The sequence below is a fragment of the Enoplosus armatus genome, chromosome 8 (genome assembly GCF_043641665.1).
Source record: "Enoplosus armatus isolate fEnoArm2 chromosome 8, fEnoArm2.hap1, whole genome shotgun sequence".
Classification (NCBI taxonomy): domain Eukaryota; kingdom Metazoa; phylum Chordata; class Actinopteri; order Centrarchiformes; family Enoplosidae; genus Enoplosus; species Enoplosus armatus.
Window position 1 is genome coordinate 11,734,503 of NC_092187.1, and position 71,744 is coordinate 11,806,246.

The 71,744-nt window shown below is 42.0% G+C and overlaps 5 protein-coding genes across 5 annotated transcripts in view; 3 read left to right on the top strand and 2 right to left on the bottom strand.

The window, feature by feature from the left end:
• The first annotated feature begins 216 nt into the window (after positions 1-216).
• On the top strand, positions 217-1,871 carry prok1 (prokineticin 1). The gene is made up of 3 exons (XM_070909643.1): positions 217-399; positions 1,224-1,349; positions 1,752-1,871. The coding sequence occupies exons 1-3, from the start codon at positions 217-219 to the stop codon at positions 1,869-1,871; spliced, it is 429 nt and encodes a 142-aa protein (XP_070765744.1).
• Positions 1,872-4,216: 2,345 nt separating this feature from the next.
• LOC139288402 (pepsin A-like) lies at positions 4,217-7,012 on the top strand. Its single transcript, XM_070909684.1, has 9 exons — positions 4,217-4,320; positions 4,552-4,693; positions 4,960-5,077; positions 5,610-5,728; positions 5,833-6,029; positions 6,131-6,247; positions 6,330-6,474; positions 6,677-6,775; positions 6,875-7,012. The coding sequence occupies exons 1-9, from the start codon at positions 4,262-4,264 to the stop codon at positions 7,010-7,012; spliced, it is 1,134 nt and encodes a 377-aa protein (XP_070765785.1). The 5' UTR covers positions 4,217-4,261.
• Positions 7,013-8,102: 1,090 nt separating this feature from the next.
• LOC139288512 (uncharacterized) lies at positions 8,103-26,117 on the bottom strand. Its single transcript, XM_070909818.1, is given in 48 exon segments — positions 8,103-8,273; positions 8,404-8,450; positions 8,554-8,672; positions 8,752-8,878; positions 8,965-9,276; positions 10,774-10,857; positions 11,181-11,229; positions 11,231-11,359; positions 11,469-11,528; positions 11,621-11,704; positions 11,820-11,906; positions 12,031-12,128; positions 12,328-12,467; positions 12,561-12,703; positions 12,947-13,144; positions 13,236-13,350; positions 13,467-13,723; positions 13,847-13,935; positions 14,017-14,116; positions 14,230-14,450; positions 14,569-14,729; positions 14,846-14,922; positions 15,344-15,460; positions 15,651-15,669; positions 15,787-15,899; positions 15,997-16,174; positions 16,270-16,528; positions 16,632-16,796; positions 16,930-17,112; positions 17,228-18,361; positions 18,694-18,771; positions 18,885-19,161; positions 19,319-19,512; positions 19,768-19,787; positions 21,142-21,254; positions 22,354-22,409; positions 22,522-22,625; positions 22,895-23,045; positions 23,136-23,275; positions 23,377-23,602; positions 23,699-23,854; positions 23,941-24,114; positions 24,208-24,381; positions 24,492-24,665; positions 24,782-24,910; positions 25,027-25,175; positions 25,346-25,584; positions 25,830-26,117. Coding segments are annotated over 48 exon segments (7,728 nt in total). The 5' UTR covers positions 25,968-26,117.
• Positions 26,118-38,509: 12,392 nt separating this feature from the next.
• adora1b (adenosine A1 receptor b) lies at positions 38,510-41,416 on the bottom strand. Its single transcript, XM_070910553.1, has 2 exons — positions 41,076-41,416; positions 38,510-39,305 (listed from the first exon to the last, which is right to left on the bottom strand). The coding sequence occupies exons 1-2, from the start codon at positions 41,414-41,416 to the stop codon at positions 38,510-38,512; spliced, it is 1,137 nt and encodes a 378-aa protein (XP_070766654.1).
• A 28,032-nt stretch (positions 41,417-69,448) lies between these two features.
• Positions 69,449-71,744, top strand: part of dclre1b (DNA cross-link repair 1B) — a 4,545-nt gene continuing 2,249 nt past the window's right edge. Inside the window, exons 1-3 of the mRNA XM_070909819.1 lie at positions 69,449-69,643; positions 70,400-70,565; positions 70,756-70,938. Of these exons, the coding sequence (XP_070765920.1) occupies positions 69,449-69,643; positions 70,400-70,565; positions 70,756-70,938 (544 nt within the window). The remainder of the gene's footprint in view (positions 69,644-70,399; positions 70,566-70,755; positions 70,939-71,744) is intronic.

Below are 71,744 nucleotides of genomic sequence, written 5' to 3' on the forward strand. Positions count from 1 at the left end.
GCAAAGATCTACAAGTGGAGGGGACTGCTGTGAGCTTCCATCAGCCGTCATCAGGATGAGGAAGATGACGAAGGTTCTGAGGAGACAGGCAGGGAGTGCGTGGGGAGATCTCAGACATGGGGAGGGAGGAGGGAGGGAGGGAGGAGTGTTGGAGGGGGGGTCTGAGATGGCTAAAGAGAGGGAGAGAGTGCCCCCCCCCCCCTTCTGGGAACCTTCATGACTGACTGGAAAGCCGGGGATCCAGTACGAGGTGCCGGAGAGACCGTTAACAGCTGTTGTCCAGTGTTGAGGGTGCTGAGAGAGTCCAGTTCTCCTGTTGCTGTCATGGGCTTCAGGGTGGTGCTGCTGTCCTTCCTCCTGGTGTCCCTGAGCTGGTCCAAAGGAGCCGTCATCACAGGGGTGAGTGAGTGGTTTCTGGCTCCGCTGCACACTGTTAAGTCATTTTTGTTCTGTTATTTTATCCGTTTATTAGATTTATGTTTTATCAGATTTTAGAAGCGTGTCTAATTTAAATGATTAATTACTCTATCTACTCATTTGAGTAATGTCTAATTATCTTCTCTGTGTGTGATTGTCTTAAATCGTTAGTTTTTTTCTGACCAACAGTCCAAAACCCCAAAATATTGAATTTATAACAATATAAAAGCAGCAAATCCTCACATTTGAAAAGCAGGAGCCAGCAAATGTAGCATTTTTGCTTGACAATTGACAATTTATTTTCTTTTGGTGGATTGATTGACAAATTTTTTCAGCTTTTATTCTGTATGTGCACTGGGAAGCGTGCTGTACTATGTACAGTTTTAATAGCCCTCAATTTAAGATTTTTAGATTTCATCTATATATTTGCAAAAAAAACTATATATATGCGAACAGCACAGTTTACTTTTCTGGATAATTTTATAAAATTTGATTAGACATGACTGACAGGAGACCACATCCTCCTCCGCTTCAAGTCCTCTGGAAAAACAAGAGGAAATTATCTCATTCCTCTGATTGATATTCATTTGTAAATGGATTAGGGAGACGACAGGCAATGGATAAAATGGCTTTCACTGTACGAACACGAGAGGGCATCTCTATTACAATGAGTAAAACTGACTCTATTAGCATACATAAAAATGAAAGGGATTCACTGGCATCAAACAAGCTCTGCTTGCCTGTCCCTCTGCCTCTTTTATTCCTTTCTGTCTGTGTTTCACTTCATCTCGCTGTCTCTCCTGCAGGCCTGTGAGCGAGACATGCAGTGTGGTTTTGGTCTTTGCTGTGCCGTCAGTCTGTGGCTGAGGGGTCTGAGGATGTGCGTCCCGAGAGGCGTAGAAGGGGACGAATGCCACCCCTTTAGCCACAAGGTGAGGAGAAATGTGATGTCACTAATCTTCCTGCATCACACACACACACACACACACACACACACACACACACACAGTCAGAGTCATACTCTTTTTCTCTCTCGCCCACACTTGTTTTCTGCGTTGGCGGAAATTCAGATTATATCAAGTGTTGGCAGGTTGGCTGAAGCTTTAGAAAAGCTGCTGATAACTGCAGAGGCTATTGATCTTCTCCACAGCGAACCGGGCAATCACAGTCATACATCACTTTGATCATCTGGAGATGGCCACAATTAGTTCTGCCAACATCACATCCGCCCCTGAAATCAGACTTTTACAGAGCAGCTTTTTAAGACCTGCAGCTCCACTTGTCAGCTGATGAAGGATTTAAACTGTCAGATTACCTCCTTTTCCCACTTTCAGGTGCCGTATCCAGGGAAAAGGCAACATCACACCTGCCCCTGTCTCCCCCACTTGGTGTGCACCAGGTACGCCGATAGCAAGTATAGATGTACTGACGACTTCAAAAACATGGACTTTTAAAAGATGCCCGCACACTCAGACGAAGAAGAGCACAGCAGAAGCAGCATTACAGAGTGAAGACTTGAACAGGCTGTGGATCACATATTTAATCTTCACTGACTGTATTCTTCATTTGTGTCCTCTATGCACTGTAACACATAGTTTGGATTATATCAATCCACACATCAAGGACAGAAGAAAGTGTAACCTGTTAACAAGAGCCTCAATAGACAGCAGACACTTTTTACTTCATAAAAACAAGGAAGTTATTTGTGAACAATTGAAACATTTGCTGTTTTATTTTCATGCTCACTTTATGTTAATTTATCAAGAGAAATGTATAAATATTATTGTCAATAAAAGTATAACAACGACATTGTCATTGGAGACGTGTTCTGTAGAGTTTTTCTTTTCCAGTTTATGTTGCTTGATTAAACATAATGTGTGTTATGGGAAAGGAAGTGTCAGGTGGTTTTAATCACGTTCTGATTGTGATGGAGGTGATAATCAGAGTCTCCTTTACCTTCATGAGCAAACACATGACCTTGCTACATAACTGAAGTGACGACTGAAGGCATCTAACATGCCCAACATTTGATTACTGCAGGTGTCAATGAAAGGGCAATTCCACCAGAACATTAGGAGCTTAACAAGCTCTAATAATTAAAAGACAAATAACAGCAATGTGACGTCATATGTCTGTGCACAAGATGGTTTGAAAGAAAATGTAATGAATTTGTGGTTTCACTGCACTGACATTTTCTGCCACCATTTCAAATGATGCTATTTTCTAATTTTATGTTTTTACATTAAGTAAACACAAGGCCGTTGTATTGAGAAACAGAGTGCTGTTTGTCCTGCTTTAGCATCTTTGTGTAAGACATTGAATCCTTCACTCTCTGTTTTATAGAAGAAAAATTGTAAGGGAATATGAATCACTTGTTGTTGTTGTTGTAGTTGTATCACTAGTGTTGGTATTAATATGAGAATTATTATTGTTAACACAAAAATATAAAACACAAATATTCTTTTAATGGATTTGAATACAAACCAATAAATCACCACAGATATTATGAGATGTGACATTCATTAGAATATGGTTGCTTTGTCAGCGGTGGGGTGTCACTGAGTACATTTTGAGGTATTTGTACTTTACTTGAGTATTTCCTCTTAATGCTACTTCTACTCCACTGAATCTAAGAGGGAAACATTGTACTTTTTACTTCCTTACATTGACAGCTGTTAATGCTTCTAGTGTGCTTCTAGTTTCTTTGCAGATCAAGTTTAATCCACCTGACAAAATTGGCTCAACCTCAACCAGCAGCATAAAAAGCTGCTTACATATTAATGCATAACTAATAATAATAATCCAATAATATGATACATGTAACACTGACAGGGAACCATGTTTCTGCATAAGCAGTACTTTAACCTTTGATACTTTAAGTACATTCTACTGCAAATACTTATCCTCTGTCACTTAAGTCACATAGAGTATTTTTACATTGTGGTATTACTACTTAAATATAAACATTAAATATGTGATATCAACTATGTAGATATGATATGAAATTAACTTTGTGATCAAAGTCAAACTACAGTTTTTGGTTTTGAATTTAAGTTTCTTAAAATTCAAAGAGTATTTTGTTATTCCGTGTTCACCCTCCCGCCATTTCCCTGTGTCTTTGTCTTTGTGTAATATTGTTATCAGATAACACTGATCAAATAACCTGAGGTCACACCCTTGCAGACCTGTGGAAAGTTTCCATATCAATGTTAAACAGAAGCTCTGGACATCAAATCCCCTGATCTACATGTCAACAGATGAAGTGAGCACCGTGTCTGTTACCGTATCTTGCAATTATATATTCAAATGATCTGATTTAGATAATAAAAGTCAATCCTCGGGCACATTTCCTCAATTGTTTCTGAACTGTTTTCTTGACTTAAGGAAAATAAATCAACAATGCTGAGACAAAAATGAGCACTGTTTCACAACCTTTGCATGAAGGAGAATAGTAGAAACAGTAAAACAGAAAGCTTTCAATGAGCGGCTGTTCCACATCATCAACCATAGTTTTCTTAATTTTGATTATTGGGACAATATACTGTACCAACAACATACAAACACACAAAATAGCAGTCCCACTTTATAAGGCATATGGTGTTTTACAGTGAATTGTTGCTACAAAATGTTTTAAGGCAAAAGTCCTCATTGTTCAATTGTTTAATGGGATATTTGTTGCTTGATAAGAGGCAACTTATCACCATATTTCTTATCTCCAGCTGAAACATGATATCAAGTTATGCGGAAGGGCATTTTGGAAACACAACCTTGATACGTTGTATATAAGGGCTGGAGTCTACGACTGGAACTCCACTCGCCTGTGTCCAACAGAAAAGTAACCGACATGATGAAGTGGCTCGTCGTCCTGTCAGCCCTCGTGGCTTTCTCCGAATGCTTCCACAGGTAAGTCTGATCTGGCTGGGTGAAAAAGCAACTCCTTCCTTCATTTCTTTGACATTTTACACCTCAATAGGCTGAATTGTTGAAAGGGAAAATCTAAAAGCCATCTTGCTTTGAGCTTTCACATCTTTCAAACTTAAGCTCAAAGCAGAGCTTAATTTCTGATTTCTCCAGCTATAAAATGCTGGACATCTGTGTATTTTGCTGATTTTTTAATTAACTTTCTGTGTGCAGGATTCCCCTGATCAAGGGAAAGACTGCCAGGCAAGCCCTGCAGGAGCAAGGATTATGGGAGGAGTACAGGAAGCAGTATCCCTATAACCCAATGGCCAAGTTCATCCAGTCTGGTACCGAGTCCATGACCAACGATGCTGATGTAAGTCCAGACCAGAGAAGATTTAGACTTGGTTCATCCTATTGTCTCTCCTTTGTGGCCTCTAGTTGAAGGTTAATATGCATACACATTGCATGACCCTTAATGCAGAAAAAGCAGATATTTTATGTTACGTTGAAAGAAAAATTTGCTTATATCCACTTCTGTTGCTGCAACACTTAAAAACGCAAAGAGACCCAAATATGTGCTGCATCTTTAATCAAGTTGTTAATCTGCATCTGTTAATTTGTCTTCTTGTGCCCCTCTAGTTGTCCTACTATGGCGTGATCTCCATTGGCAACCCTCCTCAGTCCTTCAGCGTCATCTTTGACACCGGCTCTTCCAACCTGTGGATCCCCTCAGTCTACTGCTCCAGCCAGGCCTGCGGTGAGTATCACTGCAACCCGGGCTGTTATTCAGTCAGCTGTACGCTGGGGGTTAAAAAGTTGGCTGATGTTTGGATAGTGTTTTACACAGTGGTGGAAAGCAGCTAACTATATTACAATTTTGAGGTACTTGTACTTTAACAGAGTAGTTCCATTTTATGCTACTTTATTTTTACTTCTTTGTACCCCACTAAAGTTATTTGACAACTATTGTAACCAGCTTCATTCATAGTAATGCATCAAGCCAACAGTATAATTATATTATACTGACAGGAGACATTCTGCAAATAGTATTTTTAGTTTTGAAATATTTTGCTCCTAATAAGTTAGGAACATTTTGATGAACTTGTAATTCAGTACTTTTTGTTGTTTTGCTAATTTTACAAGTAGAAGATCTAAATACTTGTTTAAAAAACAGTTTATCAAGTATAAGCAGTGGTACAACACTGCAGTTACTCCATAACGAGAGATGGTCCAAGTTCTTTTGCACTTTCATAAAATGCACATTTGAATAAGACATAATTCCTCTGCAGAGAACCACAGGAGATTCAACCCTCAGCAGTCGTCCACATTCAAATGGGGCAGCCAGCCTCTGTCCATCCAGTATGGCACTGGCAGCATGACCGGATATCTGGCCATTGACACAGTTGAGGTAACCAAAACCCCTGGAACAAAATGCATCGTCTATTTAGACTCCAAACCGGCGTGTCCCCGTGGTCCGTTGAACTGTGACTGACAGCTGTCTTGTGTGTCCAGGTGGGCGGTATCTCTGTGGCCAACCAGGTGTTTGGAATTAGCCACACAGAGGCTCCCTTCATGGCTCACATGCTGGCTGATGGCATCCTGGGACTGGCCTTCCAGACTATTGCCTCTGACAACGTTGTGCCTGTCTTTGACAACATGGTCAAGCAGGGACTGGTGCCCCAGCCCCTGTTCTCCGTCTACCTGAGCAGGTATTGAAACAGAATGGGAAAAAAAAATGGAGAGCGTGTGTGTCGTTTCCCGTGACATTAAATGTACATATGGTATTTGTTTGTTTTTTTTACTCTCTCAGCCAAAGCGAGCAGGGCAGTGAGGTGGTCTTTGGTGGTTATGACAACAGCCACTTCACTGGACAAATCACCTGGGTGCCTCTGTCCTCTGCCACCTACTGGCAGATCAAAATGGACAGGTACAAAGAAAACACAAACAAAATACTAACCACAAGTTGCACAAAGCTTCCAAGCTTGACTGTAAGCTGTTCCTCCTCACAGTGTTACCATCAACGGACAGACCGTGGCCTGCTCTGGTGGCTGCCAGGCCATCATTGACACTGGTACCTCCCTGATCGTTGGCCCATCCAATGACATCAGCAACTTGAATTCCTGGGTTGGAGCCTCAACCAACCAGTACGGAGAAGTGAGTCATACCGTCACACCATATCATTTGAAGTCAATTTTCTGAAACCAGACTAAACAGACATTTAATGCTCTGACGTCAAAACTCTCAAATAAAAATAATTAAGCAGGACTTGGTTACTTGCTTTAGCTGGAAACCTGTAAAACACCAATAAATACAACTTCTGTCGTATTCAACTTTGTGTGTGATGTTCTTCTCACAGACTACAGTGAACTGCCAGAACATCCAGAGCATGCCTGATGTCACCTTCACTCTCAACGGACACGCCTTCACTGTCCCTGCATCTGCCTACGTCTCTCAGGTCAGTTAGACCCCTGCCCTCCGCTGGAACAGAAACGCTTTCAATGCTATAATGAAGATGCAGGGGGAAGTAAATCTATTTTCTCTTGTCTCTTCACAGAACTCCTACGGATGCAACACTGGCTTTGGCCAGGGTGGCTCTGACCAGCTCTGGATCCTGGGAGATGTCTTCATCAGGGAATACTACGTCGTCTTTGATGCCCAGGCTCAGTACGTCGGTCTGGCCAAGTCTGTGTAATCAAATAAGACACCTGATGGATAATCTAGAAATTTTTATTTCCCTGTGGGGGCTTGTCTGATTGAAGAAGCAAAAAAATGGTGCAAATGTGAGACTGTGGAAAGTATACTTGTGAGCTGCCTTTGCATAAAACAGATTATAGCAACTAAAAGCAATCTGTGTATTTTTTGTGTCAGTCTGACTGTGGTGACTACAACGCAGATCATATATCAGTACAGCAAAAAACGTCTTTAGAAACATCTTTATTCGCCTTAGTTTTGTGTTACTGTGCTGCACTGAAATGTCACAGGAATAAGAATCTGTCATCTCTTCATTCATTCGCTCTTAAGAGAAACATGACCTTTTATAGGGGATACAAAAAAGAATTGCCACCAGCTTTTTTGTGTAAAGGAAGAACTGGCCAAGAATAGAATATCGAGCGGCTCTCAGAATAGCGGAGGGCCAGGTTTCCTCTGAGGCCGTAATTGAGAAGAAACGGATAAGGACAAACATTGATATAACAAAAGATAACCTGATGACATGATCTGACAACTCTGCTGCTGTCTCAACCTGTACGACCACAGTGTTGAAAGAACCACGTGAAGGCAAACACAAATGTTTTGTCGTAATTTGACCAGATTCTGTGTTCATTTCACACAAGCTGCTCATTTCTTTAATGCCATTATCATTTCATTTTCATAATTTCGTAATTTATCATTTTCCAAAACAACACGTGCTATGTACACATAAAAGGGTAGTTCAGTGATTGAATATTGCACTTCCATAAAATCAGGGGACTCGCAACAGACAAAAAAATAGTTCAAACCAAAGCAACAGAGGCCAGGATATCCAAGATATATCCAAGATTTTTTTGTCCCTAATATGGGTCAAGCTCCAAATCCTACATTTCCCATAATGCAAACAAATGCAATCTTTTTGTTAGATCCTCCCTGCCTGGTAAATGTCAAACTCTACACAGGCTGAGCAGTACTAACCACGACTAGTAAACTGACATTTATGTGCAAAATCAATGGAGTTCCCTTTAAAAACACAGTGGTGTAACAAATAAAATCGGCCACATTCAAATCAGAAACTAAACTTTCACATGGATTCACTGGTGGACTGCCAGTGTGGAGTACTCCACCATCCCATCCTGCTCAGCGCCCCGGGTCGAGTCGGGGGCTCCCGCTTGTGTTTCGTGCATCCTCAGGTTTGCATACACCTCTGTTGGTTTCTGGTGAGCTCTGAAGTCCACTGTTGTGTAGACTATGCCACTCATTTCCTGGAGGGGGGGACAAACTTTGTCAAGAGACAGTGTTGTAGAGGAAGTTTGAAACACAAAGATTCAATCCGCTTTTCAAAGCAAGTGACAATGAATCACAGAGGCTGTATGTTCCCTGTTTAGCACTTACTGGGGCCTCTTGTTTCAGTGACTCACACAGAGTTTCTCCAAATTTGTCTGCAAAGAAAAACAATATCACTTAGGTTCTGTTTTTTGATTTAAAAAAAAGCACAATATTTCTTTTTCACTTTGCGATCATCAACTTAAGGAAACTGCTTACCCGACTGTTTACGTTTTGCCTTGACTCTGCAGCAAACCACACCAATAACGCAAGTGATCAAAATCATCACTGCAATGGACACGATGACAGCTAGCGGCAGGCCAAAACTCCAGGGAACTCTGGAGAGGAAAACAAATACACTGCATTATTTTTGCATCATATTTGGCCAGTGAGCAACAGGATCTGTAGAGTGAATACCTGGGACCGTCACTGTGGTCCTGTGCCACTACTGCCCCAGTGGAGTCTGGGAGTGTTGTTGAGGTGTTGGGGGCTTTGATGGTTGTTGTCAGTGAAGGCTGAGACTGGCTATGGTGACCTGAAACCTCTGCAACATGCAAGATTATCAAATAAGCTTAATTGCATAAAGCACATTTATAACATCACATTAATGAAGATTGTAAGGCTGCTTACCAGACACCTCGACATAGTAATCATTGTAGACGCGGTTTTGAGTTCCCAGCACTGTACATCTGTAATAGCCTTCATCCACAAACCGCACATCCGATATTTTAAATTCTATCCAGCCGTCACTCTCAGTTTTGGTAACTCTTCCTTTTAGTAAATCACAGGTATATCCTGTACTGTCCAGCAGCTTGTAGCATCTTCCTGGATAGAGTTTACAGCAAGACTTGTCATAGCTGTTGTAAAATGAAGGGAAGGCGAGTCTCAGCAGAATGTGTTGAAACTCCTTAATCCTCTGCTGCCCATTTAGATAAGGGACATCTGGAAAACAAACATTTTTTTATTAACATGTCATCACAGGCACTTGAGAACAGAAAATTGACAAATTTGCCTTTTTTTGTCTTACACCATACCTAATAAAAGAACCAAGACAAATGAAAACTTCATCTTCAGTGTGATGGTCACTGAGGCTCAGCACTTTTTGACAGTTTTCCAGTCTTTTAGGATTTGAGGCCCCTCCTTGCTGAAGAAAGGAGGAAGTTGTCAGTTCAGACAGAAGTGTCCCTCACGAGACTGCCGGCTCTTTGAGGATTGTTGTGGCACGCTTATGATATATATATATTTTTTACTTCTTTTTTTAAGTACATGTTAACTGTTTCCACAATGCAGATATACAGAGGGTGGACACAGTAACAGGAACGCCTGAATAGTATTATACAACCAAATAAAATTACCCTGTTGAAACTAATAATGATGACATTTTCACAAGGATGTTGACTAAACTCTGTTCGCTGTAGTTTGTGGCATGTTTGTATTGGATTATGTTACATTACTCAAGTGTCATCACATCCTTCCCTGCATTACTCTATTGCTCTATAAAAATGTTGACACATACTGGAATTGCTATTAGCACTAATGATGCAATATAACACAACAAATTACAGCCTTACAATAGCTAGTATTCCACCCAAATATATAGTAACGACAGAGCTACATCCACTCATTTCTGACAAAGTGTGCAAGAAAACTGATCCTTTTGTTGCTTTTATTGTGTCTACTGCATTATAATATATTATTATTATTATATTTTAAAGCTGATATACAAAGCTTTAAGAACTAAATCCATCCAAGTAAAATCTGGACATCTATAGACACATTAAAGAATATACACAAGTATACACAAAGTGATTTATTTGGTGTCAGCTTTCAGCTTATTAAACACTTAATTTTCACCAAATAAACAGAAGACAAAATGCAAAAGATATGTACATATTAATGTTCAGTAAACACAATGTTGGTGGCATTCTAACAATTAACATATCTTATTACAGATCAAAAATAAACACTCCCTTTTGATTTCACTCCATTCAAAAACTAAAATGTTCATTTGGACACTCCGTATATTTTCTAAAACGTGATATAAGCCATTTGATTTTCTCTGATAACATTGTCTTGCAAATAGAAGCAGTTGAGGCACGTAAACACGAATCATTTTTAGTAATTACAGAACGGACCAACTGTGCTTCAATGAACTCTGAAATGCACAGCCCCTATGATTAAGTTAGAAGCAATGGGTGCAATAATTTTCAATTTACAAAAAGCTGTTGATCTTATTAAACAGAGCAACCGCCCCGGAGCAGATGATTCTGTGGAGGAGATCAAGCTTTAGTTCACAGCCAGCTGAATGCATAAATAAGTTGAGGTCACTGTCAGCTCACATAGTGGTGTGTGTCGGTCCTGCTCTGTGCAGGTTTGTACCCCAGTACGTTTAAAAAGGCATCTATTCGTCTGTGAAGGTAATGACGTCATAGTGGATGCCTTGCTGCTGCAGCTGCTCCAGCTGTTCAGGTGTAGCTTCAGTGTAGACGGTCTGGGTCTGCGCCATGGCTGCGTCTGCTACGGCTACGAAAACAAAGAATTTGTTGTCAGGGTGATGCACTTACTATTGGTGTTCATCATAATGGTGATTTCATAGTTAATAATATGTTTACATTACTTTCACTAAGGTTTAAAAATCATCGTAGCCATTGTTGCCTCCTGATGGTGCGTTCAAGAGTGCACCAACATCAATGTTTTCAGTTAGCTGCTTAAGAGCTTAATTTTATCTGATAGATTTTAATAGTAAAGTGAGAGGAAGTCAACAGCTGAAAGGTAATTTATAAACCTACAAATGCTTTGGAAAATGGTACATGCTAAATGCTAAATCATAGGCATAGTCTTTTATGAATTTGGTAAATATAAACAATCTAACAGGGTAGTGGTGGACTGGATATAGAACTGTTCCCTAAGAGAGCCAACCTGTGACTGCAGAGTGGGCAGCAGCCTCCAGATCTTCAGGATTCACTATCTGTTGCTCTGAGCTCACGGGTAGGTACTGGATTTGTCCGTCATGACTTACAGCAATCTGAACACATAAAGAACATGGAGCAATGAGCTTTTGTCAGAACAAAAAATCTCTAACTGTGCAGCATTTTAGGTTCACTGTTGTTCTACATGATCAATATCTGCCTCACCTGTTGCTCCTGCAGAAAGGACCTGTCATGCTCATACTGGATGATCTGTCCATCTGGCATCTGAGGAACAGAAGATAGAACAAGATATTATCACCTTAAACACAGCATTTATCCACTAGTTATAGTGACTTCTTATGGGGTAATACACTGACCTGGATGTGGTTGCCATCGGCTACAACTACATACTCCTGAGGGATCAGGTGCTGCACTCCATCCTGTGAGATGATGTACTGAACCTGAAAGAGGACATGTGACAAATGAGTTGAGATCAAGGCTAAAGAATATAATAATGACTCATGACATGTACATTAAAAACAAAAAAACATAAGTAGAATCCACAAAATGGCTTACTTCGGTCACCTGGTTGTCTCCTGACATCAGGTGCTGAACTGTCTGTCCGTCTATGGTGGTTATCTGCTGGATGTATGTGCCCTCCTCCTGATTATTGAACACATTGATGCATTTAGTTATAATATGCAGGGTGGCTACACACTGTATGCAAAAAGAACTATTTGAGAGAATCATGTTTCAAGTATGTCCAGTATAGTGTGAATGCTGGTACCTGGTCTGATAGTGCCTGTTCTTGAGCTACAATGATGTGATCCTGTCCCAGAGCCTGCAACCGCTCAGGAGTGATCACTGTCTGATGTGCCTGCAGGGCTGTTAAACACACAGCAAAACACACACACACACACATTAAGTTTGAGATTTTTGTGATTTGCTTTACACTGAATGTGGCCGCTGTTTATAACCTATAAACAGGGTTTGAACCCTATTACCTGGTATCATTCATTAATATTTATTTATCCAGCACAAACTCAGCTGCAGGTTTTGTGCTGTGTTATGTTGTGTTCCTTACACTGTAGTGTGGCCAGGGCCTCCTCATCACTGTTGACTATGATGGTTTGCTGAGATGCGGGGGCACGGCTCTTGCGAGTGGCATGATCCTGACTGTGGAGACGCTCCATGTGAAACTTCAAATGGCCATTACGGTTAAACCTGAAATATTGAACAAAATTTCGTTACCATAAGAGCTCCTGATGTTAACCAAATACATGTTTTGTGACGTGTCAAATTAGTTCTGCTCCAAACCTTTGTCCACAAAGTTTGCATGAAAACGGTTTCTCATTGGTGTGTGTCATCATGTGTCGGCGCAGGTCTTTCTTGTTCTTGGAGGCAAAGCTACAGTTTGGACACTTGTGAGGGCGTAGATAGGAATGCAGCCCCATGTGAGTCTAAAAAAAAAAATCAAATCAAATCACATTCAGAAAGAGTCAAGGTCAGAAGAGGGGTTCAGGACATTACTGTCCATTACTGCCCCCTCTGGAAAAGCTTTGGTCAATTTGTAGCAGCCCATGACTTTAGTCTTTGCCTTTTCAATGAAAACAAATATGTTGTGTTTCATAAAAATGTTTAATAAAAATAAAAAAAGGGTGAGTACAGATTTTAAGACAGTGCTGCACAATTTAGAGCCTCACCTTGACTTCTTGCCAGGAGCTGGAGGTGAAATCACAATCAGGACACTTGAAGGTGTTGGGATCCAAGTGCGCCCTCTTGTGGTTCTCCATGTCAGAGCGTCCGTGGAAAGACTCCATGCATATTCGGCAGGAAAACCTCTTGGTGCTCAGACTGGGAGAGCTCACAGCGGAGGGAGAGGCGGGAGCCTCACTGCTCAGCTGACAGAACACAAACAACACAGTCAGAGAGGACGGGTTCTCTGTGTAGACAGATCTTAACATGCCAAAACAGCCGATCTCTTGCAGTTACCTCAACCTGTTGCAGAACACCATCAGGCAGTGCTGAAGTAAGGTAGTACTTGTCACTTTTCAGGCTCTCTGACCCAGAGACTTCGACGGCCTGAGAAGGACTGCTCTCACCATTACTGCAAAGACAGCCGTTTCATGACATCATAGACACGTTGAGACATCAAATTAAACTCGTCATGTGACTACATCTGTTCCTCCTAGTCAGAGAAAATCACACTGCATGTTATGTTACCTGTATCCAGGGCTATGATTCTCCTCAGCAGCCTGTTCCACCACACTGAAGTCCCCTCCGCCCTCGTAGGCTTCGATGGCGATCTGGGTGAGCTCCCCTGCTTCAGAGGTGGCTGCCTCGTAGGCCTCTTGCAGCACAGTCTCACCGTTCTCAGACACGTGGAAGGTCACGACCTTTTGGGCCTGACCCGGTGCTGCGGTCACCGTACTCCACGTGCCCTTTTCCAAAGCTTTGCCGTCTGACTTCAGCACTGCCACCTGAGGAGCACAATCAGTCATTTTTTACCCTATTTTGTGTCATTTCCAAAACGCAAGCATGCTTTCCACATAAATGTCACCCGCTTTGTAAAGTGACATTTTTTGATGAGCCACAGCACCAACCTGTAAGGCGTTTCCAACCAACTCCCGGGCGTTGCTCATATTCAGCAGCAGGTCAAGCGCATTCTGGGCGGATAGATCACTGGATTCAGCTGAAGAGAAGAAAAAGTCAGCATTTGTCCTTAAGGTGACAGAAATACTAAAAATGTCTCTTGAATGACAAGAGGACTGACCTTGTTCATAGATGATGGTGGTGTTTCCCAAAGCATCCTGGGACACTGAGGCGTTTTCCATTCCCTGCATGGCTTGTAGTGTCGCAGAATCCACTGCAACCTGATGAAGGAGGGTGAAAAAACTGTTACAGTGCACAAAATATAACACATGCTAAAATGACATCCAAATTCAAACCTGAGATAAATAACAGGAAACCTTTAAAACAGACTCACAATAGTGTCCTGCAAGCCCTGTGTGTCGTCATGTTGTTGTTTGAGCTCCTGTATCTGCTGCAGGGTGAAGAAGGGTCTGCGTCGCCTCCTGACGGGCTCCTCGGGGTGTGCCACAGACCACTCATCAAATGCCTCCGGGTGGCGACACTGCACATGTAGACGCAAGTTCTTCCTGTGCTTGGTCATGAAGTGACACATGTCACAGGAGAAAGGCTTCTGTCCTGTAGAGGAAACACATTTATGTGTTAGAAGGTATAGCGAAATATTACATTCATGAGGTGATCATAAAAACATGCTCAGTTTAAATAAATTTTATGAAAGCCTGTCTGACACACTGACCTGTGTGTTTGATGGCCAGATGGGAGACCAGGAACTCCTCTTTACAAGTGGAGTATTTACAGTAGTCACACTTGAAGGGTCGGTCGTTGGTGTGGGACAGCTGATGGTTGAGCAGCAGCTTCTTGTTGTCGCAAGTGTAATCGCAGAATTCACACTTGAACCTGGCACACAAGAGTTATTCATTGTGATGATATCATCGTTACTAGCATCAAACAAAATGACTAACGTTGATTCATTAAGGCTCAGTACAGGCTCAATAAAAGTTTTCAATACTGACTTGCTGTCTCCAAGACTCTGGATGTGGGTCAGTAGGTGCATTTTGAACGTGTACCGTTTCTTGAAGGATTTGCCACACTGCAAACACAGAAAGGCATCTTCAACAAGAGTTTTGGAGAAAGTCCATAAAATTATTGTCGTGGTTATGCACAACATTAGTGCTCAACAAAACTGTTCTATTGGGCAGGTACATCATGCATTCAAAGAAGGGAGTGAGATAAAACAAGCATCTTACAGGAGTAACAATATTGCCCTAAAATCATTATATTTACATTTTCAAGAACATCTTTATAGGAAATCCTCAATTGGTGAGGGGTGTCTAACCATTCTGTACACTCGATTTAAGAGCAGAATTTCACAATATACTGTAAGCTTGATGGAGAATGTGCTCTCTCGTAGTATTTACTTCTCAAACACAGTGACGTGACTGAAAATATTTTTTTCTGTGCCATAATACATTTTTTGTGTTCTCAAATTGTACAATCTTTTGTTATTTGACCTTATCACACATGTGTGGTTTCTCTGAGCTGTGGGTCTTCATGTGCTGGGTCAGTCTCTTCTGCATGGGGTAAACCCTGTGACACACAGGGCAGAGGAACTCTGACACCTTTGGTGCCTGCAAGAATGAGCACAAAAGCCATGAAGTTGACAAAACAGCCCAAAAGACAGCAACAACCAGCCAAAACAGAAACGGACTGCAGTAATTCTGCTATAACATTAAGAATGCATAATATAATTATTATACCATGAGCACGCTAATTAGCATTCAACCATCATTCAAATATGGGAGACCTGAAATGTCTTACCAACTCAGTTTTTCTTTTCCTGCAGGATGGAAATAAAATAAACAAATCAGTAACAATATTTAAAAACATGCGAAACATTGTTCTGGATTAGGAATCATTTATTTTGAATGTAATCTATGTCATCTGAGTTACTTACTTCTCTTTGTTGTGGACTGCTGAGTGGCGAATTACATCTTTCCTGTAGACACTCGAGTAATCACACTCCTCACACTTGAACGGCTTTGTGCCCTCATGATTGAACATGTGTTCCTGCGAAACAGCCCGCGAGACTTTTTAGGACACTGTGCGAATATGCATGTAAATGGAGGTTAGCCAGAATGTTGTGGCCTGTTTTACTGCAACTGACCTTGAGTGAGGACCAGCGCTTGCAGCGATAGTTGCACTGGAGGCACTTGAAGAGCTCTGGATCGTTGCCTTCATGAGAGTCCACGTGGAAGCGCAAATCTTCTTGAGTGAGGAAGCGCGAGCCACAGATCCAGCAGTTGTGAGGTCTCAGGAGTGGTTTGAGGGATTTATAGTACCGACTGGAAGAAAATGAAGAGAAAGAAACAATTAGCTTGTTGTGAAAGTCACACAATACTATTTGTAACACAAAGTTATTTAATAATTTGATACTTACTTTCGATTTATATACTTCTTATACTTCTTGCGCAGGAAACGCTTGGAAGGTCGGCCACGTTTCCTGGAGAAGAACTCCTCCTCTGGCTGTGTGTTGGATGAAGGGTCTTTGTTCTCAGAGTCTGATTGGCTTATTGCTGCCTCAGCTGTCTCTCCATCGGTCACCGCAGCAGGGCCGTTGTTTAACCCGGAAGAGCTTGCCTCTTCAGGTGCACTAGCATCCGCACTAACCCTGGGCTTCTTAGCAACACTCTCTCCTTCTGTGACAAACATATGGAACAGAAGAATGAAAACACACAACCTAACGTGTAAACTTTGTGGTGCAGGCTCTCCTGTTTTGTTCTGTCAAAACTGAAAACCGACCTTTGCCGCTGTAGCCTTCTTCTAAAAGACTGTACTTCCTCGGACGGCCAACCTTACGCCGAGGACGCCCTTGAGAGGAGGAAGAGATAGGAGGAGCAGGCTTCTTCAAAATGGCCGGTTGTCTTCCATTGCTATCCTCTTCTGCTGGGTTGTAGTCACTGTCCTCTGGGGACAAACAAAGGAGCAGAGAGAGGGATAAGTGAACGTGATTCTTATCCCTTAACTCATTCTCTAACTCAGAAAAGTATGAATGTTTATGAACCATCTGCAAATATTTATGAAAATCTTCCTCACTGACCTTCAGGATCATCAATAGCACCAGAATCCACAATATCGTCCTCCTCTTCTTCTGCTTGCTGGGGCTCAGCAGCCTTCACCTTTGCTGCTTTCCTCTTATCAGCTTCCGCCCTCTCTGCCTGGCGACGGGCCAATGTCTCACTTTTAGGAGGCCGTCCACGTTTACGCTTCTTTGGCATGTCCCCTGAAAACCGGAAATTGTACCACAAAATTGTTTTCAAATTAAAATAAATTAGAGAACTTAGAATCCAAGTGATATGTCTTTGTGATTCATAATCAACCATACCACTGTACAATACCTGCAGGTCTGAAGTGTTTGTCTCTCATGTGGTTAATGAGTGTGTCTTTGGAGGCACTCTTGTATGGACACATCTTACACTTGAACTGCTGCACAATCACTACTTCCATCATCTCCTCCAACTCAGCCAAGTTTGGTGGTCTGTCTCCGGAGCCTTCTGCCACTGTTGATGTCTCCATCTCCCTGACCAGCCCGGCTTCATCCTGAGGGCCCTGGGAGCCTTGGGGCTCCTCTTGGCTGGGTGAGCACTGTTGGGCCAGCTCAGGCTCTGGATTGGAGGTGTACGTCCCACTGCTGCTGATGAAAGGCCCAGGCTGGCTCTCACTGCACTCCAATGCCTCAGGAAGCCCGCCTGACCCTGCCGTGTCTGCCAGAAGGTGGTCTGATGAGGAGCTGTCGTCCGCATAGAGAGAGGCCTCTGGGCCATTGCTGCTTTCCATGTAACAGGAGTGCTGGGGCTGTTGTTGGGAGTGCTGCGGCTGATCTGGATCCTGGTTCTGCTCGTCATCTTCATCATCATCATCCCTTGCTTGATACCGAGAACAACCTGGTTGCTCAGAGTCTGCAGCTGCAACACACTCCCCTCCATACTCAGCCCCATACTGCCGACTTGTCAGGGTCCGGTGGTCTGCACTACTGTCAATGTAACTACGTGAATGATGCGGTCGTTCTCCATCGTCCACCGCACACTCCAGATAGCCGGCGCTGCACTCCACCACATAGTGACCTCGGCTGGTAGGGTTTGAGTCAGCCCCACTGCATTCCACGTAACCAGGCAGGTCCTGGTCACTGTTATCCCCGCTGTAGTCAGGGAAACCTGACTGGGAACGTGTCTGGTCAGGTTCCTCGCTTGAACACTCCACATAGGAAGATGAAGACTCCCCTGTCTGGTCTGGGCCATCTGCACTGCAGTCCATGTACTGAGAGGGGTGCGAGTGCTGGGGCTGATCAGGCTGAGTGCTGCTGTCCTCTGGGTAACCCGAGTGACCGGGCTGATCGTCGGGCTGGTCAGGTTCAAGGTTGCCCTGTAGGTCTCCCTGGTCCAGACAGGTGGACGTGGGGCCTTCTGCAAGAGCTTCTATGGCTATACGATCAGAAAGGGCCGAAGACGACATCTGGGCTACCATAGGAGCACCTATAGCGGACAAATAGATGTAGATGGATTGTGCACAATTTATTAAAAATGATTCCTACACTGTGTGTCAACACCTAAAGTGGATTTTAAATTACTTAAATAAGAACTCACTTGTTAGAGGACTGAAAGAAAGTTAACAAGTTGACATGGAAAAGTTAAATCATTTATCTGCTCTCTATTAATAAATGCTGTCTGAGTAACATCCCACCCACCAGTGTATTCAGTATATTGTTTCAATTGTATATAAACATGGTGATCATTTTCTCATTACCTTGAACCTTTTGAAATGGGTTTAAGAATTAATAACCTAGCAATAACAATAGCACACTTACCATCATCTGGTCCTTGTAATATCAGATACTGGGTTGTTTCTGCACCTCCATCTTCTGCACTGGTCACAGCTATGCAACCTAATAGGAGAACAGTAGACAGGATCAGATGTCTGCTAAACTAATCAAACTAACACAACCTTAAAGCTGCTCCACTTATGATATAACAGTAAGTGGCGTATCAGTGGAAATACCATTCATGATGTCAGGGCCAATGGTGGACTCTATGATCTTGTCAATGGCAGATCCCAGGTCTGACGAGGTAGACGCAGTTGAGTCAGAAACCATCATGGCTCCTTCAGACACGGCACTGGAGTGGACCAGCACTTGGGCTGACTCAGACACCAGCACTGACTGAGTCACTGTGGAGACGCTGGACACACTGGTGGACTGGGCCACTGAGGAGGAGTCTGGGAGGTGGACTGATGAAACTCTGACGTCCGTACTGGAGCTGGTTTCTGGGATGAACACCTTCACAGGGAGGGGCAAGAACACGATGGTGATATCAAGAAACTTTTCTCATGACAAAAGCCTGACTGCTACATCTGGTTATGTTGCCTTTAGTATGTGGATGTTTTCTCCAACATATGTAAACAAAATCATCTTTTTCTTAATCAAAAAGGCTTACCACAAGTCCCTCTGAGCTTTGTCCCACATGGCAGTCAGACTCTGGGGCCTGTGCATGAGAGGCAGCAGCATCACTGCTGTCTGCAGACATGGCCTCCGATGACTCCACACCCATGCCGCTTTCAGACGGCTCCTCCATCCCTGATGGACCTGCATCACTGCTGCTCTCCACCTCATTCTCCTCCGAATCCATAACTATCCACACAAACAAAACATAAACTGAATATCAAATGTTTTCTAATACCAAGTTTGTTTCATCTTTACAGCACGCCTTAAGTTACCTGCAAGTTTATTGTGTTAAGATGAACACATCTAATGTCTCGTCCCTTGGTTGCTTGCTATATAACAACTCTGTTTGTCATTAGTGTTATGAGATAAGATATTTTAAACTTCCAGCTAACTAGATAAACAGTAAAGTATGAAATTACTTTTAAAACTAATAGTAAGGGCTTCGAGACCTGTACACACCCCTGACGGAAAAACAGAAGCAGTTTATCAAACTTTCTCAACTGTGGGGACGTAAAGATGTGTAATTTTGGAAAGGGTAACTTAAGTAATCAAGAGAAGATGTTCTATCAAACACATAATTCTTTTTAATGTTATTGCATGTCATTAACTCTAACAGATGAGCAACCAACTGGCAATTAACTGTAGTTTTTGTGGTCTAGTTTCTAGTGTCTTGAAGGTCATTTTGAATTGTGAACACAGTTTACATTTAGTGTGTGTCCTTATACAGTCTTTTGTATTGATTATGCCATACTAATATGGGTTTGTAGGAATATAAATGCCTTCATATCAAATGGAGTGCACAAGGAAACTAAGTTTGAAATGGCTAACTGAGCAATGTTACTATCCAGAGGTGTAAGGTAACAAAGTACATTTGTCCAGGTCCCTTTAAAAACTGTTTTGATTTTCTGACACTTTACATTTGTGAGACTTCATACTTTTACTCCACTAGCTACATCTACGAGCTCTGAGTGACTTCATTTGTGATACTATGTACACTTTACTATGTCCAGACTTAAAAGCAGGTATTTTGTTTCACAGTATTTTATACTTTATGTTCCTATTTTAATCTCAGTAAAGGCTACTGAGTTCGTTATCCATCACTTAGCGAGTGATTAGTGTACATAACAGTATTTATTTCGGAAACCTTAAAATCAACTGCCCCTGGAGTTTCTCTGCTCAAATAACATTAGCATTCACTTGAGCGAATGCCTTTCATGTCTGTCTACCTTAGGCACACTTAAGTGTTTTCACTTGAAGACGTCAACGTTGGTGTGACTTAAAGGTCTCTATTGTGGAGACCCACAGAGTTTTCACTGGTCAGCAGTAGTTAATGTTATTTAGAAACGTGGTGCTAACGTTAGCTCACTATGAACCAGAACATATAACGATGAATCGGAACAGCTAATGTTAGCTTTTAGCTGGCTAACCAGCATTGTTGTCAGCTCAGTATCTTGTCTGACGAAGCTGCAGAAAAGACATATGTCTCCCACTTATACAATTATATTTTAAATGGTTGGACAGGATAACAATATTGAATAAAGTACATGTCGTTCGTCTAACCAAGCCGACATATCTTGTGTAACTGCGACCAACAGAACGTCTTAGCCGCTTTAAAACGGGCCTAGCTGCCCTTCATCCTGCCTGCTCCGCGTCGCCATTTTACACCAGGCAACCCCCTTTTACACTCAGGCATTCTGAAAGCTCTACTGGGGACCTCGAGGGCCTGAGCTGCGGCAGACCGCCCAAATGCTCTCCCTGAAGAAAATGAAAATATTTTCCTTCTCCGGCACTGGAATCTCCACGCTTTTTTCTTACCTTGTATTTTCGCGTAGAAAAGTATCCTTTAGTGTAGATGCGCTAAATAGAACAGAAATTAGTAACCGATAATTGTTGCTTCATTCTAGTCGGGCGCCATGAGTCTTTCCTTGCTTCCTGTCCGTGCAACCGGATCTTATTTATTATTTTTGTTTCAAATGTTCATTGTTTAACTAAACGTTATTTATATGTTTACGAAATTTAACCATTTGTGTTAACTGATAGATTGGTCGTCATATGTTGCTTCAGATATTCGGTAAATGTGATGTATATTATTTCTTAGTGGACTATTGTTTTTAGAGGAAGGCGTATTACGCAATTGGATGCGGAGTAATATGCATCCACTTAAGGGCGTTGTTTCAACAGAGTGTAGATAATCGATACAGCAAAAAGTAATTAAACGGCCTTTTTATAGCTAAGGCTGCGTCCAATACGTGTATGTTTTTGTTGTTAATAGTATATGTATGATAGTGTTGTCAGATAATCCGTGTGCATGTGAGTTTATCTATCTACCCTATTTTAAGTGTTTTAGTCAACGATTGAGACAGATGACAGTGGTAGGTAGTTCTCATTGAAAGTTTATTGCATTGAAAGTTAAAACTTTGATACAAAACATATCAGTCTCATAAATTATTTCAGTGAAGGAGACATGCATTGTCTTCCAGTGCAAGTAATTGGCTTTAAAGCCATTTTCAGAAATACACACAGAATTATACAAAACCAACAAGCTTTAGGACATAAAAATAATTAGAATAGATATTGCTATAAATACCAAAATAATCAAATACTGTCAAGAGTCTGAACCTGTCAGACATAGTTTTATTTTAGTTGGTCTTAAACTTTAGACCATCATAACCTTTCAGTTCACAGATTATCAGACAGAGGGCAGGGCAGGGCCAAAGATAGCAAATTGCTTTGCTTTCCTTTGGGCCTTTGGCTTATTTTCAGGCCAATGCTGTAAGTTTTAGAATTAGCCAACATCACAGATGGCCAATTATTCACATCCCAGAAAGCACACACATTGTACAACAGGTGCTATACACAAATACTGCGTCACATTCTCCCTGACACCTGCACAGGACAGAGAAATCGGTGCTACCACATTACAGACGATTTCCAGCTCATCTCTGTGTGTTCACCGCCTCAGTAGCGAGTGCTTGAAGAATCTGAGCACTTGAGGAGGTCATATTTCACATAGCCAACACGATCCACCTGCCTGCGGGAATTCATACGCCAGTAGAAGCGGTCCCGGCAGAAATACATGTGACCTAAAGCAGAAATATTGAAATTAAATCACTAAAATGCAAAATGAAGATCAGTTATTTTCTCATTTTTGTTGTTGAGTTCAGTAGATAAATATTTGTTGACAGGTTTATTTACCTTTGTACTGGAATACATCATGAGCATCATTGGGGACGCCACCAAAGACGGCATCTGTATATCTGGGGTACCCTCTGTCAATTTTCTGGGCCTTCACGTCAAGCCTGTGTTGATCATACCAGAGAATGTTATTAAAAAATGGCAAAAACAATCAGTCGTCTTCATCTTAAATCACAGACTTTGATTATGTTGTAAAAACTTATTTCAACAGTCAGGTTGACTGGAAAACCACAGTTGGCTTGCTCAAAGACTCTAAATGTCAAAAAAAAAAAATGTCAAAGAAGAGCGTTTAAGCTGAAATCGTCCTGCAACAGACATGCTTCCCGACCTGATTCCTAGACTTAAATATGCTGAAGGCACAATTTTAACTCACCTCCAGAAGTTCTCCCCACTGAAGAGCAGCACTTTGCCTTTCCCTCTCTGCAGTGCTCCCTCCACCTTCTGAATGCTGTTGGGGAGGCCGAGCTTCTCTATGCTGCGGGGACCCAGGGCACTCTTCCCTGTGTACACCCAGAATCGTGTCCCTGTGGAAAGAAAATGATAGTTATGAAAATTGTCTGCACTTTTGGCTTAAGTGTTAGTGGTCCCTTATATACTGTATTAAGCTTTATTACCTGAGAAGAAGTACAATTTCTTGGTCAGAAGGTCCTCAAAGGCAGAGTCGATGACTGCTGGCAGAGCAGGCCACCTCTCAGAAATAGAAAATGGTCCCTTGGGCCCTTCATCACTCCTGCTGGACGTCTTCCAGTAATGTCTGTTGATCAACACATAAAATGAACACACCAACACTTTCAGTTTATGTTTATGCTGCTATTTTTTACTTCTTTTACAAAGAAGAGTAGACTGATTGCTCACCCATCCTTGAAGAAATGAAGTTCTCCCTCAATCACAGTGATGGTGTCAAATTTGGTCAACTTGCAGGCGTCTTTGGCTGGATCCACAGGTCTTGTGGTGGTAGTGGTGGTTGCCTCAGTGGGTCTAGGTTCAGTTGTGGGGTCAGTAATATCAGGGTCTGGGTAGGAGGCTGTGGTGGTGGTGGTGTCGGGCCCAGGGGGGGTGGGGTCGGGGCCTGTTTTGGGTCCTGAAAAAAAAAAGGTGTTGGTTGAGAGAAATTGTTGGGAAGTTGTAAACATTTCGGTGTGATTTTGCGTGATGAAGCAGTTTGTTGGGACTTTACCATAGAGATATTGAATGCCTTCCACATCGTCTTCATGCAGGGAAAAGTCTTCCACATAGCTGTACATGGGGAACATGAGGGCTTCTCTTATGTTGGAGTGATCCAGGCCAAGGGCATGTCCAAACTCATGGGCTGCCACCAGGAACAGACTGTAACCTGGAACACATACAGTAAGGAATATTAATGAATGACAAGGGTAAATACATATCCGTAGCCTGTAGTCTTATATTCATGTTACTCACCATTGTCAGGGCAGAAGCCCCATTTCTTGTCGTCATCATAGTTGTCAGTGGTACCGCACCACAACTTGCCATCTTGTCGTCCCTCACTAGTGCAGGAGTCGTACTCTTTACCCAGGAACACAAAGGGGAAGTGGCAGGGCTCTCCCTCAGAATTTCCGCCGATTACAGCGGTGTCTGGCCAAACAAAGACATGACAACAACAGTAAGACAACAAGCCACTGTGGCAGCACTCCACTGCATTTATGCATTGTGGTTCCTGTCACTCACCACGACTGGGGCAGAATCCATATTTTATGTCCCTGTCAAAGTTGTCTGTGGTGGCACACCAGCGGTAGCCATCGCTGCGACCCTCTGTGGTGCAGCTGTCATATTCCTCCCCCTGAAAGATGAAGGGGAAGACGCACTCAGCTCCGTCAGCGTTTCCTCCAAATGTGTACAGAACTGTCAGGATGAGAATTAGGGGCAAGAGTGAGCAGACAAAAAAGCAATTGGCCTTATCTGGTTGAACTCTGACCTATCATTTCCCTTTCAGAGTAAATTGTCAAACTTACGTTCACTTGGGCAGAAGCCGAATTTCTGGTCTCTGCTGTAGTCAGCTGTGGTGGCGCACCATGGCAGGTTGTCCGAACGGCCATCGGTGGTACAGGTGGTGTAGGATTTGCCCTCGAAAGTGAAGGGGAAGTGGCACAAGGCACCATCCGCATTCCCATAGCGAGTCTTCACAGCTGAGGTCACAGACAAATTCATACATTTAATGCAGTGCATAAATTGAACACCAGGGGGAGACAACCTCACATTAATTGTTGGTTTTGGAGTAATATCTTTTGGTGTGTCTGATTACCTGGTCCTTTTCCCAAAGTCCAGTACTCGTCATCGTCAAAGTGGGCGTCTCCCTGCATGCCCTCACCAGGGGGATAAGCATGGGCCAGAAGGCCATCCTTACCGTCAAATGGGTACGGGTCTCCATGGTCTGAATAGAACATTTAATTACACATCAGTCTTTGATTTTAGATGTGTGTTCAGTACAAAATTACAATGCATCAATATGAGCTACACAGATGAAATGACCACTGCACAAACACACACCAGCTTTTCCAAATGATATCATGATGTCGGCCGTCCCATCAAAGAGGCGGGTGAACGTCAGAGGGGTCACATCACTCCACACCTTGAAGGCTCTGGCAAAGGCGTCATCAGTCAGAGAGCTCTCCATGTCTGGGGAATAGTTAAGGATCCTGTGGAGAAGATAAGAATGACACTATTATTTATTAGCTTTTTATTATAATTGACAATGTAAGCAAAGATACTCGGTGACGTATCTCCATCAGAGACTTCTAGATACCCTTTGTATGTGGTGTCTTGCATTACAAAGCACAATCATTATAATGTCTTTCTCTCTACTCACCTATAAGTGACATCATGATGGTCCCATTTGAGGTCTCCGTCAAAGGTTTTGTAGTTGGCCACATCAGGAACCCCACAGCGAGGCCGTTTCATGGCTTCTAGGGTGTTCTTATCCAGCTTTCCGCTCTCCTCCAGCCCCATCTGCCTCTGCATCCTCTTCAAAGCCTTGGAGGTGGACACCATCGACTGGAAGCCACTGCGATGCAGCGTGTCCATGTAGCCAAACTTCTTCAGATAACTCTTGAAGGAGAAACATGAGAAGTAAACTTTAGTTTGGAAAACAAATGAAATTCTATCCTAGCGTTTTGACACCTGCTCTCACTGTAACACCCTCATTTAGCTTGAATTTAGGAGAAAATATCTTTTCATTAACATTATGATAGGGATAGATCTCTGTTCAGGTAATTACTTCCCTGCACAGCTTGAATGCGCACTGTTTTGGGAATTTCCATCTATCAAGACAAAACGAACCATCTGCTACTCACTTCTGCCAGCTCCGAATCAGTCATGTTTTTGATGATGTCTCCTGGGAAGTTGACAAAGACGGACTTGAGGGGAAGGCTCCATCCATCCTGCATGCTTATTCCCAAAACTAAACACACGGCTAAAGCGCAGCATCTCATGGTGAGATCTACTGTAGATTGCTGCAAAGTGGAAAAAAAAAGAGTGAACAAGTTAGACAAAAAAAAAAATTCAAAAGCTTCTCCGCTGAAGCTCAACAGTGTTTCTCCTTCAGTGTTAGCTTCCCTCTTTGTTTTGACTGGTGGCTCTTGTTGTTGTCTCTGCTCTGTGTCCTTGGTTGGGGTTGTGGACCTTGTTTTTATGCAATGTAACGTCTTAGTCACTTAACCTCGCTCCCGCCTACTACTAACCTCAACCCTCCACCCACTTACCTCTTGACAGACTGTATTGGTTGAATGGGTATAGGGAATTTCCAAAATATCCACATTTAGCTTTACCTAACAGCTAATGAGTGGTTAACTAATTGTTATTTTTTGGAGCTGTTTCAAGCTGGAAAGGGCGTGGTCCTTAGTGAGCAGTGGCAGTGGTAGATGAGACAAATTATGGCAAATTATTATGGTTGCATTCACATTATGTTAATAAAGTAATACATGCTGCCTGAAAACCCACACAAATGACCAATTACTTTGAAAGCTCTTAAAGTTGCTATTGTTTTAAGAATTTACATCATAAAAGCTGATATAAATAACGTTCAGGAAATAACCTAAAGAGAGCATTAACACAATGTTTAAATGCTCAGTGTACAATGTCGTTCCTTTTAATTCATGCGAAAAGCTCTTTTTCGACATGTTAATGTATTTTTAACTGAATACAACACACTCCTCATGGGACCCAGCCAGACACTTCTGTTATTTCTATGGTCAAAGTAATGGTATAAAAAAGTTTGGTTCCACTTTTTGCATAAATAGAGATTTGTTTCCTCTTAATCTATAGTTGGATACTGAATAAAATGTTAAACTAGGTCAAGCCAAAAGTAGATTCTCTCAGGGAAAAATATGCAGTGTGTTGTTTCATTTTCTAAGATGGAAAACCTTTAAATGTCTGTATTTCTTGAATTAAATGTTTTTGATTTTCTATGACAAATGACTGAGGTGATTAAGAAATCCCCCGTGTGTTTCAATTTGATTTTTTGCAGTATTACATTATTGTTGATGGCCAGAGTTTTGGGAAGTACCTGCTTCATCATCACTGTACACTGCTGCTGATGCAACATCCCCAAAATGACCCAATTGATTAGCAATGATTTATACGCCTCATTTGGCAATGAGCGTTGCAAGTGTTTCTGTATTTTTCCTTACTTGTCCATCTACCATCTCTGTTACATAACAGTTAGAGCGATGTGTCAAAATAAATAACACAGAAACATCTTTACTTTTCACTCTAAAAAACAGCTTGTGCACTGGCTGATCTGTAATCTTGAGAGTACCAACTATGTGCGGTAGTGTGTGTGTGTGTGTGTGTGTGTATGCTGGGTAAACTGTGTGTTGATATTTTGGGGTATGTGAGTATCAAGGTGTTGTGGGCATGGATGTGTCTCAGCCAGCATATCATGACTCACTGTGTTCCCACATGAATGTCCAAAGCTGCAGATGAGGGGCTTTTTTTTCACTCTGCTGACATGCCTTCTTGCCGTGCAAACATGTTTACTTAGTTGGTCCGCTGCATTTTCAGGTCCGAAAAAATAAACAACTCTTTTTAACTGATGAGCTAAGTCAAACTACTCCATGTGAGGTAGAGAGGGTAGTCCCGGCACAAGTTGCTGTAGATTAATGGTTGTCCAAATCACACAAGTGGCTACAAAAACCCTATTAGCGATTGAAACTTTATTAATTTGGAGAGTTGCAAAGAATTAAGCAATGGTGGAAAGTAACTAAGTACATTTACTCAAGTACTGAACTTAAGTACAACTTTGAGGTACTTGAACTTTACTCGAGTATTTTCATTTTATGTTTTATACTGCTACTCCACTACATTTCAGTGGGAAATATTGTACTTTTTACTCAACTGCAACTTAAATCGCCAACATTAGTTACTAGTTACTTTGCAGATTCTGATTATTAATACAAAATATAAATCAGCTAATAAATTATGATTTATTTTTATGTATTAAGCTAACCGGCAGTATATAAAGTAGTTAAAGCCTCACTTTTACCAGCTGCAACATTAGTGAATACATGAATGCATCAATAATTATAATCCAGTGATAATATTAATAATATATATTAATCTGAAATGGGCCATTCTCCGTAATGAGTACTTTTACTTAAAGTACTTTAGGTATTGTGATGCTAATACTTGTGTACTTTTACTTAAGTAAGATTATGAATGCAGGACTTGTACTTGTAACAGAGTATTTCTACAGTGTGGTATTGCTATTTTTAATTGAGTAAATGAAGATGAGAAAGGTACTTCTTCCACTGGAATTAAGTTATTAATCAAATGCGATTTTACAGATTGTCTGGTGACTTGCCTTTTATGGTAAAGGAAGTCTTGTACCCATCAATGTTGTAATGAAGAGGAGATGAGATGTTTTGGACCTGTGGTTTGATGAGGAAGGTATCCTTCCTCATATTTGAATCTATGGTTTCCTGATGTGGTTGATGCTTCACACATTTTGACACATACGTGATTCAGCCCCCTCTTCAAACGTATTGTTTGCGTCTCTAAGAAATACTGTCATGTCTTCTTCTCACAAAGTACTTATTTTTTTATGATGTTATTTGTTATGATTTTCCACAGAGAGCAGTGGCCATAATCAAACATGTCTTTTGCATAGTTAGATCCGTACGTCTACACAGGTTCTGTAAAGTTTAAATATGTTCCCAGTCTTGATAACACACATACCTCACCAGATTTTGACAGTGATACTGACAGGTCAAAACACATTTGGTTGTGAGGGGGATTCAAAAATGTAAAGTTCCTTCATTTTATGATGCTTGTTGTCCTTTGCTAACTCCCATTTTGTATGCACATCATTAAGCAGACAACCTTAGCCAGAGCCCTGGAAATATAGTCCTGGAAAATAGTAAATGTAATTCTGAAAAATGCCCTTTGTTTTCAGTGGGAATAGAGATTTATAACAGACATTTGGTTAACACACTAAAATATTACACACATTCATATTGTACATATATTTTTGGTCACATTTCTTTCAGACTAAAGCAGCTCTTTCCAGCAACAAATGCACAAGCCCTCTTTCATTTGATGCAGTTTTTTAATGCTCTTTCAGACACAATCATAAGGTTATTTCTGTTTATATGTGGCTCATCAGAGGATCCCCAGGCCTCCTTTGAAAACATCTGCCACTGATTTTACATGGCGTCAAAGGCTTAATGAATACGGCTCCATGCATTTTAACAAATGCCACATTTCATTTGGTTTCGCCACTTTGCTTCCAAAAAGACGTCTGGCACAGGACCTCGAAAAAATACACATTTTTGTGTGGCATTCTTCCCAAAATTGCCCTCAATCACAGCGGAGTCTGTTGGCACACACCATGTAACTGTATGAGGAGGCCAACTGCGTCATCGTGGAGCTGGATAATATCATAGTAGAGCAAGACCCTCACAGCTCTCGTGGGCGGGATCTTTATGATTAGGTTAACCATGCAACGACAGAGCCATGTAAAAAGTCGTCATTTGTGACCTCTCTCTGTTTTTTCTGGAGCTGTTAAAACAAAGCGAGTACAACGAGATCCGAATGTCACTATTGCATGTGCGGACATGGTGTAGAAGTTGGCATTTTAGGGTCAGCAATAGCTCAGGGTGAAAACTCATGATTACGTGCAGAGCTTCACATATGAAGCACTGATTTCCCACCAAAACTCAGCATGTTTTATGCCCTGATTTTCTTTAGTTGGCCTATATTCTTCAGCGTTTACAGTTCAGCACTGTACAGAAAGTTTTGCAACTTTGTCCTTAATTGTGACATGCCCTGCTAAGTTTCCAACAGTCTTGTTAAAGCAAACTGTTTATGTCTTATGGTATGTTTCTAGCAGGCAGCTATAAATGCAAAAATGACTTCCTGTCTGCCGCAGTTGATGTGGTTCCTTGGCCAGCTTCCTCGTTGAGCTGCGCTGTGTTTTACGACGACTGGTTTGTTGACTTTGTGGTGGGACACGGAGACTGTACAACACACAGGGCCGTCACTGTGTTTGATGTGGAGGGAGCGTTGCCCCATCACCACGTCCAGGTACTTTACCCAGCCCTGCTGAGTCTGCTGTGCCTTGCAGTTATTCTGGGAATAACTGTGTTTTTATACCCCACTAAACTCTCACAGTTTATTCTGGCTTTCCAAGAAGTTAAGCCTCTGTGTTTCCTTTGTTTTATTTTTAATCATTCTATGTTGTTCACTTCATTATTATAATAACAATGAAACAAAAACAGTAATGAACAGCGTGTCTAATGTATTGTCTCTGAATATTGTTAACCCTTTTTAATTTGTCAAGATACTATGCATGCTTGTGGGTGAAATTGGCACACAAAGATCCTTAGAGCACAGCAATCAAAACAAGTGACACGACCAAAACAAAAACTGATCAAAGCAAGCAATCGCCAGGGCGGAAACCATGTTGTGCCCTCAAGTGTCACTCATACAGCATTTGTCTGTAATGAGTCATAAATCAGCATGATAAGTTTGACAGAAATAATTCCATGAACAAACTTTAAACAGTTGCCATAAAGTTGTGTACAGTCACATGAATGGGATTGTAGGAGCACAAAAGGCCACAGCTTTGACTCATGTCTCCCTGGAGCAGCAGACAGGAGTGTTAACTTCTGCTTCACCAAACACTTTATCAAAATCTAGAAAAAATCTACACCATTAGTCACCTTTGGGAATATTTCTTGCTTACTGTGCCAACACTTGCTCATACAATATTTCAGTGTAACCATCTAATTATCTGCTGAGTGAGATGAAATGAAAGAAATCAGTCATGCGAATAACACACAAATATAAATATTTTCATTTTATGGTACTTTCAGATGCTGAAATGGCAATAATGATGATCCTCATAGTGATGCGTCATCAGCCCAGGATGAACAATATAAAATTGGGTTAGGTCATTCCAAGATGACTCGCTGATACGGTGACAAAACTAAATAAACGAACAAAACTAAATGTAGTTAATAGTTGTGTTCATCTGATACTGTTGAAACCTTGAATCCGTTTCAAGACATCATCTGGTTCACATTAGCAAACACCGACTTTTCTCAATCTGATATGGGGAAATGAAGTTCCACCACACTGCCGGGGATCAAAGCCCAGTACCATGTCAAGTTGATCAAAGCTGTTAAAAAAATGCTTGTCATATAAACCATTACTGCTTATCGCTGTTTTGTTTCCAACTGCTCTGGCACCAAGTGTTTGGTGGCAGCCGCAGACTAAAAGTGTACACTTCCTCTCCTTCCACTCAGGTACTTTACAGGATTGGGACACTTTGGTACCGATGAGTGAAACAGGATATGACAGGGAGTCCTCACACCAAAGGGATGCACATGCACCGATGTTTTGCAATGACTTTGTACGGATACATACATGATCATAACATTTGTGGTGCTTTGTTGAGTAACTTGCAGCTTTATGAGAACCAAACATATCATCTTAGTTGTGTACATGGGTCAGCTAAGTGAGAATGGAAAATCATGAAGACGTAATTGAGATATATGCTAAATAGGCATGTTCTGCCATTATTAGATGGTGACAGTAGAGAGATGACAGGAAATGAGAAGATGATGGGGAATGACATGCAACAGAGGTTCCCGGTCGGAAAAGAACCAGGGACATTGTGGCTCATGGTCGGCGCCTTAACCCCTAGGCCACCAGGCTGCCCCAGGGAGATATAATGTCAAGCGATACTGTAGACAATTTGAATGAGTTCATGTAATTATATAATATCACTAAAAAGGCAGAGAGCCATGAGTGAGGGTGGACTACGTCTGCTGAGGCGTGGGCTGCCGCTGCAGAGCAAATCCAGGCAGGCGGAGTTGTGTTGACTTTATGGACAGCCATCTTTCACCACCACCGTTAAAAGCTAATTACTGCCAGTCATAAGCAGTGGCCTTTATGGGCGTTCCATCCGATGCCATCCAAAGCACAGCCGCAGGGAGTGACAGCATGGGCCACGACGGAGGCTCTGATTGCACCGAATATTATTATTGCTTGTTTAACTCCGTATGGAACAACGCCTCCATAACTTTTCAAAGAGTTGTTGTTCAAAATCTGCCAGGAGGAGGAACTGAGGGCCTGTAACCAAAACAAAGTGTTTTGTTACAAATGGGCATTTTGTGAGCTGTAACCCCCCCCCCCCCCCCCCCCCCCCCCCCCAAAAAAAAAGTATTATAAGGAGGTCATGTATGGTGAAGTCCATTCAACAGGTTTTTAAAACCACCGTTTCAGAAAATGGCACAAGGGATGGGAATTTCCCCTTCTTGATAAAAGACAAGCAGCTGATAGCAGGCGGGAAGTGAGTCAGGCTCAGCACTTCAGCTGCCTCTGCACACTTTGGTTCAGACTTGTTGAGGCAGGCAATTATCTCTCCTTTTGATGTGTGTTCTCTGGGGTTTGAGCTCCTCTATTACTGTATGGAGGGTTGCCGGAGTTTGACCTCATGTGGCCTAAGATAAATGCAACATTTCGCTCCAGGACAAAATCCTGGATCGTCGTGCACACGCTGTGTCATTTCCCTGTAATGCAGCAAAACAACTTTAACCCTGACATTATTGTTAGTGGTTACACATTTGCTGATGACTCGGCCTGTGTCACTAAAGTGGACAGCAATATATCAAGCACAACATTATAAGCATAGCATTTGTACCATAAGTAACCTGTTTAAAATGCATAAAAACTGAATCCACAGTCTGTTTATCCTGTTGGTACATTATATTGAAGTTCACAAGTGGGTCTCTTAACAACAGAAACAACATGTTGGCACAATGACTGAGTGTGTGTGTGTGTGTGTGTGTGTGTGTGTGTGTGTGTGTGTGTGTGTGTGTGTGTGTCTGTGTGTGTCTGTGTGGGTGATCTTTTGTGGATGTGGGAACATTTTCTGGATCATACCTTTAGGATCTCTTTGAGATAATCAAACAACTGCTTCATGCTCACATATCTAGAATGATTTGAAAAAAAATGTTGTTTATGATAAAAATAGATGATGAACTGTCTCGCAGAGTCTACAGTGCATTCTTTTGAACTGCTTTTTCTTGTTTAAGTTTGTACCATACAGAATTGTATGAAACAATTAAATCAATTCCTTCGTACAGAACAACAATGCTTGTAATGTGGTGCTCAAATCCAATGTGCAAAAACATGCAGTAGAGTTTTTGTTTTAGCTCCTTAATTGTGATGATCTAATTCTAGTTTCTTGAGGAAATTAATTAGCCAAGCTGGTCTTTGGAGCTGCCATCAGAAGATTTTAAATAAAAGTCTATCTAAGCTGATCTGGCCATCAGGACCCGTGGGACAAGCTTAATGAAGGAACCAGATGTGACCTCACTAGCCTCCATCAGAGAGCCAGATCAACAGCCTCCTGGCACTGCTCACTTTTAATCAAGCATACCGAGATATTCTTCACCAGCAGGTGGCAGTCTGTCATAAGTACAGGCAACGAGGCCAGAAGTAGAGCTCTGGCACAGGGAATTAGTGAAGAAAATGCAGCGTCAAGCTGTAACAGGCACTACAGTATAAGGAAAATCTCTCTTTTACCCAAGGAAGTGAATAATGCTACTAAACAAAGCATAAAACCGTCTCTGCTCCATAAAAACGTCGTTTTTAAATGAACCATTTATTGCATCTTCTCTTTGGGTTCACACAAAAGGCAGTCTTCCCTACATTTTACAATCTTGCTTCAAGGCTGTTTTCAAAACACCTCCTGAGGCAGAGATATGACAAAAAAAAAGGAGATAAAATATTGATGTGGTGCTAATTTTGTAAGCCTGTTGGGTAAATAATTGATTATTGGGGGGGGTGAGTTTGTTTTATTTGCAGGACCCTAATGCTGTTTTATTGAAGGGTTTTCACACATGCCGTGAGCCCTTATAGCTGTTTCTCAGAGGCTCAGTGAGTGGGATGAAACGGTTTCTGAAGGACAGTAAAAGACAATTGATCGCACAGTTTTTCCCGTTACAGCACTTTTAGGTCAACTTCACTGCTAAAGATGATGGCGGTTAATCTGCTTTGTGTAATTGCTTTGATCTATCGCTAACTGTTTATCTGAAATATGTTGCATATCATTACATCCTAATAGGCCGTGTTCACTTGTTACTGGATGCAAATCTTCCATCTGCTGCACATTTGCATCCGCTCATTTTCTTTTGTTTTGCATCTTCTCATTTTTATGCTCATCAGTATTGGATGCAGCCTCTCATTAGCTGCCATGCCAACTAGGAATTGACGTTCCTACACTGCTGCATCACAACACAGATGAGTCTGACACAGATGCTCGTTCAGCAAAGGCAGAATTGGTGGCCTCGTTTTTTATGACTGATTGCTTTTCTGTGAAATCGCACATGCAGAACAATGCCAACAATCAACTGTATGCGACGGTGGATGTTTCTCTGTGCTTTACTGTAACAACACCATCATACCATGAGTGCTGGTGTGACCGGATAATAGTGCTTCTTTTATGTACATGTTTATCCTTCCTTCATCCTTCAGAGGTCTATGTCGGTGCCGTGTTACAGCTGTTTCCCGAGACAGATGTTGTGAAGTGTTCTGACAAGCAGCCTTGTTTCCTGTTGTGCAGCAGCACCGGGGGCACAACACGCTTGCTTATTCATGACGCCTGATCAGATCCCAGGTAGATCAAACCGCTCCTCCATTTTTAATGAAAAAAGCCCTTCCCTAGGACATAAATATCATGCAATGTATTTCCCTCACAGGCTGTCCCAGGGAGTCCTTAGAGGAATGGAAGGTCAGTTTCCGTTAGAGCTTCAGAGCTAAATATTGACCGGAAACATGGTTGAAACAAACCATCCTGAACATTATTGATCCAAATAGGTGCATTTCACCTGAGGACACAAGGGCAGGTACAGAAGTGTACCTGTCACTTGCACTCTTGTAATTACAATACTCGATATAAATTTGCCTTCATTCTCACACACGATTACCACAATTCACACTTCTTGAGGATTTCCCTTGCAAATGTGCACCAAACCGTTTACTAATGAGCAGATGAATTATTACATCTGTGGTTTCATAGGTTGCTACACCCTCAACACGAGTGGGTTTTAGTGCAGAATGTGAACGTGAAGTGGTGGAAAGAGAGGCCGCTGTCCTTCCCTCAGGATCTGCGGTTAACACCCACATTAGCCCCAAGGACAGCAGGTCGCTGCAGGGAAAGGTCACCTCTGCTGTTCTATTAGAAATACACAGCTCCAGTATTTCCTTTCCTCTTATTTGTAGTTCTTATCTGAAGTCTCCATCGACTTGACATTCAATCCTTCCCTGAAACTCAGCATCCTTGCAAAGGAAACCAAGCCAATATGATAAGAATAGCCTCCAAGACTTATTAGTGTTATACTGCATGTATACTATTGAACCAGATCATTGATTTTATATAAGCTTTCTGTTCAGCACTATATCACATAAAAGTGTGCATATGTATGGTGTATTTTCTGGATTCCGGACAAGTTAAGAGGAGACTGAAGTGAATCTGTTGACAACTCGAGAGGTGGAGACCTCGCAGACGCAGTCCTCGCCAGGATTATCAGGTCTTTCCAGGAATTTTATACGTCGCCAAGTATCAAAGGAATTCATACACAGAGAGGAGAAATGGGCTGTCAGAGCTGTGACAACTCTCGACTGTTATCTAAGAGCCACTTGCTGCATTATTGCACCGCGGTAATCAGAATTCTGACAGCGCTGCAAAGCTGCAGCAAGGTACCAATAGAAAGTTGAGATATCCGGAGCTTACAGTGTTGATTGCTGTGGAATAATTACAACTCAGGAAGTGCTGACTCGTCGTGACTGAATAGGTAGAAAATGACATATTTATCATTCTTTTTAAAAGATAAATGGATGCATGTACTGGGCGGGTGACTTGAGTGTATCCTCAGTTGACATACAAGATGTGCTGACTTTATGTGAGAAACAGATCTTTTTAGGGGGGCTACTTGGAGGCAGCAGAAACAAGCTGTAAACACAACACATGACATTTTAACACCTTTTAAGTGTTCTCTTGAATGCCCAAGATAAATTTCTGCCTGGAGGAGGAGACAATAAAGGCTAATCTAATCTAAAGTTAATATAGCAAAATCGTCAACAAACAGCTACTTATTTACGCAGCCAGCAGATACGTAGCCACATTAGCATTCATTTGGAGTCGTGTTTATGGGCACATGATGAATGTAAGTCCAATATTCACTCTTCCTTTAGCTCCTTAAGCCCTGAGAAAAAACATGTGGCTCCTGAGCTGCTAAATGCTCAAGTTTCATCACCAGCTAGTTGCTAACTTTGGCAACTCTATAAACCTCCACAGAGCTGAGGGGAACTGTAGATGTGCGTGGGTTCGTCACCTCTAGTGACCCATTTCACATGCAAGTCGTCATGTGATCCAATGTTAGTATAAAAGTACTGATTGTAGCCACTTTAAAATGATTGGATGGGTGCACTAGGAATTTGTACTGTGCAACCCTGCCTCCTAGAAATTACAAGTATAGGTTCCTGAATTGGTTTTCCAACAACAGGTTGTTTTGAGTTAATGAAGCTCTTCATTTATCTACAGCACAGGAGTCACAAGGATGTGGCTAAACTCAGGACTCCCACCAAAGTTTCACACCCAGAATCTCATCTGTGGTTTTGGCAATAAAAGCGCTTTGGTTAACGTTAGGGGAAGGTTGTGGTTTTGGTTTAATGTTGTTCCCTTATCTTAACCAAAGCACTTCTGTTGCTAAAAAGATAACCATAAAAAGTTTAGTAATGCAGTAGCCACTACTAGCAGATATTGTATTACCACATCGAATATTTTGGCGGAAAACAAATTAAATACATTGTCTGATATGTTCAGTATCAACATTTTAGCGACTTGAGACTTCAGACACATTAATTAACAACATTTTCTCATCATGTTTATAGAAAACATAATCCAGGCGGCATTATGTTTCCTTAAAATGTATTTGCTGTAAATTAGTGAACATAATTTCTAGGAGACAAGTTTGGCCAGTGTGCTCAGAAGTCACATTTGCACCAGACATCATTCATCAAGCTATGAAATAACAAAATAATAAACTCACAAATATGTATGTTTCACTATTCTATTGAAATCCAAACTGTAAACCTAGGTTGTAAACAGTATTACCTACAGAAAGCACATTATGTTATACATTTATTCATCCACTTTTTCCTCAAGTGTGTGTTATGTACAGTCCACCTGGCCTATACACTTTGTAGACAAATCAAGATACAGGTGGTGTGGATTGCATTGAGCTTTCTGAGATTGTCACCCACTTAGGAGAACATTGGTGAACTTGTGTCGGCCAGAGCTCTGAGCCTTTACAAGAGACAAAACAGAAGTACTTTACATTCTCAAACAGTGTTTGTATGTCAGTGGCATTGAACACAGTTTAATTACTAATCTACTGATGCTTTATGTAAAATGTTGAGCTTACAGTGAAGATACTCACAATCTTCAGGTTGTCTTCTCTAGTCCAGTCTATACTAATTAAAATACTGAATACGGCCAGGCACTGTGTCTAGTGGAAAGTTGTGATGAGGTTATTATCAGTCCATGTAGGGAAATAAAGGAAAACGTCGCTCCCACCACCAGCTGGCATGGAGACTGGACAAACATGAGCTTTAAGTGCATCTTGTCTCTCTCCTCCATGAGTAGCTGTCGTCCTGCAGCCACGAGCCTCCTGCACACAGCCTCTAAACGGGTAACACCTCCCATTCCCTCCAGCTGCGTGTTTCTTATCCCTGTCCATCTCCTCTGTAATGGATCAGTGCTACTGGATCACTGAGAGACTCCAGTGGAGAAGGGTTAGGGGATTACAAAACCCTTCTGTCAGCACACACACACACACACCTCCTCGCCGCAAGAATCTCACCCATAGTGCCACTTGCTCTGCCACTGTTGTGCGATTAAGACCCTGAAGAAGAGATGAGCGATCAAAGCTGTGCTGCTACAGTCCCGTATTTACATTGATATTACATTCATATTCTTCAGCCACCGTCAGTTTAAACACACACACACACCGCATTATAAGATGAACCTGCTCTATTGAATGTATTAAACCTTCATCCTATAGCAAGTTTTAACATTTGATAATCTGATACTGACCAACCACAATAACTTATATTGCACATTTTGTAATGTTCACACCAACTGCAATTCAACCAGACCATAATGAATAAAACATTAAAGCTCAGTGTCTTCAGTCTGTTACTAAGATAGACAGTCACCGTCAGAGACTTCCATTATTGCAAGTTAATATTTTCTTTTTTTAAATTTTTTGCTCTGACCAAACTTTCAGTAAATCCACTCCTCCTGAGTAAAGATAAATGATCTTCCAGATCCAAGGAGCTTCAGTCACTACAGCATTGTAGTTCCTTCATGCTCCTCATTAGACCACATACAGATGAGGAGAGAGCCTAAGCTCGTGCACTGATCATTACTTTCCCAGCCAGCAATCAGCTCCATTCCTTGGCTTTAGACTGCATTCTGCTCCAGTAAAGGCGGATGTTCTTTAGGTTGCTGGGGTGGTTCGGTCCTCTGGTCCTGCTGCTGCTCAGGTGGAGGCGGCTGCTGTTGCGTTGGATCAGATTTTAGGACTTCCTTCTGAGGAGGCTGCGGTGGTGTCGCCTGTTGTGGATTGGGCATCTCCTTCCTGTCGCTGGGCTGAATCTCCAGAGCTGGGGTGTCCTTGCAGCAGAAGTATTGCTGCCAGATTTTCCTGAAGGCCGTGCGGAACTTCTTGATGCGGAAAGCATAGACGATTGGGTTGACAGCAGAGTTGCCGTGGGTGAGCAGGATGGCGATGTAGAGGAGGACTATGGGCGTCTCGCACTCAGGGCAGAAGAGTGTGGTGCAGTTGATGATGTGGAGGGGGAGCCAGCTGATGGCAAAGAGAAAAAGGACCAGAGCCAGCGATTTAGCAAGATTCAGTTCCTTGTCGTAGTACTTGTTGGGGTCTGTGTGACTGGTGGTGAACTTTTTATTGTTGAGCTGCTTGTGGATCATGTAGAAGATCTCCACGTAGATGACCAGCATGAGCAGCAGCGGCGGCAGCACCCAGCCGAAAAAGTTGAAATAGACCATGTAGTCCATGCTGATGACGTTTTCGAACCGGCAGGTGATGATGAGGTCGGAGCTGATGGAGCCGTTCTGCTGGAGGCGCTTCAGGTTGTTCCAGCCCAACATAGGTGTGAGTCCCACGATGAAAGCCACCGTCCAGCATATCACCACCGCCAGCCCCGCTCGCCGAGGGGTCACCACCCGTTTGTACCTGCAGGAGCAAACAACAGGGCATGCATGGTCTCTTATTTACTTCAATTTGGCAGTGTCCTTGGACTGACAAAAGGTGTGCTTTTACAAGAAAGAGTTATCATTCAAAATGCAAAGACACTAGACACTTTACACACAGCTCCCCGCAGCGCATGTTTCCACTTGAACAAGTCTCTGCAAACCCTTATCAGTAAACCTTGCCCTTTGCAGCACTGCTGCTTTTCGTGCTTCTTTTGTTCAGGACAAAACTGAGTTATAGTTCGTCAAATTGGCTAAATATTGCCTCCTAATTTATTACAGTGGCACAGTGGACACAAGCTCAATACTTGGCATGCTACAATAGGCTTTACAGGTTTGGCTTTTTCATTGTTTATAGTGTTTTATGGATAAGAAGCAGGAGGTAGAAAAGAATAAAGGTGTGCAGGTTGTAAAATCTTATCACTGCTGTCCTGTGAAGATATGACACAGAGAGACTCCGGTATTTAGATACTTGCCTAGAGGCAGGGATGAAAACTGTTATTTGATCCGACTCATGTTGTAAAGTGTGTAGAGCAACGATTGATCCCTTGCGGATTTGCTAATGGATGAAATTTACAAATGTTGTAATTGTGAGGGAAAGAGCACCACAATAACCTGACCTTTGCTGAAATGTAGCCTGAAGCAAAACAAAACACTGCAATTTAGCCCCAGCTGTCACAGGTGCCATGTCTGGTATTAGTATTGATTAGTGTGTGCTAAGTTAGTTCTGTGTCTGAAGCACAGTGAGAAGATCGTTATTCACACAGCGAGCCTCAGAGCCGGTCTGCTCGGAAGGGATCAGATACTGATCTAACAACAGGGAGTGTGGAGGAGAAAATGAGAAAATCAGCACTCTGTGTTGTTGATGTACGGAAGAAACACAATGTAAGATTAATCATAAGCTAAAAAAAATTCTAATTTCTTGGAAAAAATATTGTCATAATGCTGTCATTGTGTTTTGTTTATTCTCCCTCCTGATAAGTTGTGGGAAAGGGAGTGGCAGTAGTAACCTAGTGAGCATATTTGTGTAGGTTGCTGTGGCCGTTAAGCTTGGATGGTTTTATACAAAAATAATAAAAATCCTGATAACCTGCTATCATGAGCTAGGAAGACTTAGTGGAGTCTTTGACATAAGATTAAAGTTTGAGGCTATCGCAGACAATATTCTCAGACAATAAATTCCCGTCTTCTACTCATCTTATCTCTTCAGCCTTTCAGCACCTCTGCTCAGTCTTTTGTTTCAGCCTGGCATGATAAACCGCTGGTGGTCCTGGGCTTCAAATACAAAGAGGGAGATTGAACCTCGTGGACAGCAAGCCTGACCTCTTTTGTGCCCTCTAGAAACACAGAAGATCCTCCTGTACAGAACCTCACCCCCAAATGCATTAATTCTGCCACTGTACTTCTCCTCCACACATATTAGTGATCTTGAGGACTGAGGGATTAACTAAAGCTGTTGGTTGATCAGCCATGCTCTGGTTAGCTGTCATGTCAGTGCTGGTGAGTCAGATCTATATGCATGTAAATGCTCTGGCAGGATGGAGGTATCCTGTGAAGTGAAACATGAGGAAATGAATGCCCTGAACACATCACTGGAGCTGCAGTGACTTCTTCTGCTGTGTGTATGTGTGTGTGTGTGTGTGAGGAGGCTTTCCTGGGAAATAAAACAGTGCCATCATCAACATAATGCCCATCACCATCACATAAAGCAGGACTCTGTGCATCTTCTTGTGTTATTTTAAATCCTCATTACCTGGTCGGGATCTTGACCCTGAGATAGCGGTCAATTGCGATGGCCAGGAGGGCCAGGATTGAACTTTGAGTCAGCACCAGCACCGTGCACGCCACGAGCAGGCAGCTGTAAAAGTGAGTTTGGAGTCCGATGCTGATAGTGATGGCCAAGGGGATGACTAGGGCTCCCACCGCAATATCCGCCAGAGCCAGGGAGACGATGAAACAAAACGTGTTGTCTCGCAGCGATTTGTTAATCTTCACCGCCCAAACCACCATCACATTCCCGATCACAGACGCGACTGCGATCACCACCTCCATCCCGATGTAGAGCGACTCCGCTGATAGAAGTGCCCCGGGCATCCTCGCAGATGATTATGTCCGAGATGGGAACAAGATTGATTTGAGTGAAGCAGCCTTATGAGGAGCCGACAGAGCAGTCCTATATATATATATATATATATATATATATATATATATATATTTTATTTTTTTTAATGTCAGCACAGTATTTTCCAAATGAGCTGCGCGTCCTTCAGTTTGGTGCCCACACTCTCCTGGTTACCAGATAGAAGTTGCAATAAAAATCCAGCTATTTTGAGAGTAGGAAGAGCGTTAACCAGGAGCATGGCACATAAAGATGAGGGCTTTTCCTTCGGAGCAGGTGTCGTGGTCTGGCGGCGGTGCTGTGCGTCGCTCCGGCTCTGTGCCCTGCGCCTCCACTTTGGCTGAATACACCTGCTCCTGGTGAGAGCAGCATCCTTCCCATGCGCTCCGATTTATCCAAGAGGGCGCTTCATCTTCATCGGTTTTTTAATTCAACAAAGCAAATATGAAACTGTCTCCTGGATGAAAGCGCCCACAGTTGCAGCTCCTGCGCAGGCGGGTGCCCCCTCTTTCTCTCTCCCTCGCCTGTGCTTTCAGTATAAGAGCAATAATGCAGTTGCTGAAAATAGCTGTGATTTTCTCGCCTTTCTTTTTCCTTTTTGGGGTTTTCCATTCAGATGTGCAGCCTTTGTTTCTGTGAAATGTATAACCTTGCTTTTGACTACATCTATTTCCACTGGTGGCTGCGACTGTTTCATTTCCCCTCCAGAAATAAATCAATTCCGCTGTAGCCTTCTGCGGGACCGTCCCAGGGAAGTCAGGTAGTGCAGAGGTGATCTGAACTCACACGTCTATGCAACGCCTTTCTCCCACGCCCTTTCACATGCTAATGGACCTTGCTCTGTTGCCCATTGTTCTGATAAGAGGTGCAGTGAACCACAGCACAGATAAAGGTAATGAAAATGGCAGAGATCATTGCAGCATATCTGCAAAGTGACACAGGACTGCGTAACCAGTGGCACAATTACCATTATTATTATAATATATGGGAGCACACAATATGAATCCCACTTCTTGTGTTTTCCTCCCTTACAAACTTAATTAAAAGACCTCAGAGAAGCATACATCTGTAATACAAATAGATATTCAGGTCATGCTGAACCTTGAGCAGCCATTGCAAACACACAGGAGTGAAGTACAGCACTGGCATCTTGTGCTCCCTCGCTGTGGTGGTTCAAAGGTCGAGAGCAGGCAGCCGCGTGGGTTCTCTGGATCCCTGTTTTCACATCCAAGCAGGAATGACTGTGTAGATGTGAGGGCGTCCCAGATGGTGCACTGCGCTCACTCACTGTAACTCATGTAATATGGAAGAAGGCAGGGTGGAAGTTTCTGCCGACAGTTGGCGTTTTATTCAGAGTGAAACAAAAACAAAAAGGCAGAGCACTGTGGTTAACGTTCACACCGAGATGCCGTGTGTGATGGCAGGACAGCCAGCAGCCAAGACAGCCTCCATCTGTGACCGGCGTCATGGTCAGAGAGAGTCAGCGTGAGGTAGAGAGGTTAGCCAATATACTGAGGAAGGAAGCAGCCATATGGTCGGCTCGCGGTGATTGGCGTCAGACCCACTTGTGACATTTTAATGAGCACAAGCCGTGGTGGTAATGCATGAGAAATCAATCATTATGGAGTAAACGATGTGAGCAAACACATGTAGGCCGATTAGGCAGACAATTAAGAGAGATCCTGAATGTTTTCTGTTTGATATAAGGTTGCATTTCCTTCCTTTCTTGCACTTTTTCAATTAGCTATCAATCTGTACAAATGTTATAGTTTGTCAAGCCTCAGACGAAAGTAGCAAAGAGATCCAGAAAGAGGCCTATTCCATCATTTCAGGCTGCTGTTTTCTAATTGTATTCCTGCTTTCCGCAGCTTCGAGACTCAGAGCAGGGAACACAGTCATGCTCAACACGGCCAACACCGACCTCATAATGCTGTTTGTGCTTGTTCACTGTCAGTGTTTTCACTGAGGACATCACTGCAACCTGACAATGTATGAGATTTAAAACATTGTACTGTACCCCGTTCAGACTTCCTGAAACAGCTACTCTGAAGGTCTGCCGGGGATGAATTTTAACAACCCTGAAGTACTTCTATGACTAACAATTCAGCTACACTAACTGCCGTGTCCACAGAGTCAGGAAATTAGGAAATGCTTCAGTAAACGTCAGATTTTTGCCATTCGGGAATGTGTGACCAGTGAAGTGCAGTAAGCTTCAATTTTTATGAGACGGATTCTACAGTTCAACGCTCTTTTCCTGCTGAGTCCAGAATCAAAGATATCTCAGCAGTCACAAAGATCCACAGTTTACACGTGGCCTTCAGGTCAGAGTTTTTTTGATTGGTGAAGAGGAAGCTGCTCCACTGTAACAAAAGCTCTTCATTAAACGTAGATCATCCTGATAGATGACAGAAAGGCCCATTAATGGGCACGGGCACAGTGTGACGCCCTCACAGCTTGTAAAGCACATCAACCTTTTTTGTTCTGACACAGCACAATTTATGTGAAGGCGTCAACTGCCTGGATGAAGAGCCGAGCACCGAGCCGTGTCCATATTCAAATGAGGAAAGATAAGATAGCGTCTTCCTCCCCAGTGTCTTGCCTGCTGAACTGGGTTCAAAAACAATACTGCGCAGTCATTAAATAAAAGAATAAACTGCAGTGGTGTTCTCAGTGGACTACTGAACCAGGCAGAAACAACATTATTAAAACTGACAAATACTGGGACCTATTAGCCCGGGCTCCCTGGAAAACAGTTTAGCCATTTCAAACAAGACTGGGGCCATCAAGGGACAGGACTGCTGTGTTATTACACGGGACTCTCCAGGAGAAACAACACAAGATGGATAGCCTTGGCTCTGCCGCTCAGAAAGACCTTCAATGAAAATCTCAGACAATATGAGAACACTCAAGCGCTCGCATGTATCCCCTGGACAATCGAACAGCCTCTAAACTGTTATAGTCGCTGGGAATGGATGTGGCCCTCTGTAATTTACATGGATATTCTCTGGAAAGAAGTGCATCCTAGAAAAAAACAAACAGATATGTATTCAAGCGTACTCATCTTTTCCATAGAAACTCACACAGCCATTAGTGCAGCTTGTTCCCTCTACACAATTAATACACATGTCATAAAATGAAAGTTGATATTGTTGTTGTTAGAGGTCATAGTAAACAGCTGTACACAACGGAGTGAGAACATCTACTGAAGGCAGAGTGTATTGAGTAAATAATAGATGTCATAGCATTGAACGGCTGACTTTATGAATAGAAATACTGAACATTTGATTTCAGGACAAATGCATTTGTCGTTTGTTCAATTTTGACCCAGATTTTGGGTTACATTTCACAAAAATACAGTTAAACTAGTCGTTGGGTCTCATTATGGCTTATTCGGAGTACATCATCATATACCGTATATGAAAAGTGCTTCAGTATACTTGGATTTTCTGTTTACACTCAGAAAACAACCTTGTGGACACAGTGATTTTGGTGTAAGAGTCTCTCTCAGAGCTGCCAGCTGGCTGAGCCACATCTTCTTGCCTGCTCGAGACCCACAGTGTGCCCGTGAAATTAACCACCACACCCACTTGAAGCTTGAGCTGACAGGGTGAAAATGGAAAATGTCAACAGCTAATCCGGCAGCTTGCTGTCTGGCATCATACAAAAAGCGCCCCCGTGATCAAAACTGGGATGTTTTGATGTGTGAGTCCACGGAAGAATTTCCCACCAAAAAAAGTCAGTGTCTGGTTATTTAAATTATTTCAAATTCATTAAACCGTTCAGTTATACTTTTTGCAAATGTTGTCTCCCTACATGATGGTCTGAATGCTGCTTCAAACCCTTCATCACCGTGTCAGGAATATAGAAATTCTGGTAGAAAAACCCTAAATCCCCTCATTTTATTTAAATTTAGCTTTTTTTGCCAGAAAGAGCCAAGTCAAAAATTCAAAACAAGCCTTAAAAATGTAGGAAATTGTGGGTAGCTGCAAAGCCCACCGCAGGTCGTTAAAACCCCCAAATACCCCAGAAACAATAACGAGAAGTAGTTCAACAGTTCGGGAAACATAAAGCCTACTTATTTGCTCACTTGCTCATCATGTACACACCCGTCTGTGGTGAAACCAGAAGTGGAAAAACATTACACTTGTTGGTTTTGTACCAATCAAACAAACAAGATAAAACGTGTTAAATACTGGGCTTTAGAGGTGCTGGTAGGCTGATTTTGATACCTTTGGACAGACCCAGGCTAGCTGTTTCCCCCTGTTTCCAGTCTTTATGCTAAGCTAAGATAACCAGCTGCTGGCAGTCGCTTCATATTTACTGTACAAACACAAGAGCGGGATTGATCTTCTCATTTAAATCTTGGCAAAAAAAAACAATAAGCTTATTTCCCAAATTGTCAACATATTCCTTTAACAATACCATCCTCCTTATTTGGAGATATTTATTTGGGAAAGCAAGCAACCATGCAATATAATAATTGTGTTTTCTGCACTGGGGATTTCCCAGTGTGTTTTTTCCTCTCTCTCTCTCTCTCTCTGTATGTGTTTGAGTGTGTGTTTGTATATGTGTGCGAGAGGAGGTCCACTCCAACAGAAAAGCTAAACCCAAACCACAGGCTCCCTTAATGCAGCTCTGTGGGGAGAGCGCCTCCACGTCATCCAACACCAGCCCCAAACAAGATTACTGTGCAGAAAAGACTGTGTCTCCCACAGCGCTTCACCCCATCTGTCTGCACACAGAAAAAACACAGACAGCAGCGAGTGCCACTCTCTGCTCCTCACAAAATATCAAGGTTAAATATATCATCCACAACTTGCATGTTGACATATTAATATTCCGTTGCCCACCCTGCTCCCACAGACGGCTTTGCAGTGAAATGCTCTCCTGCAGCCTACACGCCAATCACAGAATTACTTACAGAGCTATTTGTAGACAAAAGTGTAAGACAAAAATTAAAGTGAGAAACCCACATCCTGCTTTCATGAAGGTGGGGGCTATTTTGGATATCACTTAAACTGGCCACCATGAGCCCGGTACAGCCAAAGATTTATGATTAGTCTCAATTTCTCCTTGTGGTTGCGCACATATTGAAAGGCCTGGATAATGAGAGGGAATATTCAATGTCTTTTTTCTGAACATGTGCTCCTATTACTGCTGCATAACAATAATTGGAAGCACTTTGACAGCAGTATGTATAGTAACATGCCTCCCATGATCACAGCTTGCATGTGAAATATTGATGTTCCATGTTATATCAGCTGTTGATTGCAAATTTGTAATTTGTCAACAAAGGTGATAATTAGGGGAGTGCAATGTTTAATGGCATGTTCTGCATATGTGCTTATTACTGCATAAACAAGTATAAAATTAGATCACTCCGCATTCAGAGGAAGTGAGAGGAAGAAAGCCAGACCTGAATAATAACGGCTTTCAAAACACATGTCAGCACTTCCCTTTGAAATCAGGCTCTTGTTCTTGTTCGCCTCAACCGTACGGAGCTCTCTCTCTCGGCTCAGCACATGAAGGCAACACAGAGGAAACTGGTGGAGAATCAGGGAAAGGGAGAGAGAATATAATTAGATAGAGGAGTAGGAGAGAGGCATCCGTTATGGCCATGCGACGAGATAGATGAGAGAGGAGATGAAAGGAAATGGAGGGAGAGGTGGAAAAAATATGTGGGTTAATGACAAAAGTCTGAATCTAATCTATTGAAGAGGCGTGGTCGATACCGAATCAAAGGACCTGACGTGACCTCTTGTGCGTGTATCGCTTCAGAACATGTCTTTTTAAGTCACGGCTGTTGTCGGCCCACTTTGCTGTGATGTTTTTTTGAGAAGACGCTTTGGAGACGAGGGTCCTGACGAGGAAAAGAAAACTGGGTCAAACGTGTAGTTTGGGCTCTCTGTGGAAGAAGACGTTGTGCTCAGGCTTCTCTGATGTTTGGCTCAGTGATTTTGGAGGCTGTCAGGATCCAGTGTTGTAAAAGAAAGAATTAATAATCAAACCTAATCCACCAAGAAGCTCCAGCACCAGTAAAGACTGTGTGTTTTGAATTCTGGACACTCATTCTCATCACTGTATACCACACAATGAAATTGGGTTGGGACTGTGGACTGGTCCATCATGCACAACAGTCTGGATGCCACTAATCAGACTGTGGCATACTTTGGGGAATGATGCATCATACATAAACATATTCTAGATGCTGCTGATTAGACAGGTGGGAGGCATTTCATCTTCTAATTCATTCTGATTTCTCTAATGTGTGTGCCTCAGTGTTTGTCTAAATAGCGTGCGTCATGCATGATATATAGACTTCATTTTAACAAAAAGTGATTGCTGTGCCCTATTAATTCCCCAAACAGCATTGATTGGCCCGGAAGGCAGGCACCACAGTGTTTGTTAAATGAGCTCTGGTGAGGAGATCATGTGGTTGCCTCAGTACATCTTGCACAAAACGATTGGTCATTGCAGAAAACTTACTGTGCCTCTAAAATAATTACTGCCCATACATGACATTTGTTGTGCAGATTCACACTATCAACAAGAAAAATGGCCCTGTAACCTTTTGTTTAGCGCTTCAATCAGGCCAAACCATTGCTGCATTTTAATGATTATATTCCCTGACCAGTTAGCCATCAATATTTATTGTGTACCTTCACGCTCCCAGAAGGAAGCGACTTACTGATTTTGGTGATCCTATGACTTCCTATGACTAACACCCTTGAATAACTATTCTGTCACCGATCACGTACACTGATTGTAGAAATCGGAGGATTGTTACTCCTCAGCTTCTGTGTATCAATATCTTGGATTGATTCCTCCTATCGCTTTCCATACCATGTACAATCCCTGATTTTTGCTTATGCTACTTATTCCTCTACAACTCTGCGTCAGTTGTGTGTGTGTGTGTGTGTGTGGAGATGGCATGTGTGTTATTTTATTGTTCTTTATTGTATTTGTCCCACAGCTGAGGAAGATATAGTCTCCATAAAACAAAACCCATCTCCAACATGGTATTTGTTGGTGTATAGAAGACCAAACCTTAAGGCCAACATCTGCTCCTCCCACAGAATAAATGAGGCAGGGTGCTTTTGCTTCAATGGACGTGTGCTACATTCACATTGCATGCCAGCCTGCATGGCTTACTGCGGCATTTTTCCTGTTCACCACCTCTCAGTCGTATGAAACCCCCGACTAAAATGTGGAGCGGTAGACATATAAATGAAATGAAATGTCCAGCACATGGTGTAAACACTGTGGGCAAGACAGCATCTTCTTACCTTCATACTGCCTCCAGCAACAACAAATCTCTATGAATAAGTCTCTGTGTTTCGTGCAAAAAAGCAGCCTGCTTGTCTTGTTTTGCTGTTCCTGTTATCCAGATAAAACTGGGGAATATAAAAATAGCTGCATGGTGAGATTGTCTTTTTATTTTTTTCCACACTGAATAATATCCAGCTTGACCATCACAGTTTACATGTAGGCACTTCAGAAACCAATACTCTTTTTTGCCTCTGTATTAAAATTGGATAGCCTCGGGGAGAAATAAATATTATTATGTGTAATACTTGAAAACAAACAACCACTCAAGTCACAAGGAGCGAGGAGCGGTTTGTGCAAATTGTTTTTCCCAAAGACGCATTTCTTCCCTGTCATTTGTTTTATAGCATGTTCGCCCCCTTTGTGCTCCCTGAACGAGAAACAGAAAATTATTCTAAAGGGTCCTCTTGCCACCCTGAGGTCTTTTCAAACCATCTGAGGTCTGAGATGAGACCTGATAGTTTATCAATGAGATAAATCCCTGTGCTCTATGGCCACTTGCCATTTCAATTTGAGAGCAATACTGCAAATGAAGGAAATTGTTGGCAGATCTGGGATTATGAAGCACCATTTGGAAAGTGGTGTGTGTGTGTGTGTGTGTGTGTGTGTGTGTGTGTGTGTGTGTGTGTGTGTGTGTGTGTGTGTGTGTTTACACAAATGGGAGGGTTAAATATTGGAGCTAAGACAGGAAATAATTATAGCAATGTGAAATGCATTATTCTTGCTTGTGTGTGGATGTTGGAAAGCGCCCGGGCAATAAAAAGTGTTCTGCAACGTGAGCGCTTCTGTCGCTGGGTGAGGGGATAAAATCCCAGTGAAAAACGAGGATGCATTATTAACATGCAGACGAGAAGGAGTATAGGCACCATTTTAGTCTGTCATTTGAATTGTCATGATTAAATTATCAAGGCAATCATCGCTGTAGTGCACGGTGTAGTGCATCTTTCAACTGAAATAGGCTTCACTGGGTTCAGCTTTGATTGATTTAATGTAAGCAGGTTTGTCATGAGCTTTTAAAATCACATCACAGTTTAATTGAGGAGATTGGCAATGAATGGGTTTTAATTTGAGGGACCGGAGTGCAACTGTCCATTGATCCATCTATCCAGCCATCCATCTATGCATCATCAGTGTTTCTGACTCTTGATTGATATTGATTCTGGCTGACTTGTTCACAAATTGGGACTTTCTTATTGGCGCTTCTGTTAGATATTACTGCCCTCCTCAGTCTATCACCAACAATGAATATTTACCGACACATGTGACACCAGCATAGATTGATATGACTGTGACCCCCCCCCCCCCCCCCCGCCCCCCCACCTCCATTCAGAGGTTACAGTTACACATACAGTATGTGTTGTCCTTTCTGAATGTACTATTTCCATATGCAGATTGCTTCATGGCTTTGCATGTTCATAAGAAATTCTCTCTGATTGCCTCTTGACCCAGTGACCTCTCACAGTGCATGTGACAGCCATGCAAAAGCTCTTGATTAAATGCTTTGTTGGGAGCCAAATGCATTTCTTACGCACTGATGCATGCGCCCTCCATCATCCACCAGCCTCCATATGGGAATTCATGTTTGTTTCTATGGCAATGGATATCAATGCCGGAATTAAGGCATTCTAAAATTTTCAGTGGAGTGAACATTTACAGTGTTCAGTGATATAACCACACATGCAGACTTAGCTCTTAGTAGTTGTGGTGAAGTCAAGCTGAATGGTTTCGTTTTCGGTGGAAAGGGGCAGGGGAGGTAAGCAACTAGAAAAACAGATGAGACTGCTTTTGTAAAACCACCCAGTGAGCATTTTTCCCCTCATTTGTCCCAAATCCTGTTAACCCAGCCATCTGAACCTTGGCCGCAAACAACTTAAATGTTTTACGCGTGGGCAATCTAATTCTCTTCACACAGCAGCGGAGAGACTGAATGAAATTAAAAGGAGAAGGTGGTCTCTGGGATCAAGACCTCCTATTTGCAGGTGTACATGGACCCATTAAGGACCAGATGGGCCGTGGGTGTAGGAATAAGATGCCAGGCCAATGGGGATATGACGACTGGGGTTTGTTTTTTAATAATAATAATAATAATAAGAAGAAGAAAAAAGTTACTTATATATTTCTAATTTACTCTCCCTTTCTTTTATTCATTTGTTCATCTATTATGGTTTTATTTTGGTTTGATAACAACCTGCAGGAGGTTGTCTGGCACAGTCCCCGTCCCTGCAGAAGGGGGGCTATTTGTTTGGGTCTGAGGGGCAACTTTCTAATTGAAAGGGGACTTAGCGATCAGGCCATGCTGCCCTAAACAAGTCTATTCCCCCCAAACGCCATCCTCAGCCACCAGGGCCCAGACAGAGGTGTCACCCCAGTCTGGGGAATCGTTGGTTATGGGAGGGGTGAAGAGATTAATAATATATAATAGAAGATGGCTAAATAAGTATGCAAACAAATGAGTAAATATATAAATAATTAAATGAGACAATACATAAATAAATGAGTAAATAAATGAATAAGCAAAAAACATAAATAAATGAGTTGATGAGCAAAGACGTTGTGTATAATTCTATGTATTAAAATGGGAATAAACTCATATGAACTCTGTTGGCTTCTGGGATAAAAAAAATCAGTAAATGCAAACTGATGTGGAGAGAAAGGTGTTTAACATCTCAGGATTTAGCCAAAATTGACAATTTCTTTTTCCGGTGGCTATTAAAGCGCTCACGCTTCATTAGACAGAGATGGAGAGGGAGAGTTTATCACTCACCACAAAGATCTGCTGGAATGCATTAAGGACACTTCTGGACTTGAAACCGATTACTGTCAATGCTGGTAGCGGACAAACTGCTGACTGACCCAGTGTTCCCAAAGCTGAGGTGTTACAAGACTGTGAAACAGCCACTGGCATCTTCCTCCTCTATTAGCATATTCATGCACAAGAATTGATTCTGTCTGACACAACTGAACACACACAAGCTGCAGCTGCAACCCGGGGCTTTGTGCTACCTTATATGATCATTTTAATTATTAAACAGGGAGAAATGTTATATTCACTGGTCACAGAAATGCTGATATACACCTTTAGAAAACACTGCAACAGCGTCCCCTTGTCTCACTATTGATGTTGAGACCATGGCAGTAAATAAAATGTCATGTATAAGCCTGTAAAAAAGAAAAAAAAAACTGTAAAATGCCATCCTCACCTGTGCAATACCACTTTGGACAATGAAATGTTAACTGCCAGAGTATTTTCATCAAGATAAACACTCCAGCCCCCTAAATCACAGACTAGCTAGGTTGCCACACATTAATTATAGCTCAGGTCATGGTGATGGACAGCACAGGAAGAATTTTGGTTTAAAATCTAGCCACTCTACATGCTAATAGCCAAGAAACATACGCCTGTAATAACAAGCTTTATTTCAAGCATCTTGCAAAACAATATGTCCACAAACACAGGGACAAAATCAACAAACAAAACCTCATTAGAAGAAATACATTTTTTAGGGCCCAAACTGTAGTTCATTTTGTCTTCAGCCTACAACTGGTAACAGTCAGAAAAGCTTCTCTGTGGGTCTGAGACTATATCTTTGTTCATATTGACATATAAATTAAGCGGTACAAGCCTCTTGTCTTTGCTGTAATGTTTCTAAAATGAGTCAGATTCTCTGCTGCATTATGAACTAACTGCAGGTACAAAAAGTGTTTTTTGCTGAGATCAGAATACAGAGTTAAAATAGGCAACGTGAGATGAAACGAAAGTATGCTTTTTTTTTTTCTTGTGCAAAGCAACTTTCATAGTAACTTGCAGAGATTTATGGCCACTTTGAGAATGAGAAGGTCACTGGTTTCCTTCTGGACCCAGCAGCATACAGAGAGCTGTTTGCAGATGTACTGAAAGATCCATCGAAGTCCAGATAATGAACGTGGATCTAGAATGTGGATTAATAATCATTAGCTAAGGTTACATTTTGACACTGTCCTGTGTCATCTTCAATGCCTCCAGGAGTCTATAAGTAGCCTGTGATAAATGTACTGCAGAGGTGTACAATATTTACTGTAATGCCTCCTAATTCATAATACACTGTCGGTGTGGGAGATGAATATTTCAGAAACACATTTCCATTCACATTTGGTTCAGGAAGGCAGATATGGGAACTGGACAGTAGTCCTACAAATAATGTGCTGTGAAATAAATATTCATGACACAAGCCGTCATTCAGTTTTCCCATTTATTTTCTTTCCCTTGATCCTGTCTTGCTGGACTGACATTATTGCGCCATCAGAAATGAGTTCCAGGGGATTGTGTGAACACTGACACAGATTCATTTACATTTTAAAAATGTTAATTTTCTCAAAGAAAGACAGAGAAAAGTATGTCTTTATGTAACCTGAATATTGTAGGGCTGACTGAAGTGTTAAGATATGAAGGTTACTGTTTAAAAACTGGGGGGTTATGTTAGTTCACATGATGACTTCCATACAATCTCAAAATGTCCAATTATAAACTTATACAAATTACTTTTTTGTTCACAGTGTGTCAGAGAGGTGTTGACTCAACTCAACTGTTGCTGTTTTTGAGGCCATAGTTTGTGATGTTGTTATATTGGACTGGATTATATTGAAACCTGTTTGTGATCTTTTGTCCCTTCATGTAGGTCATTTTTTCCAAAGGTAGTATTCACTGTAATGCAGTTCAGATACATCGCATTACAGGGAACAGGCGTTTCTATTTTTCCTGGTCAGTCTCTGTCGATATCCTCCTCTTACACCATTTTTGAGGCAACACTTGTACACAAAAAGTATTAAAATAATCAGAATGTGGTTTATAGAACACGTTCAAACACGTTTTTTTCTTTTTTGCCCCACCCTCAGGTCAACGTTGGCACATTACAAACAGATTGCCATGACGTTTGTTGAACACATTCATTCCCACATCAGTAACCTCCGGTTCCTCCGGCAGCTGGCAAAAAGACCAGGCTTTTGCAGTCAGGGCCCCTCAGCTTGGAACTCCCTACCTGAAATATTTTTTATTCCATTCCCCAAAGTTTTACTTTACCACTATTTTGTATGTTTTATTTGTCAGTTGTGGTGCTGAATTGAAAAGGTGTTATACAAATAAAGTTTATTAATGTCATTATATTTACACTGGGTGCCCCACTTCAGTTCTTTCATTCAGTATGTACAAACCTTTTTTTATAGTGGGGTGTAATAAATATTGCAGCCTCTGGGAGCCACCAGTGGGGCTTTACACTTCTGGTCTTGTCACTTGCATCAGTTGAGTTTTACTGATTTCTACCTCGAGTCATGATGCAGATGTCATCCTCTAAGTGTTTTGGTTTATTTTTTGGTATACAGGTATTCATAGGTATTTTGGAGCCATATTTCTGCCCAACAGATACAAATAAAGATGTTTTATAGATGTCCATTCATCTCATGGGAGGCATATGAACCAGCTGTGTTATATATTGCCTTCATATATCTTGTTATTAACAATCATAAAATTCTCCGTGGCATGGCACCCTGAGCAGTGCCCTGTGAGGAGGAATGAGATTGTCTCGGCTGAATTCATGTTGTGTGGTTTACTGACAAATGAGGGCACAGATTAAACACACACACACTGCTCACACACAGATGTCACGATGGTGGTATCCGGATAATCCCAGTGTTGTTAGGGTATCTGCTGAGATTCTTTGATGTGGTCATGTCCACACAAGCTGTCTCAGCCTGAACATCCTGCACTGAGTTATCAAACACAACGGTAACAGAGGAATGCGTCAGGATCTTGGTCAACATTGTTTAAATTGAAGGGTTACTGTGTTTTTTCTACTGTATGTTATTATTACATGCTATATTGAAATCTGTGTCAATCACAAAGTTGTGGTTATATCAAGTTTTAGAAGTGCTCTTCATTACCTCATTGTAAATGTGCATGAATAATACATGCCAAGGTCAAGGTCTTCCATCAATTTTCTTCAAAGGATCTACTGAAGTGTCCAGGTCCTTACCCAAGGGCAGGACATCAGGATCATGCTTCTGTGCATACTGATTAAATACAGTAAATAACCAAGACCAACAAACCCAGTGACATGAAAAGTGAACACAAAAAACTGTTGAATGGATTACAGATAACGGTGATGGGACGGTTTAAAAGGCAGTGACAAACGGTATTCTCCTGCCAACAGGGACATCAGATGCGAAAAGGCTTATGTGTCGCCCTGGAGGGGAATTACAAACAATGTATTTTGTCGTTTAATTTGCAGGACTTGTTGGAAAGGTGGCAGCAACCATGCACAGCGGAATTAATTGCTTATGGGCTGGATGTCAACTCCTTCTGCATAAAATAAGCTGTGTCCAGCCTTTCGTAGCCAAAGCCGAGTTTAACATTTAACCCCTGTTAAACCCTGTTGTGAGCACACCTCTGATTCCAGGTCTGTTAACCTGCATTGACGCGTTCACATCTGGGGTAAACATGGATTTTTATTAGGTCGTTGCTTCAGCGTGGAGGAGGTAAAGGATCCACCTGTTTCTTTCTTGATTTTACAGATGCATTCCTAATTAAGCACGTTTTGGTTTTCCACTTCACAGCTTTCCAGGAAAACATCTTAATCTATCTAGAAGAATCTAATCCTCTCCTGTCTAACACAGAGGTTTGACTTCAATACCCAAAGGTCAAATTCAGTTAATTAGACACTCCACCACAGAGGACTTGAGGGAACACCTGATCTAAAATCAAATCAACAGCGCTCGACAGGCTGGTTGTACCACAGACAAAGAGACTGGAGAGAGCAAACCAGCGCTCTAAAGTAAGCAACTCCACGGGACAAACCTGCTAAATTATAGATGACCTGGACAAATGAAAGTGCAAGTTCTCTTAATGGAAAACTTTTTAAGCAACACTGAGAGATGTGGAGAGTGGGAGAGAGAGAGAGAGAGACGGCTTCTTTTTAAAAACGAAGCTCTGTATCTCAGTGGAGAGAGGTGGGTTGGGAATGAATATTTCATCCTTCTCTCCCTCTATATCCACTCACACTATCTTTTGCTATCACTCTCTGTTTCTGACAAGAGCAGTTCTGCTCGAACAGTGCGTCTGTCTTGTGCTGAGGCGTTTTTGCGGCCTTGGCCACAGCCTCAATCTCAGCCCCCTCGTTCCCCTCGCTCCCACCGAGACCAATCACAGGTCACGCCTGCCTTCAAGTCATGGCAGCCCTGTGCTGACAGCCAGCCAGTTGAATATAAGTTTTAGCACGGTGGAGATTTCTCTTGCCATCCACACGTCTCTTTTTATCACACTATTGCATTCCCCAGCCTCTATATTTTTTAACCTTGGTTCTTCTTTTTCTCTCCACTGTCTCTCACATGCACCCTATAACTTATTTTCTCGCTTCACCTGTCCAGCTGTGAGATGTTTCTCAAACGCTTCTGCCTCCTCTCCCACTGACAATTCTTCTTTTCTTTTCTATCTTTTCATTTCTGCACTAATATTACACACGGTGCCCCACCTCCCACACCAGCCACCCACAGACACACATTTTGGCACTCTTGTAAGCCTGTGGTTTATATTTCACCAGCTGCTGCCACGCAGTGTAAGCATTACGCTCACGCTGACACGAGGGCGTTGTCAATTAGAAGAGGACTGTAATGTAAAACTCAGGGGTGCTCTCAACAGGAGGCTAAGCGCTATTTCAACCAGAATACAATCAGGGATGACACTTAGCTGAACCATGAATCTGACAGCTTATCCTTGACACGCCATCAGAGAAATGCCAATTTAATGGTGATGATGAAATTTACTCCCCGCATCTTTGGAGGTTTTTCCATTTCAAATTGCACCATCATTTTGTGTGCTAAGATGATGTGTGCGAATGTGTGTGTGTATGTTTTAATTTCCTCCATGCCAACATTTGCCCATCGTGTCATGTCACTTTGCTAATGGGTGTTAGCTGGCACGCGCTAACATTTTCAACCCTGACATGCTGGCAGGTGTAACGAGCAGCAGTATTCCTCAGAGGGCGCTTCCTGTCTCGGCTCCATCACTAACAGCTCTGAGAGTCACCTGGCTTGCTCTGGAGGAGCGCTCGTCTCACTAACCTCGAAGAACCTTGTGTTACAAAACCATCGCTCTCAGAGGGCTGATGGCATGTCATCGCCTCATTCTGCAGCTCTTTTCACCTGTGCGGGTTATCCGCTGGTGGATGAGGTGACCAGCGGCTGTGGAGAAGGTTTGAAAAGTTTCTGCACTTAAAAGTCAGTGAGGTGTGTTGAAAATGTGCTGCAGGAGGAGCACGCACAGTGAGCAGAGAAAGGAATAAGTAGTTCAAGTGTAAAAGTCAAATATACTTTCTTTACAAAACCCAACACATGCACAGTTACAAACATGAACAATCTATATACATAAAATGCATACATACAGCGAGTGCTCTTGATCGCATGAATAATGAATGGCCACTCATGCTGCTCTCGAAATAGTCTACTGTCAACATAGCAGCCTGGCATGACAGTAGGAGGATGCTGAATATTGGATTGCATCTCTCAATGCTGCAATCAATAGCTGGCAGGTCAGCGTCTCTTCAGTCTAAGAATCTGACGCACCAAAATGAAAAGGATATTCAAGGTTACAGAGAGGCCAGAGTGCACCTTCGTACTCTGGCCCACCTCTGAGTGAAACTGTCAACTGCAGAGGCAAAATGACCTCAAACTGAACGACTCGTTGACAGACAACAAAGTAACGCTGAAGAAAGGAGAACCAAAAGGAATGAACAAAAAAAAACAGTAGTCAGCTTTTTGCAGAGCTAAGTGTTTCTGCAACCTCACTGCTCTTAGTCACAATGAGAAATTCTGGCCTTGAGGAAAACATTAAAGCGAAGGCAGATTTCTGATTAAATACGATTGCAGTCCTCCCTCGTGGGCTCGCCTGTCTGTGACATTAATTGCACAAGAACTCTGTAATGAGTCAAATGGTGTTGAGTGTGGGAATGTGGGAGATTTTTGCACAGTATCCTCTTAATGATTGCTTCTCACTCTTCCCAGATGCAACTCGATGAACTATCTTAGAGAACATGTGTGGAATAATTTGTCTGAATCAGACGGATTCCTGCTCCACATCTGATCAGCGATCAGGTCATGTTTGTAAATGTTGCCCCTGCACAGCTTTACATGTCAATCTGAGTCGGCCCTTTCTAAAAAGCTTGTTTTCTATTACACACGTTTCCCCACAGCTCTCAACCTCTGTCTGCCGGCATAATAACTGCTTCAGCGAGTGTCAAACAATCCACCAAACATTCTTGGATTCAGAGATAAGGTTAACAGCGCTTTCAAAGTGCTGAGGTGCCGAGTTTTCCAGCAATCATTTTTTCTCCCCTGTCTTTCCCTCTCCTCTGTTCAGTGGGCTTATCTTTTCCTGCAGGATGAACTAGCACATCTCCCAGTATATGATACACTGGAATCTGCAGATGATTTGTAAAGACTATCACCTGCATGAGCAGTCTCACTGGTGTTAGTAATTCATCCAAATAACATGGTAATAAAGACTCTCAGCAACAACCCGATACTAAACAAGATAGTAATGGGCTGCTGCATCGCAGCACGCCACGACTTGTTCATCTTATTAAAAAATATTGTTCCTTCAAGTAATTTAGTTTTAACCAGGGAGAAATACCGAGCTGTTGCATTTAAATGGGCTTCAGTTTCACTTGTATTGATTTTTCCTGCTGCAATCACTTCAAACTTTCAACGTCTTTTGCCTTGATGATATCCTGAAAGAGGAAACAGATGTTGTGGATGTTGAATTGGAAGGTTTGGCTCGCCTAAAAACTGATCTACCTGAGAAGAGAAGTGCTTTAAAGTAAAAGTCAAATCATCATACAAACTCCCAACTTCTTGATCCTGAGCTGTTATCAGCTCTGCAGGAAAGGTCCCAGCACAGATTTAGCCTTTCACTGTCTGAGCTCTGGACATTCAGTCTCTGCGGTCTCAGCCTGAGAAGATACTAAAAATATCTAGGGCAAATGTCTGAATCCTGTTTTAAGTTAATTCACTCCAACAGAGTTCGGGGCGTACAGCACTCGCCCAAACACTCTCTGCCAACTGGGCCTCATAAAATGGTAATGAGAACGCTGCCGTCTGCTGACAATGAGATAGACGCAGCTAACGCAGATGCACTGGCAGCAGATTGAGATTGGCTGCTTATTTCTCTGTTTGAATAAATGCTGCACACTGGAAAAGAGAATTGGCTTGGAAAATGTATTTACCATAGTTTGACTTTGTCTCTGCGGCTCAGTGTCTACATTAGAAAAACCATTCACTCAGAACTGAGCAGTTTCTTCTGCTGACACTGAGTACCGTGGCCCGGTAAATGATTGAGCTTCGTCGTCCGTCATCACTCCTGAGAATGTTTCATATTTGACCGCAGCAAAATCAAAGCAGTAAATTAATTTATCATAACCTGTCTATTTAAAAACTCAAGAGCAAGTGCTCCGTTAGCTCCAATGAAGTGAGCTCCGACGTGAGCGCTGGCTGCTATTTCTGTAATCTCGCTGCTCTTTGCTGCAGTCCTCTGTGAATAGCAAACATCTTTTGTTAACACTTTGAGCCCTGTGTAAGACCTTGACTCCTTGGGGGATTCTGAAGGTATTAATATTTCACTCCCTGTACATAAGATGAAACTTAAAAGACCATCAAACTGACAGATAGTGTGTACCTAAAGGGTCAGCTGACACAACAGATGGAGAGGGATGAACGTGGATCCAAATCTTTTCGATCTCAGTGGAGGAGAGCAATCTGCTTCCTTCCTTGTGCAGCAAGATGTAAAGAATGAAATGCTTCCTACTGTATAAACTAGAGGGAGGATGCTACTGTGCCTGAGCAGGATTAATGTAAGACAAGAGCAGTGTTACATAAAACAATTTAATTATTTTCCCACCTGCGATGACTGAATAAATAATAAAAAGGCTATAATCAATATTTTTAAACTGGTATTAACAAAGAATGACATGAGTACTTATATGTACAAGGGATCGCTCGCAGAGCCCCCGCAGAGCCCCCCCCCCCCCCCCCCCCCCCCCATAGAGAGTTATCACCCGACCCTGCAGTTCCCCTCAGCTCTACCGAGCATTTTAGCACCTTTCAGCTCATTGTTTTGGTTTTCCTGCTCACAACTTAACTGATTTGCTCTCACCACTCTCGCTGTATTATTTCCGCCAAAACTGGATCTGAAAAATATCTAACAACCCACTGCACACTACCTGCTCAGCATCAAACAGCAGACAAACAAAATTTGCATTTAGCAGCTAAAGAGCCAGATATTTCCCTCAATAGTTGGTGGAGACCAAAAAACAATGAATGCTGGACCTACGTTCATCAGGTGGACAGAAACACGACACCAAATAAATGACAATGTTGCTCCGAGTCTGCTGGATGTGTAAATAAGCTAACTGTTTGCTAACTTGTTCAACTTAAAAGGCGACAACACCTCTGTGTCAGTGTTGTGTTTACAGCTTGTTTTTCGCTGCCCCCAAGTGGCCAAACCAAAAAATTGTTGCAGGTTTAAAGAGCTAATTTGATGATTGGAATGAATTATTACTGTAATGTGTTTTTACTTCTTGTATTGGTAATTGACTCAAAAGTGAAGGTCCCTCCTTCACTTTTTTTTTCTCCATGAAATGTTTCATGCCCCTTTTTTCATCATTTTTAATGGGGCTTTGAATAAGCTTCTTTTCCTTGTCTGCTTTTAGAGTGTTTTCTATGTATCTATTTGTGATCACTTCATCCATCTATCATCCTGTTTCTATATTTCATGTCTGTTATATAATTCTATGTGCAACATTTCTATCCTCTACATGCCGTATATGACCTTTGATTTGTCATTTTTAAACCTTGACAGAGAAAGTCTTGTCAAAACGTTATCCTAATAAATGAATGTACTGGAGCTACTGTACAAGTGTGCGAGGCTTCACCTTTTATTTAACCTGTGTGGTCTGCTGTCATGCTATCACTCCGCCTCAGTGGATTTTTAACATTAGCTCAGTCTTTGAAGTCTGTTAAACCAGACAAGAGGTAATGAAGACAAATGAAGGCTTGCTGTTTAGCCTCATTATTGGAAATCACTCTTCTGAATAAATGTGCAGCTCTGTGCGTTTAGACTTCAGAGGTAACGTCTGCCGTCTTCTTATTCACCCAAGGTAAAGCAATTTGCTTCATGGCTGAGTCATAGACTGACTTACCAGCTTATTAGATACACAGTCTAATGCAATAACCTTGCAATAGAAAAAATTGTTTGTGAAGTTCACAATGTTCAATTTCTGTTGACAACACGTCAGAAAGCAGATGATTCACAGCTACAGTCATTTGGTGTTGTGGTATTGAACTGCATTACATTTGGGGACATTTTTAATGTTTTGTACACCCCTGTTTATATAGGAGTGGACGAGGGGGACAGAACAGTAGACGGGCGTTGCAAATGAGCTTAGGCTATAAATGCTGTGGTATGTGGCATTGGTCAATGACAATGAACGTTAAATTAATTGGAACCGCCTTTCAATGCAATGCAGTCCAACAACACCACTAACTCAAGCTTTAAAAATGACCTTAGAGTCATGACGTCTCTGCACACAGTGTCAGCAAAGACTGAACATTATAAACGCCACAAAGACAGAACATTTTGCAGCGATGTTGTATTGGATTGCATTTATTATACAGATGATACACAATAAACTGGTCACTCAGTATATATGTGATCCTGTAGGCTCAGGGCTAACAGGGCCACTGCAGTCATGTACATTAAGTGTCCAGTACTTCTACATGGGAGCTACAGTGCACTGTAATATATCTTCCCTGACCCTGTCTGTGTCATATGAAGACCTCCCCGCATGACCTTTAAAACTGTTGTATCAGCAGTCCCAGTCCTCCATGGAGCCCCAACATGTGCACTGATTCACTTCAGTTTACACTGGCTGTAATTGATGCTGAGCAGGCCATCCACAAGCATTAAATATTGGCATCTGGCTGGGGCACAGGAAGAGGGGGAGAGATGAGATAAAAGAGCATTTTTCATTCACTCCCTTCTCTGTGGTGGAAGCACTCCAGGATGTTTACCTGAGCCTTTTTCGTTTTTCGTTTTTTTTTTTTTTTTTACGTGAGCACATCTGGCTCTTTCAAAATCAATGCAAATTTTGTCAACTATGGGCACTTCACTTTGAGTTTTGCCAACGTAATTTTCAGAAGACTTAAAAGGGAATAAATCAAACAAAAAGAATTCAACAGATAATCAATATTAAGGTACTTTACAGTATGTCATGCTAAAATGTATTACTCAGAACAATATCCATGCAGTTCTTCAGATTTACTAATCAAAGTACTGTGGATACGCAACAAAATTAATCTTTTATGATTCGTTTTAAAACAATCACACGGTGTCAAGCTCTGTTTGTGCATATTTGAAACACACAAGGAAAGAAAACCTTTGCGCCTTTGCTTGTGTTTTCATCTCATCATCTTGTCAATTAGTGCTACCGCTATCATGACGAGATTAATATGTATTGTGTATGTCAGGATGTGGGGATATTAAAAAGTCTGAGTCTAAGAACCAAGAAACCTGTGAAGCCAGATGAAAAAGTTTGCATTTGGAAAAGACAACACAGACATCTGAAACAAAGACAGCAAGAATAGAAGCATCCTGGGAAAAAGAAATAAAAAAGACAGGGAGAGATGCCATGAAAGTGTCTTTCATGTCAGCCCAACTGGAGGTGCATGAATAATTTCAATCAGTTTCTATTGCACTGTGTGAATCCACAATTTTGTAAACGATAACTAAAGCATAACAAAAAAGTGGGTTAGCCAGAAAGCCAACTAAGAGGAAATCCAGAGGTATCATCTTGTTATTTTTGTGCTGAAAACCCTGCTGTCACTCATTCTAGTTCGCCATCAGCCAACTCATATTGCCCACAAAAAAAAACAGCTACTTATCCTCTGAGAAGCCAGAAGAGCTGCCAACATTTATACTTTGACTGAAGACACAATTTAACTTTTATTTTCAAATCTATTGTTCCACAGAGACGGAGTACATGAAACCTACTCTCACTTAAACCAGAACTGACTTGCTCACTTGTTCTCTTTCTCTGTCTTTCTGCACAAATATACTCAGCTGCCTAATCCTGCGGGGGGAGATAAGAGTTAAACTGCTATCACAGTGAGTGGTAGTGATCTCATAGTTGATATTTACTGACTTAACTTTGCTTTTAAGTGATTGCAAACCCTGCAGACAAAGGTCATGCTGATCTCAGTGGCAGGACATTCGTAATAAAAGGCTGCGAATCTCCAGAGCATAAAAGGGCAGGTGACACATTTAAACATCCTGCGCCTTCGCTGCTTGTTGTTGCTGTAAAATGTTCTTTTATTGATTATACATGAAATAAAAATGATCGTGTACCTACTTTTATACAGCAGATGAATACTGCAGAGATAGTGTATTGATTGTCTTGTAGTCCCACGTGAATACAGCTACCGTTTAATTTACTGCAAATCAATCTGTAGTTGCAGGTACAATGGAGGATCTGCTAGCATGGCTGTAACACATAGTGTTTATAATGAGCCATCTAATGAGGGGTTGTTACCCACAGCCTTGTGCAGACTGACATGGTGACACCTGGATTTTCCCCAACCTGCTGTTTTGCCCCGTTAATAAACTGTAGACTCACAGGCGACACTCAAATCAACTTAATACACTCGGACTGGGCTGCAGGCCACTGCGCGCGCGTGTGTGTGTGTGTGTGCCCTGGTGCCTCATTAGCAGCGGGGTAAAGTGTTGTTCTGACGTTTGTCTGCTTTACCAGCCAGACTGTAATAGACCTAAACAAGGTTACCCCCGTTTTTCTGCAGCTTCTCAGTGCCAGCCCCTTCAAGGTTGCTGTCAGCAACTAACCAACAAAACACACCCTGCCTCCGCAGTCACCCACAATAATAACAGAACATTTCTCCTACTTATTCCCATCGGGCAATATTATAGGGAATGTGAGAAACGAGAAGGGAAGCAGCCACAGCTACGTTTTCTTGCAGCCTCATGAGTGCTGTAACAGTGTTGGGAGAGACGACTGAACAGTGTTCTGCAGTAAATGCAGATCTTTGCGATCCTGTTCCGTAAGTACATTACGCACAGGGGGAGCACTTTGCTAAATCAAGAGCAAACGCATCATTTGTCATGCACATTGATACACTAAATCATATTGCTGCCCTGTGAGCACAGTTTCTTTGGGGCCTTTGTGATCAATTATTCATCATGTCTTTTATTACGGTTTAGTGTACAGGGTACCACTGGCACGAATAACCACTTCTTTAGATCTGTGACATCTGTTACGAGTAAAAGCAAATTACAATCGTCACATATGATACATTGGAATTACATAAACTCTGAACAATGGTCTTTGAACTGCCTCAGACACTGGTTTTCTTTGACATGACCGCCTCACATGAAGACTTGCCACAAGCACAATGGAGTCATGCTTTGCTCTTATATTGCCTTTTTCTAGACCATGTTCACTCATTTTGTACTTTCACTCGAGCCTGTAGCCAGCAGACTTGAAACTACTTGAAAACCCATTTTTCACGACTGAATGGGAGTGCTTCTCTTCCAAGTGAATGGTGCTTTTACTGCATATTTTCATTTTTTTCCGACCATCATCCAATCTCTGGGCCATTTCAGTAATGCACCTAAAATATTAGTTCTCTGTTGTAGAGAGAAAATAGTTTCTAAAAAGCTCTAAGTGCTAAATTCCTTTTTTTCTCTTTGTATCCATGGGGCAATTAAATCTAAATGCCAAACCACTTTTGTGAAATCTTGTCCTGATCTACATGAGTAGATGGAGCAATGGAAGAGAGTCAACAGAGCTGACACGGAAGCAGCTGAAAATCTGTCATCACAGCAGCAAATGTATATAAATCTGATCACTGGATGATCATATTCCTCCTCGCTCATGTGGAAAAGGAAATGACACACAGCTGGATGTTGACAGTACATTCGTGAGGAGTTGTCAGCTTGTTGTCAGAGGCTAGCCGTGTGAGGGACAACAACAGGAACTCTCTACAAAAAACAAATCTGTCTGCTTCAGCAAAACTGCAAAAATTCTTGGGGTTTTTTTGTGCATGAAAGCTTTTACCTAGTGCTCAGGGCAGGAATATTAGTTATGCTGGTGCCAGAGAGAAATGGACTATTACACACAACATTACACAAATTCAATACAGCACAAGAATCATATTTGCAGTGTCAGTGCAGTAAACAGTTCTTGAATCACCTTTATACACCCTGACCTTCAACCCCTCGAGTATTTAGTCCAGGGCATGTAGGGGCGGTGCACAGCAAAATTATTTTTGTGGATTTTCTAACATTTAAGCAAAGACCTCATCACCAATCGATAAAGTAAAAAGGTATTATAGCATATTTCTTGTGCAATCTTGCCATATTGTTATTCCTTCTTGTAAGGCTGAGGGATCAATATCAACGTTTACATCCTCCTTCAGGAGCACAGGTTACATCTGTTTTGATTAAAGACTGATGTGGCTGATAAATTGGCCAGGCCTCAGCTTCCGCCCATAGATAGAGAGAATTAATGTCTCCAACCCCATTCAGCTCTTATGATGCTTATTAGGATGGCACCACCGCTGTCAGTCCTCATCGGCTAGGATTTTCCCCACGCCTGCATCCTACCGAGAGAAATTCAAAAGGACTTGGAGCCCTCCAGGAAGACAATTAGAGCCATCTTTTTCTCTCTGTGTGCAGCGTTGCCGTGACAGCAAGCTATGAGCACATTCCTATGCATAATGCAGCCCCTAAAACAGCACCCTTCGCTGGTCGGTGGGGGATTTTCAGCAGGCTGACTGCGTGCACACCGCTCAGCCCACTCCTGAAAGTCTAATGAACTGAGCTAATGAAATAAGATGTGCGGGGCTCTCATAACCCCCAGTATGTTGTTAAATAGCAGCTCCTCCACCTCTGACATTAGGTGTTGCAGCAGTGTGGTCACCAAGACTGGCTGTAAAGAGGGTCAGACAGCAATCATGCCGCTGTGCTGGGAGTGTGTGTGAGTGTTTGTGCTGGCGTGTCAAAATGACAAACAGCAAGAGCATAAAAGAAGACATCATGAAAACCTTATTGGGGATGACAGAGTGGAAAGGGATGAAGTCAAGAAAATGAAACAAAGACATATCTGTACAGAGAGAGAGACAGTGGGGGGAGGGAACAAGACAGTGACAGAGAGAGACAAACATAGAAAGACAAAAGGAATAAGTGAGAGTGAACGGCAAAATGAGAATATGTCTTCTCACCAGCTCATTTTGGCCAGCAACTTGCTCTTAGCCCCCGAGGGACATCTTCGGCTTCTCACACATGTCCATAAATATCTCTGCAGGAGTGAGTGTGTACAGCACCACTGCATCTTCCCTCGGGGGATATAAGAAATAAAGCGGCCGCTGCCTCTGACTGTACAAATTTGTTGACTCATATGAATGGAGGCATTGGAGATAGCTCACATTGCTCATTATTCATGCGGGATCGATAAATGGTGATGCCAGACATGAGGGAATCCAGAGAAAGCCTCGGATGGGACAATTTCTGGATTTAACGGACAATTTGGGAGTCAATTTCATCTTCAATTCAACTACAGAGATCATCACAACATGTATACTTGAAGTGCTTATAAGTAAGTTCCAGTCTATAGCATAGAAGAAAGAATGGAAAAGGTCACATTGGCATACTGAGGTCAGTAAGACTGTAACATGGAGGATTTAAAGTATTGCTGTACCAGCAGTGGCAGATCACAGACTGTGCAGCCATCTGCCTTCGTAGCATCACTACTGCTGTCTGACAGCACTTCTGTTGTTCTCTGCAAAACAACATGACAGGAAAGACAACTCATCCCCCTGACCTCAGCAACCTTTGGCTTGAGACATGTAAACAGTGCAGCTGTTTTTATTCTTATCACTGTTCTTATATTCCTATCCAGTCTGGAGTATGAAGTAGTGCACCTTGGTTTTGTGTATATAATGTGATGGTAAGAACATGAGCTGGGGCTCAGATTGTAAGTGTTAATGAGGATGTTCAATCATTCAGTGTTGCTGATTGAATGTGGTATACTTTTTTTTTGTTCCTGGGTGTGTTACAATTTATTCAGGTCATCTTCAAATCAACAAAATGGAGCATAACTGAGGGAAATCATGTTAAAATACTGTGGGGTTTATGTGTCACTACTCTTGAGTATCATATACTTATGAGTAAAATTGTAATTAATCATGTGCCAACTTGTCTCTTGACTATAAAGTTGCCCCATACAGTGCACAATAATTTAAAGGACACCCAGCTGTGTAACTTATCACAAAGCATATGATGTGAACGGTAACAAGGGCTCCACTGATTTTCCTGACTGAGCTCGACACACTCCTGTTCAGTTAATCACCAGCACAATATATTCCCTCTCCAGCATAAGGTTTCCACAGTGTGTGTGTGTGTGTGTGTGTGTGTGTGTGTGCGTGTTGGGAAGATAGATAATTAACTGTAAAGCAGAGTATGATTAATGTGCTTCTGGGTACGAGGAGAGGACGCCCGCTGCGTGATAAGAGAGGAATGTGCAGCAATCCCAGGTATAATCCTGAAAAGTGAGCAGTGTGCAAACGTAGGGGGAAGGGGGGCTACAATGGGTAGCTGTCACCATAGCAACGCCCCCATTTAGTAGAAGTACCCCCCACCCTTCTTTAGTATATTGAAAAAAATGTAATTTACAAATATACAAATATTACAGATAATTGGATGTGAAGGACAAAGGATTACATATTTTTATAAAAGCATCATGCCAGATGAGGAAGCAATCCATTGTCCAATCACAATCAGATAAACGCTGTTTTATACATTGTACTGCTTTTTGTTTATTCTCTGTAATACAAGAAAAATAAGCTTCCATTAACATGAGAAACACTTAAGACATGTTTTTGTCATACTGTGGATGAAAGAAATCATAGTGTGATGTAGAGCTTTACCATGTATTAAACTTATATCTGGTTTTTGAAATTTGGTTTTTGAAATTAATTTATTACAGTATAAATTAAAATGAAACGTAGATTTTCCTGAATTTGTTGGACAAATAATATTCTCTATCCTTTCACAATGTCTCATAATATGAACAGCTTACTAATAAATGTCCTTTACACTTATTTTCTATTTCACAAAAAATCAAATCATCACAACAACTGTTTCCTCTCTCTTGGCACCATCTTCTGGAGAGAAGAACACAATTCAGCCAATTTCAAGGCTGTATGCTGTACGTATTTTATTGAACAGCCTTTTTGTGGATCCATAAAATCGATCTTAATAAAATGCCTCATAAGAGTATGTTAGTGGCATCATGGATTCTTGGTTCTGGCAACTGGCTTTGACTAATTTAAGAAAAGGACTCAAAAAGAGTGTTTTATTGTTATCTTAGACAGCGACAACAAGTTCTCTTTCTTCTCTTCTTTCTGAATCAGGAACCAGAGAAATTAAGACATGATATGTGGATGTCTAATCTGATTAACTCTGATTAGGGTATTGTAAATAATATCTCCTGTGTCTTTTTTCTAGTAAAGTTTACTTGAGAGTTTCTCACTTCAGGATCCTAAGGTGATAGGTGCTATTTTGGGTCCGCTGCTTTTTGCTGCTATTTTGTTTCCAGTCATACAGCATTTTGTATATTCCTTGTTCATTGCAAGATATTGGTGGGTCTGTGGCCTTTAAAGCCCCTTAGGCATTCAAAAACTAAACTAGCAAAGCAAGATTTTAATTAATGGAAACCCATTTCCGAAAGAAATCTTATATGTTTTTAATTCTGACTTTTTCATAGTTTTATATAATATAATAATTTTGACTTATCACATGTCAAAATGTAATAATTCTGATCATTTTGACTTACCATCCTATAAGTCACTAAGCACGTCACTCATTTTGTGACTTAGTTTTTCAGGTTTTTGGTTTTTGTGGTCATTCTCAATCTTACCTTTCTTTCCCTGGCGGAAATGTGCTCCCATGTTGACATCTATATCGGTTATTTCTTGATGGTGATGCAGAGGAGCTACGTGTCCGTCAGCAGCTCTCTGCAGTGAGGGGTTGCTACTCGGTACGACCTCCAGGTGGCAGCATAATACAACAACCAGGATATCAGCTACAGGACAACCCTGAAGAAGAAGAGCAACAGCCATGGTGTTAAATTGAAAACAGAAATGGCGGGGTCGCTGTAACTGGAAATGTAACGAGGGCCACCTGCTTGTGATATGATTACGACGGCTGGACAGGGGATTTTCAAAACGCAAAATAATGGCCTCGCGAAGCACCAAGGAGCAAGTATTTAGCCGCATAATGCTAACAACAGCTAGCCACACTGTGCTGTTAGCAACGTCACGAGTTCCTTCTCATGTTAACAACGTCACCACAGGAGTGTCTTCTTTCTTATTATAAATCACCGGGATTAAGGCAGTATTTTTTACCACTGAAACAGTCTTAACTGTTACGCTAATTTCCACAGCAGTTACTTCGATGGGTTTGTTTGTGAGTCGCCGAATAACAGAAATAATTATCAGTTAAATAAACAGTCTGGCGACAGTCGATACTTGTGACAGTTATCCGCCCACCTGCTAACTTACCTGCTGTATGACATCCAGTGAGGACACAGACAATGTCAGTCGGCAAAGTCATCCCGTACACCCCGCTGGCCGTGGACTTCTGGCATGTGCGCAAGTGTCCAGGCGCACGCCTGTTTTTCCTGTCCCACATGCACCGAGACCACACGGTGGGTTTGACCTCCACCTGGAGCGACCGGCCCATCTACTGCTCACCCATCACTGCCACCCTGCTCAGACTCAAACTGCAGGTGAGGGGAGTCACGTGAAACACATGCATGAATGTACTGAGTGTAAACATACTTGTGCACCAACACTCAAATTAGAATACCCCCCAGTTCAAATTTCACATGGTATTTCTCTCCCTCCTCCACGATAGTTGAGTCAGTGTGTGTTTTATGAGGATGGGAGCTGTGTAGGCTTATCAGAGCAATTGGCCTTGCTTAGTGGACAATATGGCGCTGGCTCTGTTAAACACAATGATTTTGGACCAGGTTTGGTTGAAAGTTGTGTGATCTGATCTGTGTTCAGGTGTGGGGCCACCAAGAGCCACAACGACAGATTTGGTGTTCTTTGATATACTTTCAAGTCTCTAGAGGGCTAATAGAGGGATGAACACCGATCTTACAAAAGATATTTAGTGTTTTGAAGATGGTGGTTGAGTGCTTGTCAGTCCAAACTCCCCCATAGGTGTTCAGTTGAGTTGAAATCTAGTGACTGTGAGGGCCATCATATGATCAACATCATTTTCACATTCATCAAACCATTCATGCTCATATAGAAGTGTCTGCATTCATTGCTCCACTGACTTTATGCATGTTTTTTTCTTTTAATCCGTTGACTCGATGTTCGCCAGGTAATTAGAATAAGCAGATATAGAATATGAATGTTTCTCAGAGGAAAATTAGGATCATATAGTTGACGTGGTTAAGAACAACAGTGGACATATTGCTGCATTAACCTTTTTTGTACAGTCAGTATGTTATCTTCTGATCATTTCTGCTCAGGTGAAAGAACAGTGGATCCATCCTTTAGAACTGGGTGAGCCATACCTGCTGCCACTGGATGACATTGGCAAGGAGAGGCTGACGGTCACACTGATAGACGCCAACCACTGTCCAGGGGCTGTCATGTTTCTCTTCGAAGGCTACTTTGGCTCTATATTGCACACTGGTCAGTGTCTGAATGCACGGACGAAACATTTAAAAAATATTTGTCAAGCTCTCCTTTTCTTTCTTTCTTTTCCTTTTCTTTTCGACATCATATTTGATATCATCATATGATGTAAGAATATGTGCAGGTACTGTATCGATTACAGAATCGTGGGAAGTAACAGGCAGCAGTGGCACATTCTTCATTTCAGGTGACTTCAGATATACTCCCTCTATGTTGCGTGAGCAGTGCTTGTGGACCAACACCACTATAGATGTCCTGTACCTGGACAACACCAACTGTGACCCCAACCGCACCCTCCCCTCCAGACAGCGAGCCACTCAACAAATCAAAGAGATCATCCGCAGCCACCCCAACCACAATGTTGTCATAGGTAATTTTATATACTCCTTTCTAAACATGCCTTAACTACTTTCTCCTCATCTCAGCAGGGTGTAAATTTAGGTTCTCACCATTGTCAGAAATGATAAACAATATTGTGATTGACAATAAGCTAACAACCCAGAAATGACCCTGGTTTGCCAGTTAGCATTTTGTGACCCTTATGCTGCATTCGCATGGATTCAGGCAAACGGTAGACTGCAAACCGGATCTCATTTTAGTGGACGAGAGCAGGACGGTAAAATTAGGTGAGGCCGGCAGAGAATATCAGTAATGGTATATGGTATATTGTCGTCCAAATTTAATATTTTTAACTTTTTGCCGTCTGGATGTTGCATAGCTCCCTCACACAAGGAGAAAACATGGGCGATCTGGACAATGAGAGGCTAAAAACAAACATAAACAAGGGATACATCAAGTGCAGTTCTCCTTTCACTATCCATGCTGGAAATGAATGAATGAACTTACGTTTTGGAGGGAATAATTAAGAGAAAGCTGCAATTTATAGCTACACGCGTTACTAGAATAATTACATAAGATAATAGGCATGAAATAATTGTATTTAATATCTTTTATTCATTTTTTTGTAAACAATATGACATCAGCATAGCAACATATCGTCATGGGTGTTCCGTTTTGCCACCTTGCCGTACAGAAGGTGTCCGTCTGCCATCTACCATCTGCCTGAATCCATGTGGATGCTGCATTAGTCAATATACACTGTTTATATTCTGTGCAGTCATCTGATAAAACAAGAAAAAAAGCAATGGGACAGCATCAAGTCCACATGAACATGTT

Bases quoted from the DNA above. Each gene is read 5' to 3' on its own strand.
- LOC139288402 (XM_070909684.1), top strand. From the start codon at position 4,262: ATGATGAAGTGGCTCGTCGTCCTGTCAGCCCTCGTGGCTTTCTCCGAA. The intron at 4,321-4,551 runs GTAAGTCTGATC...TTCTGTGTGCAG, and splicing joins TTCTCCGAATGCTTCCACAG to GATTCCCCTGATCAAGGGAA. The intron at 6,776-6,874 runs GTCAGTTAGACC...GTCTCTTCACAG, and splicing joins CATCTGCCTACGTCTCTCAG to AACTCCTACGGATGCAACAC.
- prok1 (XM_070909643.1), top strand. From the start codon at position 217: ATGACTGACTGGAAAGCCGGGGATCCAGTACGAGGTGCCGGAGAGACC. The intron at 400-1,223 runs GTGAGTGAGTGG...TCTCTCCTGCAG, and splicing joins AAGGAGCCGTCATCACAGGG to GCCTGTGAGCGAGACATGCA. The intron at 1,350-1,751 runs GTGAGGAGAAAT...TCCCACTTTCAG, and splicing joins GCCACCCCTTTAGCCACAAG to GTGCCGTATCCAGGGAAAAG.
- adora1b (XM_070910553.1), bottom strand. From the start codon at position 41,416: ATGCCCGGGGCACTTCTATCAGCGGAGTCGCTCTACATCGGGATGGAG. The intron at 39,306-41,075 runs GTAATGAGGATT...TTGCTCCTGCAG, and splicing joins AGGGTCAAGATCCCGACCAG to GTACAAACGGGTGGTGACCC.